The sequence below is a fragment of the Hibiscus syriacus genome, unplaced genomic scaffold (genome assembly GCF_006381635.1).
Source record: "Hibiscus syriacus cultivar Baekdansim isolate YM2019G1 unplaced genomic scaffold, ASM638163v2 tig00110747_pilon, whole genome shotgun sequence".
Classification (NCBI taxonomy): Eukaryota; Viridiplantae; Streptophyta; class Magnoliopsida; order Malvales; family Malvaceae; genus Hibiscus; species Hibiscus syriacus.
This window is the reverse complement of record NW_024062848.1, coordinates 1,374,913-1,447,001: the sequence shown is the minus strand read 5'-3', so window position 1 is coordinate 1,447,001 and position 72,089 is coordinate 1,374,913. Positions and strand designations below refer to the sequence as shown.

At 33.0% G+C, this 72,089-nt stretch overlaps 1 protein-coding gene across 1 annotated transcript; it reads right to left on the bottom strand.

The window, feature by feature from the left end:
* Positions 1-41,703: 41,703 nt before the first annotated feature.
* On the bottom strand, positions 41,704-42,190 carry LOC120139449 (21 kDa protein-like). The gene has a single exon (XM_039154654.1). The coding sequence runs from the start codon at positions 42,104-42,106 to the stop codon at positions 41,723-41,725; it is 384 nt and encodes a 127-aa protein (XP_039010585.1). The 5' UTR covers positions 42,107-42,190; the 3' UTR covers positions 41,704-41,722.
* Between the last annotated feature and the right edge of the window lie 29,899 nt (positions 42,191-72,089).

The window sequence follows — 72,089 nt, the reverse complement described above, 5'->3', positions numbered from 1 at the left end:
GGAGGTAAAATGGTGAAGGACCATTTTGAGTAAATTGGAAAAGCTGGTTTCAATACTAAAAAGAATTAATAAATGTTAAAGTATTTTGTGGTGAATAGTTTGAAGTAAGATTATGGAATTTATTTTGGAAATATATTTATGTTAGTACAATACTAACATATATAGGTATGAATCTATATTTTGTACATATTGTGATTTACTCGGTGTTCAAAACGATTTGTGTATAAAAGAAAAGGGTTATTGTGGACAATAGTGAGGCTTATATTTTGGAAAATTATAAAGTGTCAAGGTGAGTGCAATACATGCATGAAATTATACATGGATGTTTATATCAAAGACTTGCAATAAGTCAACCTTGTTTTATCAGCATGATATTATACCATATTTTTATAAATTGACATGACATTGACATGTCAGAGTATGAAATTATAATGCATTGATTTTGGAAAATGTGATATTTTACCATGAATATTATTCCGGGTATGAACTGCCGAGTGTTAAATATTGATAATATACTTTGCCATGGATGTATCAAATAAAGTAGACTGTATGCCCAAGTAAGTCATTGAGGGACAGGGTATAGCTGGCATGCCATAGAGTCCAGCAACAAGCTGGATATTCAGGAATACACTAAATGATATCTAGTATATATCGTGGGCACAACCTTATGTGTCATATTCAGGACTGTACTTAAGGATACCTAGTACAGATGGTGGACACGACCTTATGTGTCATACTCGGGATTGCATTACGGTGCATATATTTGACTCGTGTACCAGGGTCCACAGGGTTTTATATTGGGCTATTGTCTATGGTTTATGGTTTTATATATTACTGGTTAATAAATGGTAAGCATGAAAATTATGCTTACGAGTTTATGGAATGAATGGAAAGAATATTTTTATATTTTGTATAATATTTTGATCATGGTAAAATATTGGATATGCTATTAGCATGGTTTTATGGCATTTGATTTGAAATTGAAATTCATGCATGAGTTGTATTTCACTGTTATTGTTTTAATTGCCTCACTAAGTTTATACTTAGCGTGTGATGATTTTCACGCGTAGGTAAAAAGCCCGTAGAGGAATAGAGAGTTCAAGGGAACATCAACCATCAAGAAGTATATTTCTATATCAGGAAGACATCCTAAGATGTAATGTAGACTTAATTAGTGGCATGTAATTATTAATGTGTTATTTGCTTTGTTGAACAAATTTAGAAACAAAATGGTAATTTTATGAGTTTTGTATAATGCTGAAATTACTGTAGCAGTTACTGTAGCGTATCGATGCATAATATTAATTCCATGTGTTGATGCATCGATGCACTGTTCACGTTACTATAGCACATCGATTTTGACTGTTCATCACTGTTCACGGTACTGTTCATCACTATTCATAAAAAATCTTTTAAATTAAATTTGCTATAACAAAATATAAATTATATGATATGATATTTTTTTAATATCAATTACTATTTTAAGAAAGTAAATGTTGAATCGTTTTAGAAAAGAAAATGGTTTTAAAATTCAGGCGACATCTATAATCTGTATAGGTATAATTATACGGGTTATGGGTGTTACATTTATTGGCATCAGAGGTACAGTTTAGCCGATTCTAGGACTAAACCAAGTTTGTTTTAAAAAAAAAAATGTATACATGCCACTAGGATGTCAAAAGTTACTGATAGTTGTATATATTTGTGATGATGCTTATTATGAGTAAAGTTACTCTTTACTAAAGTACGATGATTTTGACTGTGTTCAGATGTCATATCATCAAGAATCGAGTAGGGCAAGCGAGCATGTTACTCTTGTACAGAGTTGGAGTAATGAGGTGAATCAGAATCCACCCAATGCTCAGCCGAATGTAGAGTCGTCTAATCTGAATCAACAGGATATGAATGTTCAAGATCGGGATTATTCTTACAAACACTAGACACCATTATTAACCATCGAACCCCAGTGTCAGTTCTGAAAGAACTAAGGAGATGAGAGTACCATAATTTTGAGGTGATTCAGATGTTAATCCGATGGCTACTGATTTTTGGTTAAATGATGTAAAGAATATGATAAACAGGATTCCTTGTGATGATCAAGAAAAATTAGAAGGGGTTGTGTCTCTACTGATGGAGCAAGCCAGTGTGTGGTGGAATACAGTCGTCGCACGAGTTTCTATTGAGTAAGTCACATGGGAATTCTTTATGAGGGAATTCAAGGAAAAGTATATTGGGGACATGTTTGTCAAGGACATGATGCAACAGTTCCTAAATTTAAAGCAATCCGACAAAATAGTTTATGAGTATGAATGTGAATTTCACAAGCTGAGTCGATTTGCTTCAGAGCTTATTCCAACTGAAAAATCTAGAATTGATAGATTTATTTCTGGATTGGATTCTCAGTATAAGAGAATTTCGGGTTTCTCATCATTTCATTGCTTTTCAAGAAGCATTAAACAAGGTTAAAGGTATGGAAAAAGTTGATCTTGAAGATATAGAGACGAAGAGGACTCAGACAAACAAAAGGTTGGGAAGCTTATACTCTGCACCTGCACCCTTTTCTAAATGCAACAAGGTCCAGCAACAAAAAAATTATGCCCTCAGTATCCATGGGAAGGAATAGATTTTCTGGAGGGAAGTTCAAGCAGACACAAGCATCTTCAATGGGTACTAGAGGTTCAGGAGTACGAATTTTCCAGAATGCGAGCATTGTGGAAAGAGGCATTCGGGTCAATGTTTTTTTACTGAGGGAAAATGTTTTCATTGCAAAAAAACCTGGTCATTTTAAAAGGGAGTGTCCAGAGATATACCTAGATCAGACCGTAGCATGACCTCAGAAGGTCAAAAGTGGAAAAGGTGGTAGGCCTGGTACATCTGAGGCTGCATTTAATCGTGAAAACAGAACTATTGCAAGAGTTTATCATATCAAGACTGAATATGACAGAGATGCTCCTAAGATTGTAGCAGGTACCTTTTATCTCTTTGATGAACCTGTTTTTGTATTGATTGATCCCGATTCTACTTACTCGTATATAAGTGCAAAACTGGTAAGAGATAGGGGAATCATTTTAGAACCCATTTCTAGGGATATTGTGGCAATTAATCCATTGGGACATAGTATGAAAATCTGTCAGATTAGTAACAAATGTCTGATAAAGATACAAGGAGTGGAATTTCCTGCAAACCTGTTAGAATTGCCTTTTGATGAATTCGGGATAATCTTAGGCATGGACTGGCTATCTTCCAACTTTGGTTGGGTAGATTGTCTTTGAAGAGATTGTTTTTAAAGGATACAACGGGTACAGAGATAATATTTGTTGGAGAAAGGTTAAATACCTTATCCAATGTGATCTCAGCTTATACTACTAAGAAATTGTTGTCACGGGGATGTTAAGCAATTTTAGCATATGTGTTGGATACGAGAACTGCTGAAGTTAAGTTGGAAGCTATTCCAACTGTACGAGAGTATCCAGAGGTGTTTCCGGATGAATTACCTAGATTACCTCCAGATATAGAGGTGGAGTTTGGGATTGATGTATTCCCATGTACAACACCTATTTCGATGGCTCCTTATCGAATGTTCCCAACAGAGTTAAGAGAATTAAAGGTTCAATTGCAAGAGGTACTGGATCGAGGATTTATAAGACCAAGTATTTCACCTTGGGGTGTACCAGTGTTGTTCGTGAAAAAGAAATATGGATCAATGCATTTGTGCATAGATTATCGACAGTTGAACAAGGTGACCATAAAGAACAAGTATCCTCTTCCGAGGATTGATGATTTGTTTGACCAACTTAAGGGAGCAAATGTTTTCTCTAAGATTGATCTTCGATAGGGATATCATCAGTTAAATATTAAAGAGGAAGATGTTCCAAAGATAGCTTTCAGAACACGGTATAGACACTACGAGTTCGTAGTAATGCCGTTTGGGTTGACAAATGCTCCAGCAACATTCATAGATTTGATGAATCGAGTATTTCAACCTTATTTAGATCAATTTGTGGTGGTCTTTATAGATGACATTTGGCATACTCAAAGACAAAGATAGAACATGATGTTCATCTTCGTACTATACTCGAAATACTTAACGATAAAAAGTTATATGCCAAACAATCAAAGTGTTAGTTTTGGTTATCTGAAGTTTCTTTTCTTGGTCATGTTGTCTCGGCAGAAGGCATAAGAGTTGATCCTAAGAAAGTTCAAGAATATTGGAGTGAAAACCTCCAAAGAATGTTACAGAGGTCCGAAGTTTTTGGGACTTGCCGGTTATTATCGAAGGTTTGTGAAAAACTTTTCGATGATTGCTTCTCCTTTGACCAATCTCTTGAGAAAGGATGTTTCATTTGTTTGGACTGAGAAATGTCAAGAGAATTTTGAAGCTCTAAAGAAGATTTTAACGGAAGCACCTGTGTTGGTACAACCTAAATCGGGCAAAGAGTATGTGGTGTATAGTGATGTGTCTCATAATGGTTTGGGTTGTGTACTTATGCAAGATGGTAAGGTGGTAGCATATGCTTCTCGAAAATTAAAGACGCACGAGAGGAATTATCCTACTCATGATCTTGAGTTAGCAGCGGTAGTTTTTGCTCTAAAGATTTGGCGTCATTATTTGTATGGGGAGAGATGCCACATCTACACAGATCATAAGAGCTTGAAATATGTTTGCTCAAAAAGAGCTCAATTTGAGACAGAGAAGATGGATAGAACTTTTAAAGGATTATGATTTGATCATTGATTATCATCCAGGCAAAGCAAATGTTGTAGCAGATGCACTTAGTCGGAAAACTTTTGCAGTTTTGCGAGCTATGGATGTGCGACTATTGTTGAAAGAAAATGGCACACTATTGGCTGAACTAAAAATAAAGTCGATGCTTTTAGATCGGATAATAGAGCTACAAAGGAAAGATGGCAGATGCTTGGAAAATATTTCACTAGTGGAAAAATGTGATAATAAGGACTTTGAAGTCAAGTTAGATGGATGTTTATATTATCGAGGAAGAATTTGTATTCCACATGATGATGAGTTAAAGAAAGATATTCTTTTCGAGGCACATTATAGTCCACTGACTATGCATCCAGGTGGAAGCAAAATGTATTATGATGTAAAGAGTCGATTTTGGTGGCCGGGTATGAAAAGAGCCATTTCTGAATTTGTTGTGACATGTCTGACGTGTCAGCCAGGGAAAGCTGAACACAGGTGCCTTCGGGATTGTTACAACCAATTTCTATTCTAGAATGGAAGTGGGAGAGAGTTACTATGGATTTTGTCGCAAGGCTACCATTGACATAAAATAAGAAGGATTCCATTTGGGTTATAGTTGACCGGTTAACTAAATCGGCACATTTCATTCCGGTGCGAATGGACTATGCCTTGGATAAATATGCAGAGTTGTATATCAAGGAGATAATTCGATTACATGGAGTACCAGTATCAATCATATCTGACATGGATCCAAGGTTCACTTCAAGATTTTGGAATTCTTTGCATAAAGTTTTGGGTACTCGTTTGAATTTCAGTACGGCATTTCATCGACAGACGGATGGTCAGTCTGAGCTAACTATCCAGATATTGGAGTATATGTTGAGGGCTTGTGTGATTGATTTCGAAGGATCTTGGGAAAAGTATTATCCTCTAACAGAATTTGCTTACAACAAAGCTATCAAACGAGCATTGAGATGGCTCCTTACGAAGCTTTATACGGAAGAAAGTGTTAACGGTACTGTTCATCACTATTCATAAAAAAATCTTTTAAATTAAATTTGCTATAACAAAATATAAATTATATGATATGATATTTTTATAATATCAATTAATATTTTAAGAAAGTAAATGTTGAATCGTTTTAGAAAAGAAAATGGTTTTAAAATTCAGGTGACATCTATAATCTGTATAGGTATAATTATACGGGTTATGGGTGTTACATCTAGTCCCTCCTTATTTGATCCATATTCAAAGACACCCATTTTAAGGCTTGTTGGGCTCAACTATGGCCCAAGTTATAACCATTTGGGTCCAAAGCTTAACATACTAAGGGAAATTCATCTTAAAGACCAATCGAGTAAACCCAAAATTCTTAACATGTATTTCGGGCCATTATAATTCCTCTAGAAGAGTTTGTGGGCCACATGAAGATAGAGAAGGCAGATAGTCTCAAGGATAAGTTAAATTCCTCTAATCTTCTATCTTTTAAGGCTAATTTAGTTTAGTTTGGGTCAACCTCATGTTCTAGGTCCAATAAATTCAAGAAATGGAGGAAGTAGAAAAGGAAATCTAAACCTCAAAAGATGATCAATTTAAATAAGCAAAAACAAATAGACCCAAACAAAGTCCTTCAACTGTTATGTATGTAGACAGGCCACTCAAAGCTTACTATTGTCAACAAAGATCAAACCGCCAAAATGAGAAAAAAATCACAATTGAACGTTCTAGAGAATGTTAACGAGGTCATTACAGTGATGGTTTCTAAAGTAAATTTGATGGAGAACAATGTTGTGTTGGTTGTAGACACTAGTGCTTTCAAACATTTCTATGCCAAACGGGAGTTGTTCACCTAGTTCGAGTGTATGGACAAAGGTGAACAATTATATTTGGGGAACTTTAGCATCTCATAATTGCTAGGAAATGAGAAGGTTTTACTCAAATTAACATCTGGTAAAACTTTATCTTTGAATAATGTCCTATATGTATCTATTATGCATAGAAATCAAATTAGTGGTGGGTTACTTAAAAGACATGCATTAAACTAGTTCTTAAAGCAAATAAACTTGTACTTTCCTAAAGAGATGATTATATGGAGAAATATTATTTAAAAAAGAGGTTTATTTGTAAATGAAATTCAATTTAATGAAACTAATGACACCACCACTTATGTTTATACTATTGAGAATCTTGATATGTGGCATGCTAGATTAGGACATGTGAACATTCAATGCATGTTCCCTACTGATTTAGAGCAAGATAAACTTCAATGACCAACGACGGCAACGAGCGACGATGATGACAATGGCGAACGGTAGCACATGACGATGATGGGTAAAAACCCTTCCTTTTCTTCACCACTTTGTTTACTGATTTAATGCATGTTCGATTTCTTGCCTCTAATTTGTTGATGATTTGTTTCTTATTTATAATCACTAAAAAGACCTGTATAGGTTTCTTTGCCCACTCATAATTGTTTATAACATATTTGGTTAGGCTAATCCTTGCTAGAAGCTTCGAATCGAAAACTAACCTTGATACTTTTGTGTTTTCTGACGATTTTCTATGCAAAATGGTGTCACCAGAGATCAGAGAAGAAAAAGAGACTTGCATGTGCACTACACGCGTCAGTGATACGCTGGTGATGGGAAAAAGAAGCGTTAAATTTGAAAAAAAAAAGTATTGGTCGTGATGTGGTAGTTGTTTGCCAGATATCGCTGATGTGGTGCACTCCAAAATGCAATCTAAAAAGTTGCACCCCAATTAATTACTTGTTCCCTTTCAAAATTTGGAAAAAAAAGAAATATCTACATTGGCCAAAGAGGAAGTACAGAGGCAGCAAGAAAAAAAAAAGCCTAGGGTTATTAGTTTTTAAATCATAGTGGGCTAGGGTGTAATGGGCTTTAGGGATTTTTTATATTTTTTAATATTGACTCTTATTTAATTAAATGAATATGTACTATGGACTAAAGTATAAGGATTTATCTAACATGATGCAAGCCTCATTATTCTAAAATCATATTTTATAATATGTATATAATGAAACTATATTATATTTAATATGATAACTAACATATGATTTTTTAAATCTATTATATAATATATATTTAATACGCACTATATACTAAACTATATATCATATATAATATAATATGACCATATAAAACTATACTCTATACATAGTACATGTTGTACGACAATAATATGTATTTGTATAATATAATATATTATAACCCTCACCCGAATAAAATGGATGATGACGATGAAAAACTAATTTTGATTGAGACACATACGATAGGTACACCTAGGGTCAAGTATTCACTTCTTGCTTATTTTAAAGTTGTCTTTGTCTATAATTAGGAGTTCTCTATCATCATACCCCTCTACTACGTTAGTTTCACCAGATTTTTTGAAGCTTTAGCTTGTAACTTTTTTATTATTTTATTCAATAACTTGTAACACTGATTTAATATGGCATTCCTTCTTGCAAAAATTATAAATTTTACCTTGGATTGAGTGTTTTGACCTGGTCGTATCTTTACCTCGAGAATCACATTTTTCTTTTCTTCCATGTTTATTATTAGTTTGTCCATGCAGTTCGAAACCTGCTGCTTGAGACTTTGGTCTTGTTACGAGATGCTTCATTTTGTCATAAAAGTTCATGTTATCATATACTTCTGCAAGAGTGAGTGTTTTATGACTATATATGATGGTGTCTCTAAATGACGAGTAAGAAGATGATAGTAAACATAGGAGAATCCATCATAAGTCTTCTTGGTCGTACTTCACACCAATAGTCTTCAGGTCAAAGAAAATATCCTTGAATGTAGTTAGGTGATCTTTAAATGATGAACCTTATCCCAACTTGTATGAGTAGAGATGTTGCTTCATGTGCAACATGTTGATCAACGTTTTCTTCATGCATAATTGCTTCAATTTTACACACAAATAAGCAAACATGTTTTATTTCAATACATCTTGTAAAATTTGATTCGATAACTATAAAAAAATCTTATATATGAATTTTTATCTTACACTTTTCTTCGTTTGTTCAACCTGACAATTTCTTCTTATCAAACCCTTCTAATGCATCATTAAGTATAATTATGCAAAAACATCTTGAATCTTCATATGTCATAATGTGAAACTAGTATTACGAGCCAACAACGAAATTTTATATTTCATTGATTTATTATCATGATCTAATCAAACCCAAAAAACAAGATTTACTTGGAAAATTATTTCGAAAAAAATACGGGTAGAATAGAATTTTTACTATTCTCAAAAGTAGAAGAATACAAGAGTATTTGGATAAATACTTTGATATCTAATCTTAACATTTATATTTATTTATAAGGATAGTTAATTGGTTACAAAAAAAAGCTTATTTAATAGAGATGCATTACAGCTATATTTTCTATGTTTAATCAACATTAAAAAGTATATATATTTACTACTATCAATCAAACTAGAGTTTCTTTTTTCCTCAATTTTTCATAATTTATATATTTATTAATGTAAATCAAATAAAATTTGAATTAACTCTAATAACTTTTACCCTGGAAGAATGATAAAGTATCTCTACAAGATAAACAATCAGTGATTGGGATAAGAAAGAACAATCATCTGTTTGTAATTAGATTTAATTATTTCTCTTATGAAATATTTAATCAAATTTAAAATTTTATTATTAAAGTTATTAGATATAAATAAGTGTATGATAATATTTTTAATTTTATAAAAGTTTAAAAAAAATATATTCTGATAATATTTCGTTGATACCTAAGATTTCTAGTTTTTTAATAGTTTAGGGTTATCATAAGATCATATATGTTTAAAATTTTACTTAGTTCTTGAAAACATATACACCTATAGACATAGGAACCTAAAACCTCTAAAGAGAACAACAATCTTTTTTTAATAATAAAGAAGGTTAAGGCCAATACATTAACGTTTTATGCGAAGATATGGAGGGCCATAATTATCTTGGTGGAGAAGAACACGAAGATGAGGGTGAAAAGAATCAAAAACCTGCACTAAGCCATCCAATGGAGCATCCATTTTTGCTATGTAATCCGCAGTTGTGTTTGTTTTGCGGTGGTCTTTCTGTGTAACACCCCTTTTCCATGAACATCTTACTATACGAGTCAGAAATGTCATATATATCTTATAAAACATTTTCTATTCAAAAATCGGTGAAATTTTGTTTCTCTCAAGATTTTAATAGCTTAACAATCATCATACAATTAGTTATTCGGATAAATCACATTGCACTATTTTGCTTCCAATTTAAAATCAATTGCTAAAATTCAAATTAACCAAAATAAATTTAAATAGTGTAATAGCGTCATTTAGTAATTTAAAGTCAAATCAAATCGGATTTAAGGTAGTAACTAGTCAGTTCAACAATGTTTCATATTACAAATAGAATTGCCTAAAAATGGCCTAATGTAAAAGTCAACCGATTAACTTTTAAAACATAATTTAACACTGCATTATTCATTTATACTACTAATACTTAATATTATATATTTTAATACAACACTAGATTTTATGTTACAAACCAATATATAAATAATATATCAGAGCAGCTAAAACTCTTTATTATACATGCCACTATCTAAGAAAAGTAACAAAGCATGATGTCCTTACTGATTCTAGAAGCAAATTTGATTCATCGGAAGTGATGCAAGCACACTCTCTACTCTACTAGTTTATTCGTACCTACATGTGAAACAGTCACACGCTAAGTTTTCACTTAGTGAGGCTTCAGAATAACTATAAAACATTTCTATGATAATATATAAAAACATGTATCTTAGTAAAAAAATCATATAAAAATTGTACAAAAATCATTTATAAAATAAACAATACTTATTCAAACCATTTTCATAAATGAATAGCTTGTAACTCAACTTTTCATCTATAAATTGTTATGTGTTAAATCAAACTTTGCAATTAAAACTTTACCATAAAATATAAAAAAATAAACTTGTATTATTTCTTTTTCTTGTATTGTTCCTTGTCTTGTACTATTCCGTTTTAGTTCATTTTATAGCTCAATGTATAATCATGAAATTATATGGTAAGTGATTCTATAACCGAGTGTTCTATATTGTATGCAGTATAACTGCCTGTAACTATATTGCACATTTAGTGTTCTGTAAATGTGCAGGTACTGTAGAACACAACAACACTGTACCTATGATATTGAATACAAAAAATACATTCGGTAACTATGTTGTACACGAATATACCTCGGTATGATCGATTAACACTCCACCTCATGGCATGTCAATTGTACCACAAGTCTCAAGTCACACACACTGGGCTTTTATTAAAATCACATATCATATGACATATAAAAACATCCATGTAACACCCTTAACCCATATACATGTACTATTATGAATTAAAGATATCACATTAATTATTCAAAACATTCCTTAACCCAAATTGGGTAAAATTTTGTTTCTTTTAAAAATTTCCAAATTTCACATTTATTATAAAATAATTAATCGCAGTAAATCAAAATATAATATTTTGACTTCTAGATCAAATCTGGTTTCAAGCAGTTCTGTTATATTTCGTACAATAAAAAAATCTATCAAAATTTAAAATCCAATTAGTTAATATATAAAACATAACTTAATATAATAATATTTATTCATACGATTAACTTTATTTTGTAGACATTTCTTACTCCTATACATGTCAGCTAGAAAATTTAGAACATAATATTATGTCATTACTGTTATTTGTAAATATTCCTTGGCGATTGATGACAAACTCACTCCTTACTCCTCTTGCTTTCTTTTACCTATGTGTGAAAATCATCACACCCTAAGTATACACATAGTGAAGCAATCTTACTAATATTCAATGCAATACAACACATATATATAAATAAATAATATTACTCAATGCATCATGATCACTTTACATATATGTCAACCATGTTATTATATATTAACATGATATAAACCACATATAAAATTTCTTACCAATAGACTAGTCATTCATTCAGAAAGCTCATAAGCTTATTCACTTGTTTATCATTTTTTAACCGATAAACCATAGCCCAAATATAAATCTATGAGGACCCTGGGTACACGAGTCAAATATGCACCGATGTGTTAATACACAAAAGGTCATGCCAACTATATGCACTAAGTGTCCTTTATATACACTATAGTGCTAAACTGAATATGACACATAAGATCGTGCCCACCACCTACACTAAGTGTCATTTATATACACTATAGTGCTAAACCAAATATGAAGCCTGATGTTGGACTCTATGGCATGCCAACTATACCTCTGTCCCTCAATGACTTACTAGGGCATATAGTTTATTTTTATTCCTTCCACAGCAAAGTATATTAATATAATTTAACATTGGGCAGTTCATACCCGAAATAACTTTCGTGATACACATCATATATAAATATTCATGATAACATCATATACAATAACCAGTGATAAATGCATTTTGTATTCAACCTTTGACATATTTAGAATATGTCAAATATACGATAAATGACATAAATATCATGTCAATATAAATAAGGTAAACTTATCGTAAGTCTTCCTAATAACGTATAAAATATCCATGTAAAATATTATGCATGCATTGCAACCACATTGGCACTTTATATACAAGTCAAAATATAAGCCTCACTAAGCTTTCAGCTTGATCATTTATTTTGATTCGCTTCTATAATGAAATTTATCAAAATTTTATATTCTGGTAGTTTGCACTACCTTGAAATAAATATTATCATGTATTCATATACATACTTAAAATTTATTTTGTTTATACCACTAGAAACTAGACTCAAATAAAAATATATCATATATTGCACTTCTTTTAGTTTGATTTGTACAATTTATAGTGAATTTTCAAATCTAACTTACAAAAGTTGTTTTGAGCAGAATTTCCTACCCTATTTTCTGACCTATCATCTACTAACAATTCATATCTTTTTATATACTCTTCAGTATCAGTTCGTTTTAAACAAAACTAGATTGATATAAAAATACAACAATATAAAAAATAATCCTCTAATAATTTTTATAGAATTTATTGTGATTTTCTAAACTTACCATTCAGACCAAAAATTCTAGACACATTTCCCTATCTTGCACCTTTAGTTTATTCACTAATTCGATTAGCTTACCACATGAACATATAAGCATGAATTACAAAGTCACACAACATTAGAAGTCACTTCTTAGCATAGTAACTCTATCACTGGCTCATCGGAAGCCAATGTTTTCTCGATAACATAAATTCAAATTAAATATGCACTCTCATCTGGTGTCCTTAGCTTGCAAACTTCCCTTAGAATTCACATTCATCCTTAAGCTTGTCCTTAGGATTAATATTGCTTGACCTTTATTTCAATCATAATCTAAAAAACACCATTTACAACACATATACAATTTAACCACAAGTTAGAATCTTACTATCATTAACACGCAATAGAAAATAAATTCCTAAAAATCTTTCGATGCTCATTCGATACTAATTCCATGCCACAACTTAAATGTTGACCTTAACACTTCAAGTTGACCTTAACACTTCAAGTTGACCATTCAATCCATTTTTATCCATATTCATCAAAACTCCACATAACATTTTTAACTTTGCATTTTAACTACAAATATGAGTTCTTTTAGAATTCATCTTAATTTTTCTATATCAATCAAAATCGTCTTTTACCATTTACTTAATTCAAATTAAATACTAAAAAATTCCAACGTTGGAATAATATCATCAATCTGGTACATTCACATTTATATAATTATCTTTAAATCCCCCAAAACTCTTCAAACTTTCCAAACTAGTCACCAAACTTACAAAGTTTCCAAAATGATCCCATTTCACATTCTAACATCAATTTCAACACTCTAACATTACTTTCCAGTATAGTACAACAAATATTAAACAATTACACATTAACCCCCTAATTTTTCATAATTATCGAATAGTCCTCTAACTTTCACAAAATTAAATGTGGTCCCTACAACTTTCTAAGGCTTGTAGAATTCCTCCCATATCATTTCCAATAGCTACATAATTTTTTCCATAATTTTTCTCACCCTTTAATACCATGGTTGAACACTTTAGGGTAGGATTTCAATGGTTTCCAATTTGATTCAAGCATGAATTTGTCCTCAAATCAACATTTCAAAGTTTCTACAATTAAACCTCTAACTTAATTTAACCAAATCACAAACTTCTCTAAACCCTACGTTTAGGTCAAACTCAAAAGATGAATTTATAGGTGGTTTTAATCAATAAACAAACTTGGAAATGATTATACAACATCCATAACCTCAAAATCCATCATCAATTCACAAAACACTAACATCCCCTTCATCCACCATATTCTTGAACTTGTGTATTCAAGTATGATTAGCATGCATAATTGGTACCAAATGAGAGAATAGTTCGAAAAGAACAATTTTCTATTTCATGTGTTAATCAAAAAACCTAAGAAAGTTACCTCATAATGAAAAACAAAATTTTTACTCCATACCTTGTGAAGCTCGTGTCCATGGTTGATTTTGAAAAAGAAATTTCATGAAATTTCTAGTTAATTTCATGTAAATTTTTCATTTATTAAGCTTAAATGAATTAAAAATTTATTTAATGGGAAATGACAATTTTATCCTTAATAAAAAAATATTTTTCCCTTTACAATTTTACCCATGCACTTTTCCAAAAATTTCAATCTTGTCATTTTCATCCAACGGTCCATAATGAACATGGAAATTAATTATAAAGTACAATGATCTATATTATTTTTTATCATTTTAAAATGTGAATAATATTTCTAAGCTTATTTTTATCATCCTTCAAGATTTCTCAAAATTTCAATCTGATCCGGTTATTCAAATTTTTATCAAACTTTAACACTAGCTTTTAAAACAAATTTCAGATCAAAAATATAATTCTCAAAAAACTTCATTTTTGGGGGTGAACTATTCATTTATGGGTCAAAAAACCTAAATTTTCAAAATTACACTTTGGTCCTTGAACTTTTTCAAACTTTATACTTTGTCCACCAAACTTTTAAATTTTATATTTTGATCACAAACCAAATTTTTAGGGTATTAAAATCCATACGAAAATTATAGACGTTAAAAACATTCAAATATCATGTAATAAAATTCATATAAAATGTATTGGGTAATTTATACCCAAAATTATTTAAAAATTATTTAGTAAATCAATATAAAATAATTCAAATCATTTTCATTCAAAAACATTCGAGGTTGGCTCATCACAAGCCATCCTCCTATCGTATATAAAATAGGTATAATGCACTCACTTGATGCGTCACTAGTGTGCTTTACTTATTCTATCCCTTTCACACCCAAACTTTGTCATTTCCTTTTAATTCACTTTGACCTCGATTTAGATCACGATCTTCACGAGATTAGTTTATTCATCATATGCAATTTTAAACTTATGTTTGTACTTTAACTAACATAATACGCACATATTTGAATAAAATTTCTAAAAATACAATAATACATAATTGATACTAAATTTTCTTTCACTTAATCAATTCTAACTTAACTTCTTCAAAATAACCTTTGATTTCCTTGGAAATAATATTTCTTAAGATAGATCACTCAACTTTTCACAATTTCACATTTAACCACCAAATAAACTTTTCATTACAATCTATCTCAATATCAAAATCTTCCAAAATAATCCCTTACTATTCACTTAATCTTATATGAATCATCATGTTTAAACATTCTAACAATATTTTCAAAGTAGTACATAACTTTTACTTAATTACCATTGTAATACCCTAAATATTAGGTCAGTGATTAATTTGAAAAGGATTAAAAATTTGGAGGACTAAATTGAGTAATTGGTAAAGTATAAGAAATGACTTAAGTAAGATCAATTTGTCAGAGATAGTTTATTAAAAGGGCATTTTGATCTTTTAGGTGAAATAAATTTAAAACCCATTTAAATTAGGGATTTAAGAAAAAGAGGAAAGTGAAAAACTTATTCTTTTTTTCTTCTTCTTTCAGTGGGAGAGGGGGTTCCTCTATGGCTTAAGGTAAACTTCATCTAGCTCATGTTTTAGGTTGATTTTGGTTGGTTCTTGTAACCTTAAGTAATAGGTAAGCTTAAGGAAAGGTTATATGAGATTAAAACTATGAAATAGAGGAAATACTGGATATTTAAGAAAATGGTTTTTAAAATGATATGTTGTTCTATGAGTGTTTATTTATGTTTATTGGTATGTGATTATTAGAATTGAATATTTTTGGAAGATTTTAGATGTTTTAAGAAACTAAATAGAAAGTTAGTATGGATAGATAAATAAGAGCTTAATGGTATTGTATGATGTAAACATGCCAAAATTTGACCCCATTTGGGTGATATTCGAATTAAAAACTGGAAATTCTGGGCACGGTATCGGTACTGATAGAACAGTATCGATACTATAGGCTTAAAATCAATAGAATCTGTAGAGTAGTATCGATACCGATTTAAGTGGTATCGATACCGATTTAAGTGTCGATACCAAGAGGTATCGATACCATGAGGATGGTATTGATACCATTTGATCACATAATGCAAAAATGGTATCGGTACCGTAATAGAGTATCGATACCCTAGTATAGTAGCATCGATACCATGGTGGGGGTATCGATATTAGTGAGCCAGAAATGTTAAAAATAGGTTGATATTGTATAGAAAGTTAATAATATGTACTCTTGTGCAACGTTTGAGTATAATTGTTAGGAAATATACTAACAATTGATATTGTATGTGTCTTTATGGGATGCTTGGGTAAATTGAAACCAATCCCTCGAGTCAAGTAAAACTAAAGACAAAGGCAAAGTACCGGAGTGATCAACGTTGCATTTTGGGTATAATAGTGAGACAATCCAGGTGAGTACATTTATTATGTACTTATATGTCACTGTAGTCATAGAAATATGATTGATTTATATATGTATGGTGATTACCAAAGGACACTAAGTGTGGCAAAAAGTTTAGAAATTCCTACTAAGTGTATGAATTTCTGTAAGGGTACTTTGTGTACAAAACTGAGATATTCATACTAAGTGTATGAATTTCTGTATAGACACTACGTGTATGAACTAATAAATTTATAATAAGTGTATGAATTCTATATGGGAAATATATGTGCAATTATTAGAAGTTCATAATAAGAAGGTGAATTGTTGTATTGGTAGTGGATAAGCAATCCACGTAAATTATAATAAGATAGTGGGATTATTGCATTAGCACTATAAGTATAAAACATAGAGTGTATACTGATTTGAAAGAGTTGATTGATATTATATATAATTATTATAGTAGAAACTGGTCTAAAATAAAAGATTAATAGGCCTAACTGTGCATTTTGACAGAAATGTGTCAACTATTCCAGTTAGATGAAAGGCTAAGTGCCATTGAGGCCTAACTGTGCATTTGACAGAAAGGTGTCAATTATGCCAGTTAGATGAAAGGCTACGTACCGTTGAGGCCTAAATGTGCATTTGATAGAAAGGTGTCAATTATACCAATTAGATAAAAGGCTAAGTGCCTTTGAGACCTAACTGTGCATTTGATAGAAAGGTGTCAATTATGCCAGTTAGATGAAAGCCTATGTGCCTTTGAGGCCTAGCTGTTCATTTGGCAGAAAGGTGTCAAGTATGCCATTTAGATGAAAGGTTAAATACCGTTGAGTAAAAGATGAATGTCCTAGTTGTGTATTTGGCATAAAGGTGTCAATTATGCTAGTTAGATGAACAGTTAAATACCATTTAGTACAAGATGAATGGCCTAGCTGTATATTTGGCAGAAAGATGTCAAGTATGCCAGTTAGATGAACGGTTAAATATCGTTGAGTACAAGATAAATTGCATAATTGTGCATTTGGCAGAAAGGTGTCAAGTATGCCAGTTAGATGAAGGGTTAAATATCGTTGAGTAAAAGATGAATGACCTAATTGTGCATTTGGAAGAAAGGTGTCAAGTATGCCAGTTAGATGAACGGTTAAATACCGTTGAGTAAAAGATGAATGGCCTAGCTCTGAATTTGGCAAAAAGGTGTCAAGTATGCCAGTTAGATGAACGTTTAAATACCGTTGAGTAAAAGATGAATGGCCTAGCTATGCATTTGGCAGAAAGGTGTCAAGTATGACAGTTAGATGAATGATTAAATACCCCTGAGTAAAAGAATAATGGACTAGCTGTGTATTTGACAGAAAAGTGTCAAATATGCAAGTTAGATGAAAGGATAAGTACCTTTGGGTAAAAGAATAAAGGAATCATAATGTATTGTTATATGAATGGTGCTTAAGTGTTATAAAGGGATGATATATATATATATATATATAATGTACAACAATGCATAACTAGTATGAATGGATGTTAAAAAGAAAAGCGTAAACAGAGCATAATGGCCATGAATGGATGCCCAAATGAAAACACAAAACGATGTATTATCAATATTTAAGGTGCAATCATAAGGATTATAAAAGATACATGTGCAATTGGCACCTTGGTGCAATACATGTATAGTACTTTCACATGTTAATATACACAGGGCAAACAAAGAATAATGGGAAAAATATATAAAAGGATACGTACGATGGTCATACTAAGAATAATCTCCATAATGGTATGAAAGAATAATGATTTAACTGAGTAGGGCTTAATTGGTTCTTATGAATGATGCAATTAAATTCTAAATTTAGTATTCATAAGATACTATCGTATAATTATAATATCTTACAATATTATATTTCACTAAGTAAATACTTAACGTGTGTTGATTTCACGCGTAGGTAAAGGCAAAGATTAGTTGCATAAGGAGTGCAACAGTAGTAGCAGCTTTCATCAAATAAAGGTTGACTCATCAGTAACATTATGACAATCTTATTCATTTTGAGAACTTAGTTGGCATGTAATTAAACTATAGTAAATATTTTGTAATGTAATTCAGTGATAGTTGTAGTATTCTACTTCTATGAATATCATATTTTGTAGCTGTTCAAATTGAAGCAAACTTTTACGGGTTTTCAAATGACAAAAGGCTTTATAAAGTGATGTGACCTCCGCATCTCGTGTATGGAAAGGTATACGAGATATGGTGTTACATTTATTGGTATCAAAACTACAGGTTTAGCCAATTCTCAGCCATAACTGAGTTTAATTGAAATGAGAAAAATGGAATTACATGCCATTAATATTCTCAAGGTTACTGATATGGTTTCATTAAAGTATAATTGATGACACTCCTTACTAACTGAAATGTTATTATTATATTTGTTTTAATAGATGTCAGAATCCTCTAACTCGCGTAGAACAGAGGAACAATAGATGAGAGAACTAACTGGTAGCCAAAGTTACAAAGCAAATAATGATCAGCTGGTTTATTCCATCTAAAAATGCTAGTGTGCATGTACATCAAGGGATACCGCTACCAGAGTATGGAGCTTTTATGCAAGATCTCAATGCTATGTTGACCCATTTTCAACCTCCTCCACCTCCTCCTACTTCTCCAGTACCGAGAATGTTGATCCCAAAAGAGTTAAAGGGCTTAAGAGCTCTAGAGTTCTGGGAAGAAAAGGGTGAAGGTCCTATAGAGGCTGACTTATGGCTAAATAATGTTATAATAATGCTAAAAAATCTTCACTGTTCGGATCCAAAAAAGTTATGGTGGAGTTGTATCTTTACTTAGAGGATCAGATCGAGTTTGGTGGTCAAATACTATGATGTATGCACCACCGAACAAGCGACCTAGCAATTCTTCATAGAAGAGTTTAAGAACAAGTATGTGGGTGAACAGTTCAAACGGGGAATGCTGTTAAAGTTCCCAATTTTGAAACAAGGTGATCGAGCAGTACATGAGTATAAGGATGAGTATAATAAGTTGAGCAGTTTTTGCTACGGAACTGGTTCCAAATGAAAAGGCCCGACGTGATTGGTTTATTGATGGGTTGATTCCAAAATTAAAAGAAATGATGTTGGCTTTGAGTTTGCCTAACTTGCAAGAAGTTATTAACCGAGCCTAAGCTATCGAGAGAGCTCCAGAGGAGACATTAGCAGTGGAACATAGTGTACAGATGGGGAAAAGGGTTGGAATGCCTTCAACTCTCCATTATGTTAAGAGAGAAAAAGGGCTCAAGTTCGAGAGATATGAACAAAGAGGATTCTGCTACAAATTCACATAAAATAAAATAGTTCTATTCAGTTGCTGCTAGCTCGGGTAGAGCAGTTAGAGAAATAATTGTATGACAACCTTTGGAAGTGTGCATCGGGGAGTATACAGACTTCTTAGTGGAGTTTGCTTCCAATGTGGAGAGACTGGTCCCTTTTCCTGAAATTATCCAAATAAATATGGGGGTAATTCAGTGCAATTTGAAAGATTTGTGGCAACCTCTAATAGAAACAGAGGAAGTGGAAGATCAAGGGGATGAGATGAATCCTTGCAGCGACAAAAGACTCGGGCAGTCGCCAGAATCTATAATAGTACGACCAATGAGGATCAGGATGACCTGGAAATTTTAACAGGTACTTTTCATCTTTTGATTAGCCTGTATTTGTATTAGTTGACCCTTTATATATGCACTCTTACATTAGTACAAGGTTGGCTAGAGCTAGAGGAATTCCTGTAGATCCAATCTTGAGTAAGATGATAGCCGTAAACCTTAATAGATTATGGTACAAGTGTGAGTGGAAAAGTACTAAGCAATTAATAAAGATTTCAAGGACTATGTTCTTGGTGAATCTGATGGAATTACCAATTGATGAGTTAAGATTATTGCATAAAGTGATATTGATAATGATTATAAAGAGAATGATGTCTGGTTAAGGTGATAGATACTCAAATAAGAAAAGTAGGATTGTCTGATAATTTCACAAAATAGGGAAATTAGAGATGTTTTTTATATCAATATCTTGGGTTACCTCCAGATCGAGAGGTGGAATTCAAGGTTGTTGGTTATTAAAGTATTGAACATGTTTCTATGATTTAGTATCAAATGAATCAATAGGAATTATCTGCATATGATTTAGAGTTGGCAGTATTCAAGTTGCCTTAAAAGATTTGACGTCATTATCGGTATAATGAGTGATTCTATAGTAGTGCTAATCACACGAGCCTTATACTTGTGAAAGTGAAAATAGTGAAAATGAGACAGAATGGATGTCTAGAACCTCTAAAGGTGTATAAAGTGATCATTGATTATATTACAAAAGAAAGACAAAAATTTCTGAATAAGAATGTTATAAGTAGAAAATAAAGAAATTAAGGATTTTTGTAGGTCAGGTTTGACAGATGTTTGTAGTAGTGTGGGAGACTTTATGTATGATGTACTATTAGAGGAATAGTTGAATATCAAGTATTTTCTAAATTGTTTCAATCAATCTTGATTCATGAATGGAAAATGGGTTATGGGGATATAGAGATTCGATTATAATTTATTTATGAAAAAAAATCAATACAGATCTAGATTAGAGAAAGCCAAAAATCGCGTAACAAAACGATTCCTCTGGTTTAAGTATTGTCGTAAACGTATAAAGTCTTTAAATTCGAGGACAAATTTTCTTAAGGGGGAGAATTGTAATACCCCAAATATTAAGTCAGTGATTAATTGAAAAGGATTAAAAATTTGGATGACTAAATTGAGTAATTTGTAAAGTATAAGAAATGACTTAAGTAAGACCAATTTGTAAAAGATAGTTTATTGAAAGGGCATTTTGGTCTTTTAGGTGAAATGAATTTAAAACCCATTTAAATTAGGGATTTAAGAAAAAAAACTGAAAAACTTATTTTCTATTCTTCTTCTTCTTCCCCATGCGTGGGACTGTTCCTCAATGCTTAAGGTAAGCTTCATCTAGCTCATGTTTTAGGTTGATTTTGGTTGGTTCTTGTAACCTTAAGTAATAGGTAAGCTTAAGGAAAGGTTATATGATATTAAAAACTATTAAATAGAGGAAATATTAGAGATTTAAGAAAATGAGTTTTAAAATGATATGTTGTTATTTGAGTGTTTATTTATGTTTACGGTAAAATTGACTTGTCAAAGAGGTAAATGAAAGATTAGAAGCATTGGATATGATTAACAATATACTAAAAGTGGTTTGATTCTTAGAATTGAATGTTCTTGGAAGATTTTAGATGTTTTAAGAAACTAAATGAAATAAAGTTAGTATGGATAAGTAAATAAGAGCTTAATAGTATTTATGATGTAAACATACTGAAATTTGACCCCATTTGGGTGATATTCAGGCTGAAAACTGGAAATTCTGGGCACGGGTATTGACACTGATAGAACAATACAGATACTATAGGCTTAAAATTAGTAGAATCTATAGATTAATAGCGATACTGATTCAAGTAGTATTGATACCAAGAGGGGGTATCGATCCATAAGGATGGTATCGATCCATAAGGATGGTATCGATACCATTTGATCACAGAATGTAAAAATGGTATCAGTACCGTAATAGAGTATCGATACCATGGTGGGGGTATCGATACTAGTGAGCCAGAAATGTTAAAAATAGGTTGATATTGCATAAAAACTTAATAATAAGTACTCTTGAGTAACGTTTGAGTATAATTGTTAGGAAACATACTAACAATTGATAATGTATGTGTCTTTATGGGATTCTTGAGTAGATCAAAATCAAGCCACCGAGTCAAGCAATACTAAACACAAAGGCAAAGTACCGGAGTGATCAACGTTGCATTTTGGGTATAATAGTGAGACAATCCAGGTAAGTGCATTTATTATGTACGTATATGTTACTATTGACATAGAAATATGATTGATTTATATATGTATGGTGATTACCAAAGGGCACTGAGTGTGCAAAAAGCTGAGAAATTCCTACTAAGTGTATGAATTTCCGTAAGGGCACTTTGTGTACAAAACTGAGATATTCATACTAAGTGTATGAACTTCTGTATAGACACTACGTGTACGAACTAATAAATTTATAATAAGTGTATGAATTTCGTATGGGAAATATATGTGTAATTATCATAAGTTCATAATAAGAAGGTGAATTGTTGTATTGGTAGTGGATAAGCAATCTACGTAAATTATAACAAGATAGTGGGATTATTGCATTGGTACTATATGTATAAACCATAGAATGTATACTGATTTGAAAGATTTAATTGATATTATAAATAATTATTATAGTAGAAACTGGTCTAAAATAAAAGATTAATAGGCCTAAATGTGTATTTGACAGAAATGTGTCAATTATGCCAGTTAGATGAAAAGCTAAGTGCTTTTGATTCCTAACTGTGCATTTGACAGAAATATGTCAATTATGCCAGTTAGATGAAAGGCTAAGTGCCTTTGAGGCCTAGCTGTGCATTTGGCAGAAAGGTGTCATGTATGCCAGTTAGATGAATAGTTAAATACCATTGAGTAAAAGATGAATGGCATAGTTGTGCATTTAGAAGAAAGGAGTCAAGTATGCCAATTAGATGAATGGTTAAATACCATTAAGTAAAAGATGAATGGCCTAGCTGTGCATTTGGCAGAAAGGTGTCAAGTATGCCTATTACATGAACGATTAAATATAGTTGAGTACAAGATGAATGACATAACTGTGCATTTGGTATAAAGGCATCAAGTATGACAGCTAGATGAACGATTAAATAACATTGAGTAAAAGATGAATCTAACTGTGCATTTGGTAGAAAGGTGTCAAGTATGCCAGTTAGATGAATGGTTAAATACCATTGAATAAAAGATAAATGGCCTAATTGTGCATTTGGAAGAAAGGTATCAAGTATTCTAGTTAGATGAACGGTTAAATACCATTGAGTAAAAGAATAATGGACTAGCTATTCTTTGACAGAAAAGTGTCAAATATGTAAGTTAGATGAAAGGCTAAACACCTTTGGATAAAAGAATAAAGGAATCATAATGTATTGTAATATGAGTGGTGCATAAGTGTTATAAAGGGATGTTATATATATATATAATGTACAACAATGCATAACTAGTATGAATGGATATTATAAAGGAAAGCTTAAACAGAGCATAATGGGCATGAAATGATGCCCATATGAAAACACAAAATGTATTACCCCAAATTTTGATAGTGACCAAAATGTAACTTTTGAAAGTTTGATGGTCAAAGTATAAACTTGGAAACTTTAGGGAATTAAGTGATAAAGTTCCTAAAAAGAATTTTATTCTATAAATCGATAGTTTACTCTTGAGAGTGAGGTTTTATGGAAATAATATTTTGGATTTGGAATTTAGTAAGGAAAATTTAGAAATGGTTAAAACCACTAAGGAATCGGTAATTTCAGATTAAATTGGAATTTTACAAAAATTTAAAGGATGTTATAAAATGGTTGGAAATATTATTATAATATTTTAGATCAGAGAAAGTTGGTTTGGAAATGTGCAAATTTTCAGATTTAATCGAAACAGTTGAATTTAGTGACTAAAATGCAATTTTTGAAATTTCATGGGAAATTTCAGAAATTAAAGTCAAAATATTTCATCTTTGACTTTGAATTATGATGATGAGTTGTCATGGTTTTATGGTGAATAAAAAGATTCATTAAGGATAATTTGGTCTTATCCCAATTAAGTGAATATTATATTCATTTAAGTGGATTATAATGTAAAATATTATGATATGCACCCAACATATCATTGCATTTGTTCATCTTCTTCTCCCAAATCAGCTGTGGGTTTCTCCAAAGGTAAGAGAAAATTCCAATTCCATTTTCAAGCAATTTGATTTAGATTTTGTGTAAGTTGTAAATAGAAAATGGTTGTATGCGAAAAACTCTATCTTTTGGTACCAATATGGCATGGTAATCTTGTTGGTGTTCAAAGATCCTAAATTTAAGGGTTTGTGTTCATAAAAAGGGATCATGAAATTGATGATGGATTTTGATGTTTGTGAGGTAGTAGATTCATATTCAAGCATGTGTGATGATTAGAACATGTTTGATCTTTTGAGAATTTGTTCTATGAGTTTTGATCATGGATTGTTTGAGTGAGAAAAATTATGGAAAAATTATATATGAGTTGGAAATGGTGAAGGAAGTGTTATACAAGCCTTAGAAAAATTGGGGATCATTTCGTAAGTTTTGAAAAGTTGGAGATCAATTCGTAAATTTTGGAAAATAGAGGGATTGTTGTCTAAGTGTTATATAATTGATGTGCTATACTGGAATTTTTGGTATTAAAGATTTAGGTGATAAAATGGTGAAGGACCATTTTAAGTAAATTGGAAAAGTTGGTTCCAATACTAAAGAGAATTAATAAATGTTAAAGTATTTTGTGGTGAATAGTTTGAAGCATGATTGTGGAATATATTTTGGATAGATATATTTATGTTAGTACAATACTAACATATATAAGTATGAATCTGTATGTTGTACAGATTGTGATTTACTCGGTGTTCAAAACGATTCGAGTATAAAAGAAAAGGGTTATTATGGACAATAGTGAGGCTTATTTTGGAAAATTATAAAGTGTCAAGGTGAGTGCAATACATGCATGAAATTATACATGGATGTTTTATACATCATCAGGAAGACTTGCGATAAGTCGACCTTGTTTTATCTGCATGATATTATATCATATTTTTAGAAACTGAAATGACATTGATATGTCAGAGTATGAAATTATACATGGATGTTTTATACAGCATAAGGAAGACTTGTGATAAGTCGACCTTGTTTTATCAGCATGATATTATATCATATTTTTAGAAACTGACATGACATTGATATGTCAGAGTATGAAATTATAATGCATTGGTTTTGGAAAATGTGATATTTTACCATGAATGTTATTTCGGGTATGAATTGCCCCATTGTTAAATATTGATAATATACTTTGCCATTGATGGATTAAATAAAATAGACTGTATGCCCAAGTAATCATTGAGGGACAGGGTATAGTTGGCATGCCATAGAGTCCAGCAGCAGGCTGCATATTCGGGAATACACTAAAGGATACCTAGTGTATATGGTGGGCACGACCTTATGTGTCATATTCGGGATTGTACTTAAGGATACCTAGTACAGATGGTGGACACGACCTTATCTGTCATACTCAGAACAGCACTACGGTGCTTATATTTGACTCGTGTACCCAGGGTCCTTAGGGTTGTTTATTGGGCTATTGTCTATGGTTTATGGTTTATTGGTTAATAAATGGTAAGTTTTGCAAATAAGCTTACTAGTTATTGGAATGAATGGCAAGTATTTTGGAAATAATATTTTTATATTCAGTTATGATATTTTGATCATGGTAAAATTATGAATATGCTAATAGCATGGTTTTATGGCATTGGATTTGAAATCTAAATCCATGCATGAATTGAATTGCACTATTTATTGTTTTAATTGCCTCACTAAGTATATACTTAGCGTGTGATGATTTTCACGCGTAGGTAAAAAGCCGTAGAAGAATAGAGAGTTCAAGGTAACATCAAGCATCAAGAAGTATATTTCTTTATCAGTAAGACATCCTAAAATGTAATGAAGACTTAATTAGTGGCATGTAATTATTATGTTTTATTTGCTTTGTTGAACAAAATTGAAGAAGAAAAAAAAATGGAATTTTATAAACTTATATGTATTTTCGCAGTTACTGTAGTAGTTACTATTCATTGATACAGACCACATTTTAGCAAATTTCCAGATTGTTAAAGGGGTACCGATTCCCATGCTACAGGGAATCGATTCCCCCACTGTTTACTGTTCGGGTACTATTCACTATTCATAAATAAAAAATTTTGAATTAAATTGTTATAACGAAACGTAATTTTATATGATATGTTATTTTTATAATATCATTTACTATTTTAATAAAATAAATTTTAAATCGCTTTTGAATCGTAAAATGGTTTTAGAAATTCGGATAATATCTATAATCTGTATAGGTATAATTATACGGGTTATAGGTGTTACACAAAATGATGTATTATAAGTATTTAAGGTGCATCCATAAAGATTATAAAAGATACATGAGCAATTGGCACCTTAGAGCAATACATGTATTGTACTTTCACATGTTAATGTATACAGGGCGAATAAAGAATAATTGGAAAATATACAGAATGATAGGTACGATGCTCATACTAAGAATAATCTCCATGATGGTATGAAAGAATTATGATTTAATTGAGTATGGCTTAATTGTTCCTTATGAATGATGCAATTAAATTCTAAATTCAGTATTCATGAGATATTTCATATAATTGTAATATCTTATTGTATTACGTCTCACTAAGTAAATACTTAACATGTGTTGATTTCATGTGTAGGTAAAGGCAAAGATTAGTTGCGTAAGGAGTGCAACAGTAGCAGCAACTTTCATCAAATAAAGGTTGACTCATCAGTAACATTATGATAATCTTATTCATTTTGAGAACTTAGTTGGCATGTAATTAAATTATAGTAAATATTTTATAATGTACTTCAGTGATAGTTGTAGTATTCTACTTCTATGAATATCATATTTTGTAGTTATTCAAATTGAAGCAAAATTTTATGGGTTTTCAAATGACAAAACGTTTTATAAAGTGATGTGACCTCTATATTTCGTGAACGGAAAGGTTTATTGGATGTGGGTGTTACAACCATTTAGTTCCCAATTTCTCTAAAATTTTCAATTTGATCCCTAAACTTATACAACCTTCCAAATTGATAAATTGAGCTTTCTAATATCAAAATTTTTATAGTACCCCAACTTTCAAATTTTGCATCTTAATCCTTTAATTTCCCAAGTTATGTAAAATGATCCATAGAACTAAACCAAGTTCCAAATTGATCCCAACAACTTTGCAAAGCATATAGAATCATTCTTATACCAATTATAAACCCTTAGAACATTTTTACACGTTTTCCCTATTTATTCACTTGGTCGAATACTATAGTGTATTTTTATAATGATCTCTAATTTGGTTCAAGCATGAATTAATCATCTATATATCATTTCCATATCCACAACAAATCAAATTCGATAATTTCTCATGAAATTCAACCATGGTGGCTAAATGCTTCATCTAGTTATTCTAATGATTCCATCAATTTCATGCTTGTATATGATTCTACTACACTCACAATATCATAATCCAACCTTATTTCAATGAATTCCAAACTCCCCTTCATCCACCATAATCACCAATTCAACACTTCAAGCAAGGAAACAATAAAATTTTTACACCAAATGAAAAAGAATTCAATGTAGAATATTTTTCTATTTCATACTTTAGTCCAGAAACCTAACAAAAATAAATTAAAATGAAAAAGAAAATTTCCTTACCTAGACGAAAAAGCTCATGGAAATGAAGTTGAATAAGGAAGAAAACTCTTGAAATGAACTGGAAATATCTACTACACTTGGCATTTAAACAGATTAAAATGAATTTGAAATTCATTTAATGATAAATTACCATTTCACCAATAATGAATCATGATAATTTTTACTTTTCCATTCCATGACATCATCATATCAATATAAAAATCATATTTATTGATCTCCATCTTTTGCCCTGCACTTTTCCAAAAATTTCAATTTAGTCATTTTAATTCAACTATCCCACTATCCACTTAAATTCAATGAGCCATGTAAAATTCTACTAATTAAAAATATCAAAATAATATTACTAACCTCATACTATCATCCTTCAAATTTTTGTAAACTTTCGACTTGAGCTGGTATCTAAATATTTTACCGAACTTTATCGCTTAATAGTTTTTACACAATCTCATTATCGAAATTTGAATTCTATATAAACTTATTCTTAAATATGAACTATTCATTTATGGAATAAATTTATTTTTGGGAAAATAACCATTTTAGTCCTTGAATTTTCCTAATTTTCTACTTTAACCACAAAAACTTTCAAAATTTACATTTTGGTCACTTGGCAAAATTTTGGGGTATTACATTTTGGAAATCGATGAAACATCCTTTGTTGTATAGGATGGAAATGGTTTAGACGAGAGCAAGAGGGTTGTTCATATATAAGGGAAAGCAAATGGAGAGCATCTAAATAGAACAACATTCTCTTTAACCACTGAAATCACTTGATGAATTATAAAATGACTTGATACACTTTTAGGTGCCTAAACTATACCTCAAATTTACTTTTGATGTCTAATAAATTTTTGTTAAAAATAGGTGCCTAATATTTTCTCCGTTGCCCTTTTAGGTGTCTAACATTAAAAAAACCGTTAAGTGAGATGTGTCACATTCACATTTTTTAAATAAATATTTTTAATGTAACACTTCTTTCTTGTATCTATCCCCGAATATGAGACAAATATTTCACATAACACTTGTAAAATATTTCCTATTCAAAAACAGTAAAAATTTGTTTCTTTAAAATTTATTCAATTTAATCTTTTTCACCAAAATTTATTAATCTCGTAAAATCAAAATATAGTAGTTTAACATACAAATCAAATTCAATTTCAGACAACAACTTGACATATCAATATTGTTCCATATAAAAAATAAAACTACCTAACAATTGCTTGAATCAAAATTCATCTTTACGCTAATAAAATATAACTTTATCAAAACATTAGATAAAATTACATATTTATAACCATACCTTACTTAATAAAATTCAACTATAAAAGTTATTACCATTTATATATAAATTACAAACATATCAAAGTTTCCTAATCCATTTTAAGGTATAACCATATTCAAATACTACGAACACTTATTATATGTATGCATGACAACTAGAAATCAAACCAATAGTATGATGTCATTATTGTTACCGTTAAACAGTCTTCAATGATTGATGTCAAGCTTAGCTCCTTAACATCCACTCGTTTTCTTTTACCTGCGCATGAAACCATCACAAGCTAAGTATACACTTAGTAGGGCATTATAAATAAAAATAAAACATATAGATATAAAATTATCAGATAGATCATTTTACAGAAAATGCATTGTAATAATATAAGAAAAAATAATCAGAATTAATAAAGTCTTTCTTTGATTAGAAAAATGTAAAATAATTATTGTCATATAATTCCATAATCTCATATCAGATTATTCAAAGAAAACTTTACTTTCAATGAATCAGTCAACATGTACTTCTCAGTCCATATAAAACATAACCCAATGTATACCAAATGAGAATGCATGGTACGTGACTCAGATGAGTGTGCGCAATATGCAATCATAACTGTAAGAGATTAATTACACTCTTAGTGTTAGATAGACGTATAGGTAATTTAAAACACAAAATCACTATACAAATCAAATATCAGATATGGTAATTCATGACTTTGGAACATTAAAAATTTCATAATACACATATAGTGCCAAAAAGATGTACACAAATGTACCAGATACAAAATCAATCCACCTTATGGCATTCTAATGTACCAATAACTCTCAATCCATACATACAGACTATAACACCCCGAATATCGATCTAGTAATTTCCTGTTGAGCTAAGAATTTATTTAATAGATTCATTATAGCATGAGGGTCTACTGGTTCAAATTTGAGTTTAATCGGGTAAGAAATTAGCCTTGTAGAAGATAAAAAGGGGATTTTTAAGCTTATAGAGAATATATGAGGACCTAGAGTGTAATTTTACCACTTAAGAAAAATGGATGATTTGGGAGGATTTCTAGCTGATTTCATGTGGGTTTGGGAAGTTTTGGGCAGACTACTGTTCTCTTTCTCTTCCCCAAAACTTCTTCTCATTCATCCCATCATTTCTCTACATTCTTTCTTTTTCTTTCAAGCTATAGAAATGGGAAATCTTACACCTTTATTCATCTACTTCTTCAATAAAAATCTAGAGGCAAGATTCTTAATATTGGGTTCTTAAGCTTCATAAAAAGCTCACCATATTCTGTAATGGTGGTTTTGAGCTTTATGAAAGTTCTAAGGATGATTTAAGCTCCAAGAGCTTCCTCTAATGTTTTCATTCGATTTTCTTATGTTATATTTGTAACTTAACGACTAGTGTCCTTCATTTTCATATTGAAATCAATTTATGGCTCTTTGTTGATGAAAAAATGGTGTAAAACCCCCTAAAGGCACAGAGTTGTCAAGATTAGTTTTTGGAGGATCTAAAAAGGTATTTAGGTAGCTAGGAATTGAGATAACACATTATAACTCTTCCTTACTAATTGCACGTCATTTAAATGAATATGCTTGCTTATATAGGGTAGAAATAACATGTGGGATTTGGGTTCTTAATTTGTTTTTAAGGATGTTTTAGATGTTATTCTAGTGTAAAAATGATATATAATGACCCCTTATAACTTTTATAAGCTTTAATAACAACTTATACCTTAATAACTGTTTGGGGTGAATTTGGGGGTGTTTTCTGAGCAAAACGGTGTGATTTGGAGTGATAGTATCTATATTGTTCATGTTCTAGGTGAAAATAGGTTATTTTTAGGCCTCGGTATCGATACTAGAGTGTTGGTGTCGATAACGGCCCCTTGGTATCGATACTGTGAGTTAAAGTATCAATATCAGATGTTTAATATCGAGACTGAATGCTCAATATAGAGAATGTTGGTCTCCATACCAAATGACTCGTCTCCATACCGAAAACTTGGTATCCATACTGAATATTGAGTATCCATACCAGAGGCTTGATAACAATACCTAAAGTGGTTGAGTGATTTTATGATGTCAAATAGGCTCAAGAGTGGGGATTTTAATATCAATTAAGATCGAACATATATCTCAAGTGTGGGATGTCACTAAAATATCCTTGTGTTGAAATTACCAATTTACACTTATGGGCCTTAATGAATGAAATAACCTATATGAGTTACATACACATGATTAGAGTATATCAACTATCACTCCAATTCAAGGGTGAATTAAGGGAAAGCATGATGAGATTGACTAGAGTGTCACCACTAATTAGCAAACCGGAGTCGAACATTAAGCTAACAGATAATCCAATAAGTGAATAATAATAACACGATTCTAACTTAACCATACCACATGTAGGTAATTTTATTTGCATATATGGTTTGTTTAGTTCATGAAATATGCTAGAGTAAATTTCATGGTAAAATCCGTATTTGTTGTTTGTAAGCATTAAAGATGACCCTTTTAACCTCTAAGACCTCAAATAATACTTTAATAAGCATTACTAGTCTTAGGGAAGTGTATGGGTGAGATTTAGATGTATTTTCATGCCCAAAATAGATTAGGACATCCGAGTTACTCTAGCATTATGATTATTGTCCTCTGTTTGTGAAATATCCAGATATTATTTAACTAGGTATGCATTCGATGCACGTAAAATTTTGGATTGTACCCTATGCTTGAAAAGTTTGTGATGTGAGCTTCCGATGTACATATAATTATGGTCCTCAGCCCGACCTCTCAAGTCTCTGAGATTTACTAGGGCTATAAGTTTCGATGCATATAAAATTTTGGTTCTTACCTTGAAGTTATCACGTCCTAATTAGAGTAGTATGTTGTCTGAGATGTACATAAAATTCCTTCGAACACATTGCTAGACCTATCTCATGTTTGTTGATATACTTCTACATATCCTAAGTAAGTTGTGGGTGTTAACCCGAGATGCACGTAAAATTCCTCTGACTACACCACTAGACTTACCTCAGTATGTTTTTAGTGTATTTGTATGCACATGATTTCATTTGTTAGCATCATCATTTAATGAATTCATATAGTGTGGTAGAGGTATTGTGTGGCACGGGCTTGCAGCTTAGCATTCAAAATGTGTTTTTGTTCGCATGTTTCAAGTTTCATAGAGTGCGATGGGACAATGACATTATCAGAAGAGTATCAGTAGAGTACTAGAGTACAGTAATGACGACCTAGTGGGCATGTAAAGGTCATGATTTAGAGTCAGTTTGTAATATTTTAATAATTTATTTTTTATTGAGTTTCTAAATTAGGGCCTCATTTTTTGTAAATGTTTATGATTGTATACCTTTTATAAATATTTTAAAGTGAGTATGGTTTCAAGGAAAATTCTTAGGTTAACCATTTCAGTGCTCCTGTGTGGCATTCAGATCCATGGGATTTAGGGGTTACATTTAGTAGTATCAGAGCTAGAGTTTAGTCAGTTCTAGGTTAACTTGGTCGAGTTCTACATACTCCCAAAGTTGTAAGTTGTACTCGTAGATTGAGACTTCAATATTTTTCATCCATCGCTTATTAATAAGTTAATGTGATAGTCTTGACTAATAAATGGGTAACAGAGATAAATCTATAGGATAAGAGATATTATGGTAACTAATTTGGGAATATGAAACCTAGTTAGTTTGTCATGTCAGGTGCTAAAATATGACAAGAAAGGTTCGAGTGAGGAACCTAGTCTCTCATGGTAAATATAGCTAAAAAAGTACCTTATGAATCTATGAATAAATGTACTCAGATAGAAGTGTAGAAAACATTTCAAAAAACAAAAAGAGTTTGTTCCTTAGTAATAGATATGTATAGAAGGATGATCATCAGGGTGATGAGTGATCCATTAAAATTAGAGTCGATTAGATTGTCATCTTTTCATCAGCTTTATATACGTAAGTGAGATTAAGTTTTATCCTTTAAACATGTTTGGAAAAATTAGAGTCCCCAACAAAAGCAATTATACCCCCGCCAATATTTCTATTAGAATTTAAGATTCTTTAGGACTTGGTTTTCATGAATTCTATTTAGCTAATCAAGCTATTGTGGGGGAAATGTACATGTTATTCCCCTAAGTCAATGACCCATGAGGAGAAAATTTCAAAAACAACTTGTATGTCTTCAAAAGAAATCTTTCTTTTATCCTTGTACACTGTAGGTCCTTAGTTATATCTTAGAGAATAATCTTTATGATAAATGTCTCCACAAGCTTTTCAAATTTTATTCCTTATTATGATCATGTCATTTCATTCGTTAATTCCATAAATGGTGTTCTTATGTGTTCGATCTAAATCTAGAGCCATCAAGTAAACCATTTTGTTATTGAAATAAGTGGAAATCTCCTCAATTTTTAAGATTCTCTACTTGTGATCTTTTAGCAGTATTCAATACAGATGAGCAAATCTTTTCTTGCTTTGATAAGTGAATGTATGCTCAGCTTTACCAAATGAATACTCTGATGGCCCTAATAATATTCCTCAGTTGGATGTCCTATGAAGGTAAGTGGTCGTATTAATTCAAAAAACCATATTCATCTCTAAGAAGAATCGTTAGTGTTATAATCTATCCATTTGTTGATGAGAATTTTGTTATTGTGGTAAATCATATGTCAATTGGTAAGGGCCTTGACCTGGACGAATCTCTTCTCATATTCTCAAAACAACCCAGAATGTGAGTACTTATACTTGTGAACTCCTCGGATACTTCGTGCGCTTCATTGACCTTCTTTGTTAAGTCTTAGAAGCTTATTGCACTTTGATGATTCAAACAACTCTAATTTTCAACAAGTTATTGTAAATGACACCTTGAGTTCTATCAAATAAAAAAAATACTTGTAATCATTGTCTCTACTTCATGATACACTTTGTACAATCTGGTATGGTAAAACTCCCCCAATCTTATTAATATCTACCTTGTTGTTAGAATTTCATTCAGCCTATGTTTGGAATTACAATCAATCGTATCATCCTTATTTCCTCTATGATGAGTTCTTTTGAGCCTTAGTATCGTGAAACACATTGGAGGAATGTTCATAAATCAAAGATTTCGTTTGCCTCAATTTGATAAAATTTGACTAGTATGTTGAATCTCTCATGCATTCATAAATTCGTAGTGTAAGAGAAAAAATCATTAAAGTTTATTAATTTTGTCACTGTATTTTTTGGTTTATATGTTAAATATTATAAATATTTCGCTTAAGCGCATTTTCCTAGAAATATCACTCATTTTTGTTCGAGGATCTTGTTATGGAAAGCTTATCTAGTAGGAATTTATGGACTTGTTTGGTCAAATCTCTTTTAATCCTTTATAGTTGTAGTGATTTGTAGTTATGCATTTACGATAAAATGCATTTAGTGAAGGTCTTTTGAAAGACCTAAGGAATCACAAAGGTTGTGTAGCTTGAATGCTTAAACTAGTAGTTTCGTTTAGAAAATTTTAAGGACAACATTTTCTTTCAGGAGGGAGAGTTGTATTGCCCCGAATATCGGTCTATTAGTTTTGTGTCGACCCAAGAATTTATTTAATAGATTCAATATAACATGAGGGTCTATTGGCTCAAATTTAAGTTTAATCGGGTATGAAATTAGCCTTGTAGAAGATAAAAAAGGGATTTTTAATCTTAGAGATAATATATGAAGACCTATAGTGTATTTTTACCATTGAATAAAAACATGGCTGATTTGGGAGGACTTCTAGTTTATTTAACGTGGGTTTGGGAAGCTTTGGGCGGACCATTCTTCTCTTTCTCTTTCCCAAAACTTCTCCTTCTTCATCTTATCCTTTCTCTCCATTCTTTCTTTTTCTTTCAAGCGATAAAAATGGGAAAGGTTGTATCTTTCTTTATCTCCTTCTTCAATCCAAAATCTAGAGGTAAGATTCTTCATAAAGGGTTTTTAAGCTTCATGAAAAGCTCACCATCTTCTCTAGTGGTGGTTTTGAGCTTCATGAAGGTTCTAAGGAGGATTTAAGCTCTAAGAGCTTCCTCAAATGTTTCTATTTGATTTTCTTATGTTATAGTTGCTATTTAATAACTAGTGTCATTCCTTTTCATGTTGTAATCAATTTTTGGCTCTTGATTGATGGAAGAATAGTGTAAAAACTCCCTAAAGGCAAGGAGTTGTCAAGGTCAATTTTTGGAGGATCTAGAAAGGTATTTGGGTAGTTAGGAGTCGAGGTAACACACTATAACTCTTCCTTACTACTTGTATGTGATTTAAATAAGTGTCCTTGCTTGTATGGGGTACAAAGGGCATGTGGGGTTTGGGTTCATGATTTTTTATTAAGGATGTTTTGGATGTTATTCTAGTGTAAAAAAGATGTATAATGACCCATTATAACTTTCATAAGCTTTAATAACAACTTAGACCTTAGAATAAGTGTTTGGGTGAGTTTAGGGGTGTTTTTTGAGCAAAACAATGTGGTTCAGAGTGATAGTATTGATATTTTATGAATATTATCGTTACTATTCATGTTCTAGGTGAAAACATGTTATTTTTAAGCCTCGGTATCGATACTAGAGTGTTGGTATCGATACCGACCTCTTGGGATCGATACTAAGAGTTGCATTATCGATACTAGATGTTCAATTTTGAGATTGGATGCTCGGTCTCGAGACCGCTAGTCTCTATACTAAATGACTGGTCTCCAAATTAGAGGACTGGTCTCCATACCGAAAGACTGTCCTCCATACCAAAAGACCGGTAACTATACTAAATATTAAGTATCCATACCGGAGGCTTAATATCAATACCTAAAGTGGTTGAGTGACTTTAGGATATCAAATAGACTCAAGAGTGAGGGTTTTAATATATATTAAGATCGGGCATCTAGCTCGAGTGCGGGATGTCACTAAAATGCCCTTAGGACCAAAATTACCAATTTACCCTTATAGGCCTCATTGAATGAAATAACTTATATGATTTACTTACAGATGAAGAAAGTATATCAATCATCCCTCCAATTCAAGAGTGAATCGAGGGAAAGCATGATGAGATTGACTAGATTGTATCCACTAATTAGCAAACATGATTTGAACGTCATGCTAACAGATAACCCAACAAGTGAATAATAGAAACATGAATCTAACTTAAACATACCACATGTAGGTAATTGTATGTGCATATATGGTTTATTAAGTTCATTAAGCATACTAGTGTAAATTTCATGGCAATATATGTATTTGTTGTTTATAAGCATGAAAGATGATACATTTTGACTTCTAAGACCTCAAATAAAACTTTCATAAGTTTTGTTAGTCTTAGGGAGTGTATGGGTTAGATTTAGATGGATTTTCGTGCCCAAAACAGGGCACTCCAAACTGTCGATATCGATAATGTTCTTTGTATAGGACAAAAACAAGGAAAAAATTGAGGGAAAGTATCGATACTCCTTCAAGGAGTATCAAAACTCGGGGCCTGATTTTGATACTCGGGGTCCAGTATCGATACTCAAAGGGTGGTATCTATACAGGTTGAAAGTTTTGGATTCCAGTGTACAAAATTGGTATCGATACTCATGGGAGTATTTATACCCATGGTAGAGTATCGATATTCCCCATATGAGTATCGATACCAAGGCATTTTTGAAAACATTGAAGCTATTTTTGGTATTGATACTCAGGGTAAGTATCGATATCTAAGGTTCAGTATCAATACTGCTGGCACAGTATTGATACCATCATTGATTTTTGGGCGATTTTGGTTCGTTTGATTTAGAGGTTTGAGGCCTTGGGTGTTTAAGTTCGTATAAGCTTCAAGTATACGATATTAGTGAAAACGATCAAAATTACTAAATTCTCACCTATAAATCAAGCAACTTAGGATGACACAAGATTGGCCTTTGCTTAACTCTCGGGAAATGGTTAGGACACTCGAGTTACTCTAGAATTTGATGATCATCCTCTATTTGTAAAATATATAGATATTTTCTGACTAGGTAAGAATCTAATGAACGTAAAATTATTGATCATGCCTGCATGAATCTAATGCTTGTAAAATTTTGAATCATAACCTATGCTCGAAAAGGTTTGGAATGTGAGCTTCTGATGCACGTAAAATTTCAGTCCTCACCCCGAACTCTCGGGTATACCAGATAGACTAGGGCTATAAGTTATAACATACATAAAATTCTAGTTCTTACCCCAAAGCTACCACATCCTAGATAGGGTAGTATGTTGTCTGAGATATATGTAAAATTCCTCCGATCACATTGCTAAACCTATCTCATGTTCGTTGATATACTTCTACATATCCTAGGTAAGCTAAGGGTGTTAACCCGAGATGCACATAAAATTCCTCCGACCACACCACTAGACTTACCTCAATATGTTTTTGAGTGTATTTGTATGTACATGATTTCATTTGTTAGCATGATCATTTAATAAGTGCATGTAGTATAGTAGAGGTATTATGTGACGCGGGGCTTGCGAGCTCGGTGTTCATAATGTGTTTTTGTTCGCAAGTTTTAGGTTTCATGGAATGTGATAGGACAATGACATCATCAGAAGAGTCCTAGCGGAGTACCAGAGTTTAGTGATGAAGACCTAGTGGGCTTGTAGAGGTCATGATTTGAAATGAATCAGTTTGTAATATTTTATTTATTTATTCTATTTATAGAGTTTCTAAATTAGGGCCCCGTTTTTATAAATTGTTCTAATTTTATACCTTGTATAAATTTAAAGTGAGTATGGTTTCAATGAAATTTTTTAGGTTAACTACTTTAGTGGTCCTGTGTGGCATTCAAATCCATGGGATTTGGGTGTTATATAGACATAATTGTTTTCTTTCAAATGTAAATGAATCACCTCGAGATTTAAACTTTTTATAAAGTACATGAACAATTTCCTTTTTATTTCACATTGATCATGACACTAAGGTCTAAGGCTCAACACTCATCGGATACAAAGCTTATAAAATTGAAAAAGGAAGATTCTAGAAATTCTTCAATTCAGTTCATTAATGCAGAACCTTAAGGGGGAATCACCTTGTCAAAGTTTTAACCAAATATCTTGCTCATCGATCTACTTGGGTAGCAAATCTTAATCTCAAAACTTCACTTATAAGGTTGGTTACAAAATTATCATCATAGAACGTTTTGGTAACATAATCCAAATTCAAATTAGGAGCCAAGTCAGCGTTCTCAAATAAGTAACTCTCACATTACTCATGAGGCGTTTTATAGAATTTGGATGAATATTGATGACATTCTTTTATACACATATCGAGCCTTAACAGATAGGATACTTAGGTATACTTATTATAGATAGATGACTCGATATTAGAGTTTCGGCTCAAAAGAGTCCGGTTATAATCTAGGGGTATATAATAATCAAACATCCCACGACAGTCGATCGACTAATCTACTTAAAAGGACTCGAATCAACCTAGGCTTTGATACCACTAAATGTAATCCCCTCATACCGATACGAATGACCCGATCCGATCCGAGGTGTCATATTATACCACCAGAGTGACCCACGATAAAAATCTAGAAAACGTGAAATTTTATCAAACCATTTAAACCGTAAACTTTTCTTACCTTGTTAATGGAGATCACGGCAACAAGCTTGAAGATGAATAATAATTCTTGTTTTTTCTAATAAAATATATAATACACTTGGCTTTAAACCATTTAAAAATCATTTTATGTTAAAAGACCTTTTTACCCTTAAAATCTCTTGATAATTACTGTAATACATCATCATAACATCATCTTTACGTTATCAAATCAAATATGAACAAATTTATTCATCTTTTTCAACTTTGCCCTTATATTGTTCAAAAATTTCAATATTTTCATTTAATCCAACGGTCCCGATTTAACATGGAAAAATCAACTTATATCCAAACTTCTATGTTAAATTCTAATAATTTAAAATACTAAATGACTTATCAACATTTTACTATTATCCGTCAAAATTTCCTGAATTTTTTATTCAATTTGATTATATGAATATTCCATCAAATTTTATCGCTTTATAATTTTTAATACAGACTTCGGATCAAAAATCCGAATCCCATGAAAAATATAATTCATGGGGTAAACTATTCATTTACTTGATAAAATATTCTTTTGGGAAAATTACCACTTTGATCCCTAAACTTCTCCCAAATTTATATTTTACCACTAAACTTTCAAAAATTATATTTCGATCACTAGCCAAAATTTTGAGATATTACATTTAAATAATATTTTGTTTTAAAAAAATAAAAAAATATAAACATGATACATGTCACTTAACGATTTTTTAACGGTAGGCACCTGAAGATGTAACAGAGAAAACATTAGACACCTATTTTTAATAAAAAAAATTCTTTAGGTGCCAAAAATCAATTTGAGGAACAATTTAGACATCTTAAAGTATAATAAGCATCCTAAAACTTATAATTTTCAAAATCTCATAATATTGCTAATCCAATAATAAAACAAAGCTGAACATCTAAGCATTGTCTACTAAAGCAACGTGAATAATGTTTTCGCTAAGAGAAAAAACTTGGGGCTCGTTTGGTTCTAGAAAATATAGTATATTTTCATTTTCTTAGAAAATATAAAATGTTGAAGAAAATGTGTTTGGTTGTAAAATTAAAAAATTATTTTTGGAAAATGAAAACAAAAATAAATGAAAATATGAGAACATAAAAAAATGTTTTCAGTATTTTCATTAAAATTGTTTTGAAATTTTGAAAATAGAAAAATAAAATATCTAGATTTATAACTTACCTTCAAATTATTCTAACAATATTTTTTGACTTAATGGTACTAAAAACCCTCAAACTTTTACAAAAATATCAATCGTGGTCCCTAAAGTTTTTTATACTCAATATGGTCCTTAAATTGTTTTTTAATAATTTAATTTATAATATTTTTATATTTATTAAATGGATATCTTAATAATTGTTAATATTTTATGTTTTAAATTTTAATAATTTATTAATTTTAAAAATAAATAAATCCTAAACCTTTTTTTAAAAATCAATTAGACCATTGTACTCAATCAAAAAATCAATTAAGAAAATTTATCACATCATTTCTATCGTGTAGTATCACAAAAACACCGTGAAATGTCACAATAATATTGCAGACCATATAAGCTTTGTTAACTATCACGTAAGTGTCGTAAAATCAATGTTTGATTCTGTTAATCAAAAGGTTATATAATTTTTCCTCAAATTAAGGATCACATTTAGTGCAAAAAAAATCACGGACTATATTATTTTTTTAAGTTTTAGGGCCTTAAATACCACTAATTTTTTTATTTTAATGTTACTTTTGTGTGTCTTGCCGAAAATAATATTTTTTGTGTTTTTTTTTATTTAATTGATTTCTAATATACATTAGCATTATATTGTTATTGTAAACTAAAATAATTTTTGGTTATAAAAATTTCTTGTCAAATTCATTACTTTATATTTCTATAACTCATATATTCAATTTATGTAATGAAACATTTTAATAATTGTATTATACTTTAATTATTTAATAATTATCCGTTCATTTCTATTTTTAAAAATATATATTTTCACTATTTTTATTTTTGAATTCAATTTTTCATTTATATTAACCAAACATGTCTTCTAATTGTTTTAAAATTTTGAAAATGAAACTATTTTCTAAAATTAAAAAATAGAAAATGAAAATATAAAATATTTTCTAAAACTAAACTCGTGATGTTTCATATTTATATTCATATCGTTACATTTGAAAACAGGATTCAATACCAAACCACATGACAAAACTGACCTAAAGCTAGTCCTCTAAAGTAGGGGTGAAAATGAGCCGAGTCGAGTTCGAATATTGCTAAGCTCGAATCGACTTGAAAACTCTGAAATGAGGCTCGACTCGACTCGAATACTCGCGAGCTTAAAATTTTTAAGCTCGAATTAAACTCGAAATCCTGAACTGAAGATCGTGAGCAACTCGAAAAGAAGAAAAAAAATTTTAAACTTAACAAAATTTAATCATCAAACTCGAACTTGAACCTTAAATATATGAAAACCTTATTATATTTAAAAAAATCAACACATAAATGTTAATATTATTAATAATTAATTTTTTTTTTAAATCTTAATATATTATATTTTCGAGCTGCTCACGAGCTTTTTTAGTCGAATATCTAGTAGCTCGTTTCGGCTCGTTAAGAATTCGAATCAAACTTGAGTTTGAGTCGAGTCTATTCGATCCGAGTATTTATCGAACCTTAACCGAGTCAATCTCAAGTAGCTCACGATCTGTTTCGTCTCATTTAGATCCCTACTCTAAAGCAAACCATAAGCAAACCATGGCCACTACTAATACTACACCAACTTTTTCTCCTTTTTTTTTCCAACTTTACTGAAAGAGTAACATGCAGGAAGACCCATCACCACTTGGATGCAAACTGGTTAACCAAAGATAAAGCATTGCTGGTGACCTGAGCAACGTTGAGTACACGAGCTCTAATGGAGGCCTTAACCTTACCATCCAAAACCCTCCCCGCAAACCCATCAAAACAAGTGTTCTCATCGGTCAGTGCAGCACTAACCCACGTCTCCACATTGCTAATATGCCACAAGAAATCTTGACCCTTTGCCTGCCCCATGTGCTTCAACTCTTGCACCGATTTGCTCAGCCTGTCCACGCCTTCACTCATCTCCTCTATGCAGTCTTTGATTGCTTCGTATTCCCTCTTTCTAAGCCCCCTGAATTTCTTCATTTTGGAGATGAATGCCTGGGCTGACCTAGCCCTCTTCAGGCTCACCGACATGGCCGTCTGGGCCAGTTGGCGTGGGCTCTACTGGATGGAAGGGGAAAAAGCCGCCAGGGACTGGACACAGAGGGCTGGGTAAAAGCAAACAGGCAACTGTGTACCGACACGGGGAATTTGACGCGTATAATGTTGGATTTTCTACTGCCAAAGTGTCGATAGCCAATGGCTCTGCAGGGGTAGGGGAACTCTATGATTTAAGAATGTGATAAAAATGTAGTATTATTTTTGTCAATAAAAATCTAATTACTGAGTCCTTAACCCTCCCTTCACATTGCATTAAAATAAAATAAAAAACAAGCAGATCTGGGTGAATTCACGAGATAATGTTCTCGATTTTTTTTTTCACGATATGGTGCACATCCCAAATTAATTGCTGGAATGCGGTGAATTCTACAGTGATCGCCATAGGATGCCATGCAATCCAGGCGACCTTGGAGGACGCATGCAATCCAGGCGACATACGGGGTGGGTGACATACGAGCCATATACGAGCCATACGAGCCAATGGGGAGCATGCAACGAGCCATATACGAGCCATACGAGCCAATGGGGAGCATGCAGGAATAGAGAGCCAATGGGGAGCATGCAACGAGCCATATACGAGCCATACGAGCCAATGGGGAGCATGCAGGAATAGAGAGGTCGCCATGCAGCCTAGGCGACCTTGTAGGTCGCCATGTAGTCCTGGCGACCTTGTAGGTCACCATGTAGTCCCGGCGACCTTGTAGGTCGCCATGTGGTCCCGGCGCCATTCCCATCATCCATGCACATGCACAGCCACATAGATTCCTTCACGTGCTCCCCGCTGCATGCCTACAGCTCCCAATGCATGCATGTGAACCATTTGAGCCAATGCATGCATGTGAACCATTTGATTATTGGTACAATAATTGAACCATTGCTGCGTGAAATCAGCTGATGATATCATAGCTGCAATTGTACAATTATTGGTGAAATAATTGAGGCATCCGGTTATAAAAGAAAGAAAGAAAGGGAGAAGAGATTGCAAAAGAAAGGGAGAAGAGATTGCAGCCGAGAAAGAAAGAAAGGGAGAAAGGAAGGAAAGAAAGGAGAAAGGAAAGTAAGAAGAAGAAGGGAGATAAGGTAAATTTTTTATATTTAAATTAGTTTATTATTATAAATGTTTAATTTGTTAGTTTAGGGTTTAGGGTAAAACAAAAAGCAGTTAATTAGTTTGTTAGTTTAGGGTTATATGATTGTTAGTTTAAGTTATAGTATACATAAATTAAAAATTATTTAATTAGTATATGTTTGATAGTTTATAGTTAAAAAATAATTAATTAGTTTGTTTTGTTAATAGTTAGTTATATAAAAAAATTATTTAATTAGTTTGTGTTAGTTAAATAGTTAAGTTATATTTGTTTGTTGAATTTATATATAAAAAATTAGTTAGTAAGTTTATTAGTATATTATAATGAAAAATAGTTTATTAGTTAGTTTTAGTTATATAAAAGAATATTTTATTAGTTGTTTAAGGGTTTAGCGTTTACGTTTAACTTATATTTTAAAAAGTTTAGTTTGTTAGTTTATTAGTTTATTATATTATAAGTTATTATATTAAGTTTAGTGTTGTAAATTAGTTAGTTAGTTTATATTAGATTATATTAAATGATTTTTTAAATATTGTTGTTTAATTTTTTTACAGATTCATTCTAATGGCTGACCAAATTCCACTGTTGAGGCTTGACAATGAACATATTTCAAGTCATTTGGGAATAATGGTGAATAAAATATTTGTTTAATGAATTATAATTAATAAATATTTGAATATTATTTTATGATTGTGATAATTTTTTTGAAATATTTAATTGTAGGAGGACGAGCAGCGAGTCCTTCGTCTTCGACTACATAAAGTGCCCAAGCCACACCCACTAATAGAAGAAATTTGCAAGAGGCTGGATTTTGGTATATAACATTTGTGAGAGATTACAAGTTGGTCCCAGGTTTGATCAGTGCGTTGATTGAACGTTGGAGACCAGAAACGCACACGTTTCATTTGCCGTGTGGCGAATGCACGATAACTTTGGAGGATGTGGCAATGCAACTCGGGGTCCAAACTAATGGGATGCCGGTGGTAATGTCACATGAGTTTAATAAGGTGGAACAACTTTGCAACTTGTTTCTTGGGAAAGCGCCCGTACCACCAGAGTGTAAAGGGTGGCGGGTGAGGTTGTCATGGTTGAAGAATGAATTTCAACTTCAATCAAATAGTACGGAGCACGAAATATATGCAACACGAGCATATATATTACAATTGATTGGGGGAATTTTGATGCCTGATAAATCCGGTAGTTATGTTCACACTCAGTATCTTCTTTTTTTAACAAATTTTGAGAATTGTAGGCAATATAGCTGGGGTTCGGCGATATTGGCGTTCTTGTATCGTGAGATGTGCAAGGCGTCATTAGTCGTGAATGATAATAATACAGTAGAAATCGGTGGATGTCTGTTGCTGTTACAATCATGGGCTTGGCATAGACTTCCGTTTTTGACACCGATTAGTCGGACTGCGGTTGACTTTCCACTTGCCGGAAGGTAATATGAATCCTCTATTTTAATATAAAATATTAATTAAAAAATATTTATTTTGATTAAAATTATTGAACAAAATGTCTCTATTTTTGTTTTGATTGATATACAGATGGAGGCATAAAATTGAAGGCACAGGGTTGGTGCACAACAACATTAAAGAGTTCAGGTTGAAGATCGACATTAAGGCCAAAAAAGGAGGTATGCATAATTTGTATTTTTTTAATTATTATTTAAATTAACTATATTATTTTATTTAAATAAATTTTATTGTTTTTGTAATTTTACAGTTTAATTGGAGACCATACATGAATGAAGAATTATTTGCGTTGATACCGCACGATATTTTAGATGGGTTTCAATTTTGGTGTGCTGTTACACCATTGATCAATTTTGCTTTTGTTAAGATCCAATTTAGGGATAGAGTGCTGAGGCAATTCCACTTCCACCAACCTATTCCGCGGAGTCCATGGGATCATGACCTCCTCCAAAACTTAGATGGTCGTCGTCCAGTGAATTGGGTTGAGACGCATGACGACCTGCACAGATTTGATGGTCGTCGTAAAGAAAGCGTTAATTGGGTTGAGAAGCATGCAACCTACATTAATGCTTGGAACAATAGGGCTTCATTCATGCCAACTCTTGACGCCATTCAACACGACGACTTTAATTTTGAGACTTCGGCTTACCTTGCTTATTTTTTGGATAATGGAAAGCCGTTCCTCACAACAATAGTAGAGAGGCGACAATTTTTGAGGTTTAAGAAAAGATTTGGTAAAGCTGAATACTCTCTATTGAGTGGGAGTGGGAGTTCATCTCTACAAACTGAAGCGGAAATGACCGATGTGGATAATAGCGCACCACAATCGTTGCATCACGCAGTTGATGATTCTACTGGCCCGGCATACATACCAGAGTTTGTGCAGCCTGAGGCACCCATCTATTCTCCTACGTTTTCGTCGACGTATGACTTTGAACACATGACAGTTCAAATACACCCAATGAATGAGGGGGATGGGTACAATACTCCTGAGCCACAACGGCCACAACGTATCAGACGTCCGCCCCGACATTATCATTCAACAACACCCCGACATCGACAACAATTGTAAACTCGTTTGCTATTTATTACAATTATTTATTGAAATTAGACTACTTTTTTAACCTTAACAATGATTTTTAGTATCAAATCATTACTAGTATCAAATAATTAAATATTTAGTAAATCAACTATTTTAAATCATTAATAAATTCGACTATGTATAAATTTAAACTCAGTAATCCACACTTGTACACTCATTTGTTAGTATTCTATAATTATTAGTAATAATTATTAAATCATTAGTATTAAATCATTATTATAAATAATTACTAAATAATAACTAAATAATTATTATAAAATCGTTATTATAATGATTATTATCAAATCATTACTAAATCATCAATCATTAAATATTTAAATCATTATTAAATCATTTTTATAATGATTATTACTAAATCATTATTATAATGATTATTATCAATCATTACTATAATGATTATTATCAATCATTACTAAATCATCAAATCATTAAATATTTAAATCATTATTAAATCATTTTTATAATGATTAATAAATACATAGAAATACATATATGATTACTAATGATGAGGCCTATATCTTGGTAAATTAGGACAATTGTTTTTTGAATGGCCTTCACCCCTACATAATCCGCATCTCTTTGCTTGACCTCTCTTTATAGCATGAAAATCCATACTGGTATGAATTCGAGTGGACTCAGGTCGACCCTTTGGACTTCTGCGAAGCATTGGATTTGGTAGCCATTCATCATGATCCTTTTTGGGCCAATATGATTCATTCGGGATCTGTCTGAACACATAGCTGTAGACATTTAATATCCTACGTAGGTGGAAGCATTCATCAACATAAGTGTATGCGCTTACACCAGCATACATACATGCAGCGACTGCATGAGCACATGGATATTTCCATGCCTGAAAATGACCACAATCACACCATTTGTGTCGTAAATCAACTCTAAATGTTTGGTCTTCTCCTCCGACGTTACGACGTATGCATGACACGACAAAAGTATGACCAACTCGGTCGAAATTATTAACAACCATTGATGTTCCCAATCGCTCATTTGCTTCCATTGATTCCACCATTGTAGGAGCCCAAGTTTTACCTCTATTTATGAGACTCTCAATTTCCTTGCCTTTGTCCGACCAAACTTTACCCAGTCTAAAGTACGTCTCTTTCACCACACTCGCTATTGGGAGATGGCGTGTACCTTTTAGTACCGAATTAATGGCCTCAACAAGGTTTGTGGTCATATGTCCGTATCTCCGACCTTCATCGTATGCTTGCGACCATTTTTCCCGTGGTATTTTTGAAGCCCACTTCCAAACACGCTGATCATCGTAAAATACCTTCAAATTCTCCAATCTCTTGTCAAAATTTGGTCGACGTAGTTCGTATCCTGTTCCATAATATATTGTGTTAAACCGCAATTAAAAAAACCACGTAAAAAATACACAAATATTGAAAATAAAACTTACCCATGCTGACTATCTCGCTACAAATATGTGCGTTATGAAACTGGTCGATACTATTCTTGCCAATATGACGGATACAAAATGTCGGATATGCATATGGAGGTATCCAACGACTTCCTGGTCGTTCAATTGCCGCCAAAATACCCGTTCCTCTATCGGATATCAAGCAAACTCCATCTTCACGAACGACATATTGACGTAGATTGGTCAGAAAGAAATCCCAAGCCTCTGTTGTCTCTCCCTCAACAATGGCGAATGCAATTGGGAAGATATTTCGCTCACCATCTTGAGCAACTGCCATCAAAAGTACATGCCTATATTGACCATACAACCACATACCATCTACTTGGATCATACGTTTGCAAAATGGAAATCCTTCAATACATGCCTTGAATGCCCAAAATAGTCTATGAAATATTTTCTTCCCTGGCAGAAGTTGACCTTCTTCGTCATATGCGGGCATGGTTTGAGACTTCACTATAGTTCCTGGGATAAATCGCTTCATTGCTTGTAGCAAATGTGGTAGCTCATTGTACGATGTATCCCAATCTCCATACGTCAACTTCATTGCCTTCATTTTCGCATTCCACACCTTGCCATATTTTACTTGATATCCAAATTGGCTTCGAATAGATGCAGCTAACACTGAACAAGATATCCTTGGATCCTTTTCAACCATCGCCTTCACGTATTCACATATTACATCGGAGTCCAATAGTCGGTGGTCTTGTTCGATGGAGTTTCGCAAACATGTTTGCGAACCATTGTACCTCGTGATGACCCAAACATCGTGCCTTTGATTTTTCGACACTCTGATCTTCCACTTGCACTCTGGGCCATATTTTACACACTTTGCGTATAGGGTTTTCTGGTTGGACTCTGCAACATGGACATCAACATGGCATTTGATTCAGTACTCTTTAATCGCCAGCGTAGCTTTATTTTTTCCTCTGAATTGCACCCCAACTGAAAATTCACCAGAATTATCGAATGATTCAGTCATTTAGTACGGAGGTAAATGTGGCATGTCTGGGAATTCAGGTGCCCTCATTGCATCATAATCTATCTCGTACATGTGAGGAGTAGCTTCATACGGTGTTGGAACTTCATCAATTGCACCTCCACCAAAAATATTTCCGTCGCCGCCCAAAACGGGTTCTTCAGTTTCTTCATCTTCGCTTGAATCATCATGAATTTCTCCCCATCGATTTTCAGCGTCAATATCAACAACCAATTCCGGTATGTTTCTCGTCTCATACTCTGCTGCTGTAGATGTCCCCCCGACTTCATTTACACTTTCCAATAGTGCCATAAAACTGTTCGGGAACCTGTATGTCGGCTCCTCAAACTGACTATATAAAGCCATTTCAGATGGATTTTGAGCCACACCTCTTGATGACCCAGGAACATCACATATGTTACGCACATCAACAAATAATTCAATAACTGCTATATTGGTTGACTCATGTAATCCAACCATGGTTTCAATATCATCATCTTCTTCAAGTGGAACTGCAGCATATCTGACTGGGTTAGAGCATATCATAAACCTATACCTCAAACCATCAACTGCAGCTCGAATTTTTCTTTCTATCTTATGCTTCATTTCTATAAATGTGATGTCTTTTTTGAACATCATATTTATTGGTTTTTCAGACTGAAAAACTACTCCGACCTCATTTTCCATAATCTGTCCATTATAATGGACAATCGTGAAAAAGTTGCTGCTCATTTTCTCTACAAATAAAAAATAAATTAATTTAGATTAAAAAATTAGATAAGATACTTTCATAAATTATTAATATAATATAATATTATATTAATGATCAAATAAAATTTATTATTTAACTTGATTGATTGCTTACTAATAAACCTAATAATGATTTGATAATTACTATTAATCTAATGATTTGATATTTAATGATTTAATATAATATGATTTAGTCATAATCACTAATAATTATTTATTATAAATATTTAATGATTTAGATTTGATACTAATCATTTAGTAATTATTACTAATAATAATGATTAGTTTGATAATATTTTTATTTTTTAAAAATATCAAACAAATTTGTTAGGCAAAACTGTCGAGATAATGTTCTCGAAATAATTATTTCGCGAGATAATGCGTTGTCCGGATTATTTCATTCAATTAATTTTTACTTCTTACTAATATACACATACAATTTAAATTAAACAAAATATTTTTAAAACAACACTAAATATTTTTAAACACAATATTTTTTAAACGGAAATTATCTCGCACAAATTAGTTTATATAATCTAATATAACTTACTAACTAACTAATTTACACATACACAACAACAAAAATGGACAACAAAAAATAATAAATTACTCACGTCTTTATGCCTTCTTCCTTTACTTTCTTTTCCTGCCTTGTTTCTTTCTTCGAATCAATTTGTACGTGGGCAAATATTGTGAAATAATGTCCTGTATGTGTAAACAAATATTTATTTAAACAACAATAGCTCCCACAAATTAATTTTATATAATCTAATATATTATAATATACCTTAAACTAATAAACTATTTCTTTATTATATAACTTAGTTAAAATAACAAACTAATTAAGCACTAATTAATTTTTTTATAATATAACTTCATCTTCAACGAACAACCTAATATACGTTTAAAGACACTAACAAATTAATTAATATTTTTTATATTTAATAACTTAAACTAAGAAACTAATTAACTATTTTTTATATATAATATATAACTTAAACTAATAACTAATATAATATAACTTAAACTAACAAACTAATAATTTATACTAACAAACTAATTAACTAGATTTTAATTTTACCCTAAACCCGAAACTAACAAACTAATAATTTCATATAATAAACTAAATTAAACAATAAAAAAATTACCTCACGAACTATGTTTGAGCCTTTATCTTCTTTTCTTCTTCTTCCTTTTCTTTCTCTCGGCAAAGTTTATATGTGCTGGTTCTGCTTGTACTTCTACCCTAAACCCCATATCCTTTATATAAAGCAACTGAGCGTTGGACAGAGTCATTAAATTTGATTGTTGAAGCAAATAATATTAGCATTGTCGTCTAACTATTGAGCATTGAAAGGCTGACAGCTAAATTAACGCTGCAATAACGCAACTATAGATGCAACACATACAGCTACGGGTGCAGGAATCTCTCAGCTATGATGCAACGCATGCATGCAGCTACAGCACAGGACCAGACCTTGGTCGCCGAGACTCCATGGCGACCTACCTACCACGCCGCCGTGACCTACACCGTTCGACGTGCATGGCCATGCACAGTTCCCACGTCCCATGCACAACATGCATCTGCATGGCCATGCACAGTTCCCACGTCCCATGCACAACATGCATCCCCTCCCCCATGCATTCCCACGTCCCATGTTGATTGCATGGCGACCTTTGCAAAATACACACAGGGCGCCCGGATGCCATGGCGACCTTGGAGGTCGCCCGGATTGCATGGCGACCTCCAAGGTCGCCTGGATTGCATGGCGTCCTATGGCGATCACTGTAGAATTCACCCCATTCCAGCAATTAATCTGGGATGTGCACCATATCGTGAAAAAAAAAATCGAGAACATTATCTCGTGAATTCACCCGGCAGATCTATCTACCGACTTTAAGAAAAGAAAGTGGGAAACCGTGAATGGGTGGGGCCGTCTACTACTACTGAATCATAACCTTAAATAATAATAGCCTCGGCTACTCCTCTTCAGCTCTTCTAGAGGGTCTCAAAATATGGAAGACAAATTCAAAGAATCAAAGAAATTTTTAGGCAATTATTTTTCTGATAATGTAATGGAAAATAATTTTTTTAGTATAGGATAATTGATAAATTATTTTTTAAATATGTTGAATGCTACAATTTCAATCAAAAGTCGTCGAAATTATTTAATTTATTCTAGAAAACGTTAAAAAAATACGACGTCTTCCTGTGTTAGGTCAGGCGTTTATCTTTTTTGTCTTCTCAAACTTTGTTAATGGCGTTTGTCTTTTTTATCTTCTCAAACTTTATTAATGGCGTTTGTTCCGCCCTATCCGACCAGCTCTTCCGCCAGGTCAAGGATACCAATAACTGAAGCCTTATTAATGGCGTCTGTTCATATGTCATCTCTGACTAACTCATCTATCAGCTCAAGAGCACTAACAAACGACATCACCATTTTCGCATCTAAAATCATACATGGAGATTGAGAAGACGTGGAATCTTCCATGTGTCTTTATGAAAACGTCAGGTTATATATACGTCTTCCGTCATTTAGTATACATAATATCCCATTGGAAAAAATAAATTCTAATGGTCTTTATCAGAGGAAATTTTTTTCACCTCGTTATTTGGCTGCTTTTGTCCCATTAATAATTTAGAATTTATACTTCAAATTTATTAACGTTAAATGTCAACGCGTTTGGTGCAATGGTCACTGTAGTAGTCTGATAATTTCGTTTGGGTTGTGGAAGTGGCAACCCATAGCAAGCATTAGGAGTATAGTGTAGTGTTCGGGAAACCAAAACTGGGAATGGAAACATAGGCCGAATAAAAAAAGCAGTCAATAAAGAGGTGTGAAAATAAAGTAAAATAATATAATTGGCAAAAAGCCTAAAATCAGTATGAAACCAAATGAAAGGCTAGCTAAACTATACGTGAGAGTTTTTATCTCGTCTTTCCCTGTTTTGGGGAGCCTGATTTCATGGCATTCATTAAGGAGACGTGTTACCTTGTGACACAGCCTACTCGACCCTTTCACCATGGCGTCACGCACCTATACAACCTGAAAGCTTTTAGCGTAGTAATTAGGAACGTTTATTGTTCGATTTTAATTGAATTAATCATGTATATTAAAAATTATTTTAATTGATCGGTTAATTGAATATTAGAATGATTAATGCTTAATTTTTTTAAAGTTTAGTTATCAATTACTTTGGATTGAAATATGTTAATTCATTGAATTAATCGAACATATTAAACATTTAATATATATTACATATATATTTTAAGCTCAAACTCATTAAAAATTAAAATTCAATTATTTTTAATTAAATTAACTTTTTATACTTAAAGAGTCAATAAATTTTTTACTCAAATAAAAAAAAATTCTATTAAACACAAATTAATATAATTAAAAATTATAAAACTTTCAACTAAATTACTTACTAATTTAATAATTTTAAAAATATCCATTCAATTAACGATTAAAAATTAATTAAATAATTCAATTTGAACTAGTTTTAACTGATGTAAAGGAGGAAAGTGGAAGAAAAGTGCTCAATGTTACAGATGGGACTAAACATACAAATCCAGTGCTCTAAATATAAATGTTTGATCATTGAGTACCCACTTTTTGTTTCTTTTTGGCTTCCTAAGCCTAATCAGATTTTTGTCTTTTTTTTTTTAATACGGCAAGCGGGCTAAATAATTAGACCAAATACCGAACCAAAAATATTATTTTGGGATCTATGACATTTATTATAGTATTCATGGAACTCGTTATGATAATATGACGAGTTCCACTAAAAAGTATATTTTATTGGACCTAGGCGTCGGGTCTAATATTTATTTATTTTTTTTAAAACTTATCATGTTGACGTGATGAGTTCTATTAAAATAATATTTTTTTTTAATTTAGATAGATTTTTTTTTTTTGAAAATAAAATTTTTGAAAAAAACATAAAACTCGTCATGCCGACATGACGAGTTCTAATTGTAACATTAATAATTTTTTTACTAAATACAAAGTATTAACTCATACATCACTGTAGACACTCATTTTCGTCCATTTATTTATTTATCTTCATATATATATCTATATTATATAGTTTGCAAATGGATTTTATAAAATATATTTGAAAACATTTATATTATATAGTTTTTTAAAACGTTTGTGAAAATAAATATAATATATAGTTTTTAAAACATTTTTGAAAACATGTATATTATATAGTTTAAAACATTTTGAAATATATATATATAGTTTTTAAAACATTTTGAAAACATTTATATATATATATTTTTTAAAACGTTTTTAAAAATAAATATAATATATAGTTTTTAAAATATTTTTGAAATATATATTATATAGTTTTTAAAACATTTTAGAAAACTATAATTTTGAAAATATTTTTTAAAAATATATAATATATAATATTAAAATGTTTGTAAAAATATATTATATAGATTTTTAGAAAATGTTCTTCTTTTGTTTTAATTTATTTACCTTTTTCTTTTTATTTATTATTATTACTTATTTTTATTTTACTTCTTTTGTTTCAGATCCGTTTGGGGTCCAATCTGTCCAAGACCAGAGTTCAATATTGGTTAAGTGGGCCTGAACCAGCCCAACAGCAGATTAGGGTTATCACGTATGTCCAGCGCCGCATATGATCTTGGACCGTTGGATCTGACCCAATCCAACGGTCGAGATCAAGGGTTCCAGGAGATCTAAAGTCACCGGTCAGCCGAGAATTCCGGCCACGTGCAGCACCAAATCGGAGCTACTCGGACTGAACCATCCGAGATCACCGAAAACCACCCCGGAATATCCGAGATCAACTCCAACCACGACCGGAAATAGCCCCCACGGGAGCCTATAAAATCAAGGCATCAACACTGCCACAAGGTGGGGAACCTCAACAAGATCGGAGGAAACCAAGACCCACGAAAATCATCAAGTCACAAAAAAACCCAAGAGCCGGTCACCACAAGACCAACAGTACCAACACACACCATCATCGAGAAACCATCATAAGCCGAAACGTCAGATACAAAAACCCATCAAACCCAGTCGAAACCAAAAGAAAAACAACAGCTCACAGTAAACCAAGCACACAGAAAAAACAAACAGAGAGCCATCACAAACAAACCGGACGAGAATCCACGAGAACAGTAAACGAGAACACAAGAACAAGGCAAAAACAGAAGCATCAACCGTGAAACCAAACCACAATAGCCAACACCAAAACGCCAAAAATACAACAAATAAAAGGAAAACAAGCAAGGACATCCAGAACCAGAGGAGCGCATCAGAAAGGTGAGGAAGCCGATTGGTTTCGGCTTAGATCTACGCCGTTTAAGGGTGTTTTTGCGTGACTGGTGCTCGGGGTTAGGACGAGGGGCTTTAGAGGAGCATTTGGTAAGGTTTTGGCATTTGTTTCGGCCGTCACGGGCGGCGGCCGAAGACGGCGATGATCAGTGGTCGAGGTTCGGTCGGGAGGGCCGGCTGAGAGCATCTCTCTCACGAGATGGTTTTCTGAGAAATGTCGAGAATGAAACGAAAACAAGCTGAGTTAGATATATATATAGCAGGGACCATTATGCAAATAGGAGATTCTTAAATTCTCTCCGTGGTCCCTGGTATTTTGAGTCGCATTTCATTTCAGTCACCACATTCAATTTGGCCGCTGGATTTTTAATTGTTTCGATTTGATCCTCATTTATATTTTATATTTGTTGCAATATGATCCCTGAATTCTTATTTTATTCATTATTATTATCATGCTTTTTTTAATTATTATTAGTATTTTTTCTTTTCTCATATTGCTTTCATTTTTACTTTTAAATAATTTTTTTTAATACTCCTTTATTATTTACTTATTTAATTAATTTTAATTTTACTTCTTTGGTATATTATTATTTTCTTTTCCTTTGATTTATTTTTTAGCACTATTTTTTTTTTATCTTTTCATTTTTATTTATTTATTCTTGCTATCTAACATTTATTGTCCTTTTCAGTAAAATCTCAATTAATCAGAGGTAAGCAATTCGAGTCGGATTTCTAAATTTCAATTTAAATTTGTAATTTTCGCAATTAAAAACAACTGATAAATTAATTGGTACCGAAAGGGCGGTTCAAGGGTGCTAATCCTTCCTTGACCGTAACCGACTCCCGAACCCGACACATTTCTGGTATAACGCAGATCAGGTAAGATGGTGTCCGACCCACCTAAATTCGATTTAAAGTGGTCGGTGGCGACTCCCAACCCAATTCATTTCAAGTCGAAGCCCAATTCCGGGGCCCAACCGAAAGACGGTTGCGACAGTTTGGCGACTCCGCTGGGGACAGGTAAGTGAGTCAGGCCAGAATTAATTTTCCGTTGTCTTTTTATGCGAAAATTGTAAATTTAAATTTTAATTTATCTATTCGATTCCAATTATTTACCTTTGATTATTTTTGTTTCAAATAAATAGTTGTACTGATGTTTTTTAATGATTTCAGATTTTTTTCAAAATTGTCATCTCTAAGCTCTAAACCCGAGCTCCGAACCCTTTTAAGTGGGGGTGAAAGCGACGCATTCGTGTGAATTTATTCACCGCATATGCCTAGCAAGTAGCCTTCGGGATTCATATACCTTATGTCTTCGTGTGAATTTATTCACCGTATGGGCATAAGGGAATGTGTCCTCTCGAGTTTAACTTAGTCCACACAAGCTTGTAATGAGCTTAGGACTAAGGGTCTGGCAAGCCCAAGGGGGCACCGGCAAGGAGAACTCGAGTACCTTTTTAGAACCTAAACCGGGAGACTATGGAGAATTAGAGCCCACCTCAAAACCTCACTTCAAACCTTAGGCTGTTTTATTTCATGCTTTACTTTCTGTTCAAAGCATGCGAACTAGACAAATATGCGGTTAGGATTTGTTTGAAATTAGCATACGGGATAGAGATCATGTCCGGGTAGGAATTAAAGCATGTGGGGTAGATATCATGTGGGGTAGGATTTTTTCATTTTGTTTTGATTTACTTCACTAACTCTTTTATTTTTGTTTTATTTTATTTTATTTTCATCATTCGCATCATTTAAAACGGGGTGTTGATCCACCAAAAATGTGTTTGTTAAACATGAATAATCAATATTAATGGACAAAGGGGTTACAATACAAAGAGATAAAAAGCTCAGAAGTCCAGCCGTGGTCAGAGAATACTCAAAGGCAAAGTTGCAGGGGCAATACGAGGAAAAGGTCACTGACCCGGTCGCTCCTTTTAAAAAAAACTACAAGAACAAGATGGTGAAACCCTAACTGAGCGGGATGCCATTGCTGATGAATTCAAGAAGCAAGCTTTGGATAGTTTCTCTCGCTCCAATGGCATTTTTAGAAACAAGCTCGGCAGATAGTGAGAGCCGGAGATGCAGTCCTTCGAGACCTTTTGGGGGCAAGCATCTCATTATTTGCACATTTTAGCCAAAGGAGCCGGGATGGTTCGGCAGGATATTCAACTAGTGAAAAAGACGAATCAACCTGTCAGAAGCTGTACATGACTCGTACCATCAAAAGAGTTTTTTGTCTCTTCAGACGTAACACTTTTGTCACCAATAGGGGTTATTCAGAATAACAGGCACATTTTTTGGATCAATGCCTCAGACATTTCATGCATCACATATTTAGACATTTTGCATTTCTTATTTTTTGTGCATTTTGTTTGCATTCACATTAACTAATATATACATGTCTCATCAAAAGGAGTAAATACTGGATACACCGCCTCAAGTACTGGACACACCCCATCCACATAACACTCGTTTGAAGAAGAAGAGGATGGAAGCCAGAATTACACAAATCGAGGAGAATATGTTAAAACTACAAAAGGAACTAGAAGACAAAATAAACCAGAACAGTCGAAATACTCTGGAAACAATCACAAAGAACCAAGAGTCCTTGGTTGATCAGATCGTTGCCAAGTAGTTGGCTTACAACAGACCAGTGCGCCTGGGGCAGATTCATCGGAAGGGGTAACTATACAACCTACCCCACAGGTGGTTATCTCACCTGAAATCTTACCAGAACTTCGAGGGGACTCATCTGCTGCAAAAGCAAAGCCCTCGTCCTCTGTATTCAACCCTAAGAACAATCCGGGTTATTACCATGTACCGGATTTGGACGAAGAGGTAAAAGCGAGGAAGATGGAGGAAAAAATCAAACAATTGGAGGACCAAATGAATATAGTCAAAGGAGACCGTGACTACCATGAAATCGATGCAGCGGAACTTAGTCTAGTCCCGGACTTGGTTCTTCCCCCGAAATTTAAGTCCCCGGAGTTCGAGAAGTTTGACGGGAATAGTTGCCCATCCACTCACATCACCATGTTCTGCCGAAAGATGACAGGATATGGAGGAAACGACCAACTTCTGATCCACTGCTTTCAGGATAGTCTGTCGGGCTCAGCCATTCGGTGGTACAACCAGCTAAGCCGATCAAACATCAAGACCTGGAAGGACCTGGCCAAGTCATTTCTGGAACAATACAAGCATAACAATGACATAAGGCCAGATCGAGTTATGCTACAAAACATGGAAAAGAAGCATAACGAGAGTTTCAGGCAGTACGCACAAAAATGGAGGGACTTGGCTGTGCAAGTTCATCCACCGTTAGATGAAAAGGAAACTCGGAAACTTTTCGTGCAGACTCTGAAGGCTCCATACTTCGGGCATCTGGTGGCGATCACATCAGGAAGCTTTTCAGACTTGGTTATGGCCGGAGAAATGATTGAGTCGGCCATAAAGCAAGGCAAGATTAAGGATGGGGAAGCCAGTAAGAAGCTTCCTATGAGGGAGAGGGATGGAGAGGTTAATAACATCAAACACTCCAGCAAAGGTGTTACAATCTCCAGCCCAAATCAACTGCAGCTGTACCGTTAGGTACTTCTAAAAGATTCCAGGAGGGAAAGGGAACATTTCGACCCAATTCCCATGACCTACAAAGAGCTTTACCAGCAACTTCTTGACACCCATGTGGTGTCACCATATCCAGTAGAACCCATGAAGCCCCCATACCCCAAGTGGTATGATGAGAATGCGTATTGTGAATATCACGGCGGAGTCCAGGGCACACAATTGAGAACTGTTACGCATTCAAGAGGGTTGTACAAAGATGCGCAACCAGAACTGGATCGACTTCAACAACTTGGGGGCATCCAAGTGAGGGATATCATTTCATCATTTGAGGCATTCTGTTTGACTTTGTTTTTCTTCCATTTTTTTTCTCAAGTTTTTGTAAAGACATTTTAATCAAATTTATGTTACTTTAAAGGTTGTAAGCAATGAATCACATTTGCAAACTCACAATTCTTTGAATATCATCTGAATTAAGAAACTCTGTAAACGGTTCAAAGTTACGAATCTTTGACGAAGTAACATGATTTAAAACAAGGACTTTGACCTTATCCAGTTCTTAGAATTAACCAATTTCCCTTTCATAAGGTACGGACAACATGGGGCATCATTTGCATATGACAATTACTATGTTTTTTAAGATGTTCAATGACGATGATGATCTTTACAAATGAAAGAGTCGAGTATGTGAATCTAGTTTAGGTCAGCTGCTTTAAAATTAAACTCTAAAGATGAAATTGTTGACTTTCAACAAATACCTAGGCTATAACAGGTTCTTCTTAACAATCTTAAGAAATTAAATCCGTAAAAACTGAGCTATTCCGCTAAGGCAATTGGTTATAGAGGAAACTTGAAAGCCCTGGCCTTATGAGTAGATTACGTCCAAACCATGACATTGCTCGGACACTTGGCAATTCGGTGTTTGCTCCACTGCTCTTGTCAGGTTGAAAACTCTGTGATGCGATGAACCCTTCAGTTGACTTGATAAGAGTGATTATAATGTTAAGTTGTCCCTCTAAGGCAATTGGTTAAATGCCCCGGCTTTATGGATTCAGCTAGCCAGATAATGACAAATTAAATCAAATTTATCTAAGAAATTTTCGGTAAAATGGACTAAGGGAGTTAAGGAACACCTGTTATAGTCAACTACACACGAGCACTCAAGAATTTCATTTTTAGACCGATATTTTTTGCACTGCCTTTGTTGGAAGAGCCTACAAAGCTTGAACAAATGAAAGATTTCAGAGGACTGAGATAAAAGGTCTAGTAATTGATCATGCTAGTTGCGTCATTTTGTCCGCACCCAATTAAAGTGCCAAAGCATGTTGCGATATTTTAAAAAAAATGACGTTTTTACCAAAAAACCTTAGAAAGGAGGTCAACCTAAAGCCGACTCGTCCCTTTGAACATTTGTCAAAGATTTGTAACTCTGAAAGCATTAAAAGAGCTCTTGATTCCTTTGATATTTTTTTTTTTTTTTTGAACTCACATTTACAATTTGATTCAATTGCGAATAATACTTTACAACATTTTTATCATTTCTCCCTCCTGAAACAAGAAAAAGGAGAAAAACGTTTTCAAACAGAACAATCTCAGATATGAAATGTCTGTAAAGCCCAAGCTCGAGAAGCAAATGGGGCACGATCGATTACATGGAGGAGATTGGCAGGCAAAGCACGAGACTCCATCCAAGAAATAACACATAATTTATTCATGTTGCATGCATCTTAGACATACTTAGGTGCATTACATTCATCATTTTAGCATGCATAATTTTGCAGCTTTCAGAGTCAAGCTTCGACTTCAGGATGAAGGCTACTCGACTTGCAGGCACCTTTAAAGAACAATGGTGTAACTCAGCAGCAAGAAGCTACACCTCAATCGACTTTACATATATACAGATCTCAGAACCAATTTCAGATGGGTTCGAGAACCAATTCAGATCAAATTCAGTTCAGTTCAACTCAACAATGAGCAACATCTTTTCAGTTAACACTTTCAAGCCAGATTTCAATTCCACGACGGAAGATATCCGGCTGTCAGAATTTATCAGTAGGTTTTCCCAGACCAGCTTAGGGGAACCACCTGAAGAATCATAATCGTTTTCGACCCGTAAAGGGAAGCCATTTTTAAACAAACTATTTGCAGCTTAGCTCAAGGCCAGAAGGGCTATCTGCCCACCAAGACCTTCGAGTTCGACTACGCTCAGCTCCAAGGCACATCATTTGCAGAATAGCTTAAGTCAAGAAGGGCTATCTGCCAAAGACCCTCGAGTTCGACTACGTTCAGCTTTGAAGGCACATCATTTGCAGTATAACTTAAGTCAAGAAGGGTTATCTGCTAACAAAAGACCTTTGAGTTCGACTACGCTCAGCTCCAAGGCACATCATTTGCAGCATAACTTAAGTCGAGAAGGGTTATCTGCCAACTAAAGACCCTTAAGTTCGATTACACTCAGCTTCAAGGGCATATCATTTACAGCATAACTCAAGGCTAGAAGGGTTATCTGTCACCAAAGACCTTTGAGTTCGACTACGCTCAGCTCCAAGGCACATCATTTGCAGAATAGCTTAAGTCGAGAAGGGCTATCTGCCAAAGACCCTCGAGTTCGACTACGTTCAGCTTCGAAGGCACATCATTTGCAGTATAACTTAAGTCAAGAAGGGTTATCTGCCAACTAAAGACCCTTAAGTTCGATTACACTCAGCTTCAAGGGCATATCATTTACAGCATAACTCAAGGCTAGAAGGGTTATCTGTCACCAAAGACCTTTGAGTTCGACTACGCTCAGCTCCAAGGCACATCATTTGCAGAATAGCTTAAGTCGAGAAGGGCTATCTGCCAAAGACCCTCGAGTTCGACTACGTTCAGCTCCAAGGCACATCATTTGCAGCATAACTTAAGTCAAGAAGGGTTATCTACTAAAGACTTTTGAGTTCGATTATATTCAACTTAGAGGCAAATCAAGCTTACAGAATAGCTCAAGGCAAGAAGGGTTATCTGTCAATAAAATTGTCGAGTTCGATTCCAATCAGCTCGATGACACCTCAATCACACTATTGTCCGGCTGCAATCAAGGTTTCCAAGTCGAGAAGAACACCTGGGTTAATCGTGCCTTAGTGACAAAAAAAACCGCTTTCCGACATCATAACTTAAGTCGAGAAAAGTCATCTGTCGATGAGGACCTTTCGAGGTCGGTTTTATTCAGCTCAAGGGCCTATCAATCACATGGTGGAGTCAAAGAACTACTTTTCAGTCGGATTTCTAAACCAAGGTCTTTAAACCGAGAAGAAGACTAAGATTGACTACAATTGGACAACGAAAAGTCACGTTCCAATTCAAATTCCAGACCACAGCTTCAATTCCATATCATTTCAAGATGGACTCGACTTCGCGACGGAGGAGCCATCCGCAACCCAATTCGACAGGGAGTTATTCTTCAACTCCACTGAACGAAAATTGGTGTCTTTTTATCTTTGTCCTATTTTTCGTTCCACGAAAAAGGACAAAGAGGGGCAGCTGTAGACACTCATTTTCGTCCATTTATTTATTTATCTTCATATATATCTATATTATATAGTTTGCAAATGGATTTTATAAATATATTTGAAAACATTTATATATTATATAGTTTTTTTAAAACGTTTGTGAAAATAAATATAATATATAGTTTTTAAAACATTTTTGAAAACATGTATATTATATAGTTTAAAAACATTTTGAAAATATATAATATAGTTTTTAAAACATTTTGAAAACATTTATATTATATAATTTTTTAAAACGTTTTTAAAAATAAAAATATATAGTTTTTAAATATTTTTGAAATATATATTATATAGTTTTTAAAACATTTTAGAAAACTATATAATTTTGAAAATATTTTTTAAAATATATATATAATATTAAAATGTTTGTAAAAAATATATTATATAGATTTTTAGAAATGTTCTTCTTTTGTTTTAATTTATTTACCTTTTTCTTTTATTTATTATTATTACTTATTTTTATTTTACTTCTTTGTTTCAGATCCGTTTGGGGTCCAATCTGTCCAAGACCAGAGTTCAATATTGGTTAAGTGGGCCTGAACCAGCCCAACAGCAGATTAGGGTTATCACGTATGTCCAGCGCCGCATATGATCTTGGACCGTTGGATCTGACCCAATCCAACGGTCGAGATCAAGGGTTCCAGGAGATCTAAAGTCACCGGTCAGCCGAGAATTCCGGCCACGTGCAGCACCAAAATCGGAGCTACTCGGACTGAACCATCCGAGATCACCGAAAACCACCCCGGAATATCCGAGATCAACTCCAACCACGACCGGAAATAGCCCCCACGGGAGCCTATAAAATCAAGGCATCAACACTGCCACAAGGTGGGGAACCTCAACAAGATCGGAGGAAACCAAGACCCACGAAAATCATCAAGTCACAAAAAAACCCAAGAGCCGGTCACCACAAGACCAACAGTACCAACACACACCATCATCGAGAAACCATCATAAGCCGAAACGTCAGATACAAAAACCCATCAAACCCAGTCGAAACCAAAAGAAAAACAACAGCTCACAGTAAACCAAGCACACAGAAAAAACAAACAGAGAGCCATCACAAACAAACCGGACGAGAATCCACGAGAACAGTAAACGAGAACACAAGAACAAGGCAAAAACAGAAGCATCAACCGTGAAACCAAACCACAATAGCCAACACCAAAACGCCAAAAATACAACAAATAAAAGGAAACAAGCAAGGACATCCAGAACCAGAGGAGCGCATCAGAAAGGTGAGGAAGCCGATTGGTTAAGGCTTAGATCTACGCCGTTTAAGGGTGTTTTTGCGTGACTGGTGCTCGGGGTTAGGACGAGGGGCTTTAGAGGAGCATTTGGTAAGGTTTTGGCATTTGTTTCGGCCGTCACGGGCGGCGGCCGAAGACGGCGATGATCAGTGGTCGAGGTTCGGTCGGGAGGGCCGGCTGAGAGCATCTCTCTCACGAGATGGTTTTCTGAGAAATGTCGAGAATGAAACGAAAACAAGCTGAGTTAGATATATATAGCAGGGACCATTATGCAAATAGGAGATTCTTAAATTCTCTCCGTGGTCCCTGTTATTTTGAGTCGCATTTCATTTCAGTCACCACATTCAATTTGGCCGCTGGATTTTAATTGTTTCGATTTGATCCTCATTTATATTTTATATTTGTTGCAATATGATCCCTGAATTCTTATTTTATTCATTATTATTATCATGCTTTTTAATTATTATTAGTATTTTTTCTTTTCTCATATTGCTTTCATTTTTACTTTTAAATAATTTTTTTTAATACTCCTTTATTATTTACTTATTTAATTAATTTTAATTTTACTTCTTTGGTATATTATTATTTTCTTTTCCTTTGATTTATTTTTTAGCACTATTTTTTTTTTTATCTTTTCATTTTTATTTATTTATTCTTGCTATCTAACATTTATTGTCCTTTTCAGTAAAATCTCAATTAATCAGAGGTAAGCAATTCGAGTCGGATTTCTAAATTTCAATTTAAATTTGTAATTTTCGCAATTAAAAACAACTGATAAATTAATTGGTACCGAAAGGGCGGTTCAAGGGTGCTAATCCTTCCTTGACCGTAACCGACTCCCGAACCCGACACATTTCTGGTATAACGCAGATCAGGTAAGATGGTGTCCGACCCACCTAAATTCGATTTAAAGTGGTCGGTGGCGACTCCCAACCCAATTCATTTCAAGTCGAAGCCCAATTCCGGGGCCCAACCGAAAGACGGTTGCGACAATCACGTTATATTAAAAATATGAACTCCTACATTACATCACAAATGCATGATTTACTTCTCAAAAAAAAATTCTTTCTCACTTCGCATGTTAAACTCTATAAACTCACTCCTCTCCTATTTATACTGAAAAATTATCAATATAACCTTTGGAACTCGTCACGCCCTCATAATGAGTTCTATCAATTCAAAATGCCATTACTGACTGTTATAAAACGGTTACTTATTTAAACCAAACATGATGAGTTCAATGTTTTTTAATTTATAACTAAAAAGACAGTCTAAATGTTTTTTAATAATAATATTCTAATAAAACTAGTCACGCCTACTGACGAGTTTCAAAAAATAATAAAATATTAAACCGAACGAATAAGTTTATTAAAATATATTTTTATTAGAACTCGTCATATCAACTTGACGAGTTCCACTAATTCTATAGCAAATGTCGCATTAAATAAAGTTTTTAGTGTTGCATCGGGCTAAATATTTTGCCCACCTGACCTAATGGGCCAACAAAACCTTTTCGTTTACACCTCGTAGCCCAAGTTTTATTAATTGTGTCATCACATACATTGATTTTGTTAGTTTCTCATTGGATGCTTTGCCCATGTACAAAATATGGCCCATAGCCATAGCAGGCTCAATCTAAACAATCTTTTCATGGCTTTTTTAAAGGACAATCTCGACAATTTTATTATTTATAGTATATGTGATGAGCACTAAAAAAATCAGGCTATCTCTTAAGCAATTGCATTTTAAGTGGATTAAACCAGCTTTTTCCCTAAAACCTCTGCAAGGACTTCATATGATATCATGTTGTAATCAAATCTAGCAAGGACTTCTTATGATATCATGTTGTAATCACCAATTTTTCATATATATTTATATGTGTGTATTACCAAAGATTAATAAAAAGAAATTAAAAAGCATATAAAAAGAAATTACCAAAGATCGGATCACATAATTCACAAAAAAAATTCATGTCGGATCTTAGCGATTACGGATTGTGTTCAGGTCAGGTCATTTTTTGGTTAATTATTTTTCATCATTCATGAACGACGAATTGTAATTTGTAATTGTATATGATTTGGAGTAAATTACAAAAAATATAAATAATTAAAGGCAATTTTAATAAAAATATAATTTTAAGGACTAGATTGAACAAATATGAAATTACAAGTTAAGATTTGAATAAATTAAACAACACATAAGGATCAAGTCGAAATATTGTAAAATGTGAACTTGAAATTAATAGAAAATTAACTGAATTGCATTCATTTCAAAAGGTGAGGAACAAAAGTTTATAAGGTTTTGGATTTTATAATATAATTTTAAGGACTAGATGGATTAAACATGAAATTACAAACAATAATTTAAATAAATTAAACAACAATCAAAGATCAAATTGAAAGAACTATAATATATATATATATATATATGTGATTGTCTGTGATGAATTTTATGATACATATATTTAATGTACATTACACCTATGTATCCATTATAATATAAATAAAGTTCACTAATAAATAATATTACAAGTCCATTTACAAAAACGTATGACACAATTATCGAAACTGTCTTTTGGGTGGGCCCGAATTTGGGCTTCGACTTAAATAAGTGGATTATGGTCGCCACCTATCATTTATTTTAAGAACAAAAATTGGTTTATCGAATACCTTGATTTGTTTCCTTACCTGATCTGCATCTTATCAAAAATATGTCGGACTCTGGAGCTGGTTACAGTCATGGAAGGATTAGCACCCTTGTACTGCCCTTTCGGTACTAATTTAATTTTCAGATGTCTTAATTAAGAAAACTGAAAGTCAGATAGAAAGATAAAAGTTCGATTATAAAGTACCCCTAAGAGGCCAAAAGGATGTTAGATTTGTAAAATAAAAATACTGAATTGATCAAAAGAAAAGATGAAGGTTAAATTATGATACTTCAAATAGAAAAAATACATATATACACACTGGGAAATAAGTAAAAATAAATTTAACAGACTGAGAAATTGCAATAAATAAAAACAACTACAAAACCCACATATTGAAAACACAAAGTGGGGGGAAAATGTAAGGAAAAAGTCCATGGCATAAAGAAAGAAAAACAAAAGAAATACCGATTGTGAAATTAAAGACAAACGATTACAAAAATAAAAATAAAAGGAATGAAATAAAATAAAAATATAAAAACCCTAAAAAATAGCTAAATTAAAAAAGGTAATAAATAAAATAAAAAAGCCCCCCAAAAATGGCTAATATTAAAAAGGAAAATAAAAAAAAGTAAAAACCCAAAAAAAGTTAGCTAAATTTAAAAAAGAAAATAAATAAAATAAAAAAATAAAAGAAATGAAAAAACATAATAAAAAAGAATGTCGGATTAAACGAAAAAAGGACCAAGTATAAAAAATAAAATGAATGGTGAATTTGAAAGAAAAAACGTAATTAAAATTAAATTTAAAACGTAAAGTGAATTTCAAAACATAATTGGGGGACAAACGCTGCAAATAGACCCTATCCACGACAAAATGCGCGGATCCCCTAGTGTATCTGGTAGGGTCATCGGGTCAATTATAAAACCCAATAATTCACAAACACCATTCATTTCTCATTTCTTCTCCAAAACGAATCAAAATGCCCAAGCCCGTTTTCTCTGAAATGTTCTTGAGGTTCTTCATACTGGGAAGACCATTAATCATTCAACCCAGATTCCGGTCGGCCACTGCCTCTCTGGACGCTGTTCATCGGCGGTGAGATCCCAAAAAAAACATTTTTTGAAAGCCTTTTCATTCTCTCTTCAAAAATCCAACTTGTTTCCGCAAAAGAGCCTCATGTAAGGCTAGATCTGAGAAAGACCTTTTGAAAACCCCTCTCTTTTCATCGGCTTCCTTTTCTCAAACGTTTTTTCGAATCAAAACAAAATAAAACCCCATCAAAGTCACATGCAAGTAAGCCGAACAAGGTAAATGAAAATACCTTTTTTATTTGCTTTTCTCTTTCGAAGGCTGCAAGTCTTTTTTTCTTCGATTTCTCACTTGTGTTTACAAGTATTGTTCTCTCTCGATTTCTTGTGTTTTTTCTAACTTATTTTTGCCTTGTTTTTGCAGGAATTTATAGCCTAGTAATCCCTTGTTTTTAGTTCGGTTTTAGTTTTTTTATTGGGATTGAAATGCTACATGATTTTTCTGTTTGGTTTTGATCTTCACAAAACCCACGATACGTCGGATGATTCGGAGTGTGGGTTAGTTGATGTTGGTTTGAGGACTCTCCAAGAGTCCTCAGTTTGGTTGGCAGTTCATCCCTTGCATGTTGGTTGTGCGGTGCTGAAGTGAAGAGAGGTGAAACCCTAGCTCTACTGGTGGGTTTCTCACGTGCTAGACTTGGACTGCTAGACTGGGTAAGGCTTGTTAGGTTGGGTTGGATCTGAAAGAAAAATAAAAAATGATAAATGTGTATATGTATAATAAAATAATATGTAATAATATATAATGCGTATATATTATGATAATATTTATACATATTATTATATATTAAAAAAGAACTCCAGACAAAAAAGAGTGTCTACAACTACCATTCTTTGTCTTTTTCCGTGTAACGAAAAATATGACAAAGTTAAAAGGACACAAATTTTCGTTTGGTATGAAGTGGTTCTTGAGTCTAATATCCTCCCTTGTGGAAGTGAAAATTGACTCTGATATTGCAATTAGGAATATCTCCTGTTAAATTGAGTTGCAGATGAGTATTCTGTCACGGAGTTGAGTTAGTCTTGAAATGATATCCTTCTTCATGAAATTGAAATCATTGTTCGGAATTTGAATTGGAATGTGGCTTCTTATTTCCAAATTGTAGTTAACCTTGGTCTTCTTCTCAGTTTAAAGACCTCATTTTGAAAATTTGACGGGAAACTGTTCCTCACTGCTACCAGGTGGTTGATATTCCCTCGAGCGGAATGGAATCAAACTCGAAGGTTTTTGTTGACAGATAGTCCTTCTACCTTGAGCTATGCTGTAAATTTAACTGTGATATAGTTCCTTGTTGCTAAATCGCATCCAACCCAGGTTTTCTTCCTGGCTTAAAGACCTTGCTTTAAAATTCAACCGGAAAGTAGTTCCTCGCTGCGACCATGTGGTTGATACACCCTCGAACTGAATGGAATCGAACTCAAAATTTTTTGTTGACGGATATCCCTTCTCACCTTAAGCTATGCTATAAATAAGAATGAGTTATAGTTCCTTATTGCTAAATCACATCCAACCCAGGTCTTCTTCTTGACTTAAAGACCTCGGTTTAAACTTCAACCGAAAAGTAGTTCCTCGCTGCTACCATGCGGTTGATATGTCATCAAGTTGAAATGGAATCGAACTTGAAGGTTTTTGTTGACAGATAGCCCTTCTCTCCTTGAGCTATGTTGTAAATGGCTGGGATACCCCTATTATTACAGATGACTCATTTTCTATGAAACTAAGTCAATCCATTTGGGCACGATATCCTTCTTCGTGAAGTTGAAATCGTGGATGGCTCCTTTGCTGTGAAGTTGAGATTTGAATTGGATGTCCTTCGTTGTGAAGCTGAAATTTGACCTGAATGAAACTGGTTTTTCATTGTTATCACAGATGACTCCTTCGTAGTGAAGTTGGGTCAATATTTTGGGTATGATATCCTTCGTCGTGAAGTTGAAATCGTGGATGGCTCCTTCGCTGTGAAGTTGAGCTTTGAATTGGATATCCTCCATTGTGAAGTTGAAATCCAATCTCAAGTTGTAGTGCTTCACCAAATTGGCTTTAGGTTGGATATCATTCGTTAAAGTTGAAATCAAATCTCGTATAAGTTGCGTCATTTCGAGTTCAATATATTTCGCTGTGAAGTTGAAATCTAGCTCGAAATCTGAATTGGAAAGTTGTTTGTTGACAAACAACTTTTCTCGACTTAAGCTATACTGTAAATTTCCTCTAAATGAAAGATGGACCCCCTTTACGGGTCTAAGCCGATTAAAATTCTTTAAATGTCTCCCCTTCACGGGGAAGCCAAGTGGTATATTCTGGCTTGAAAACGTTAACTGGAAACTAGCCACCCGTCGTTGAGTTAAGCTGAACTGAATCCATTCTGAATTGGCTCTCAAACCCATCTGAAGTTGATTCTAAGATTTTTCGATCTTTCAATAGGTCAAGTTGGTTTAGGTGTAGCTCCTTACCACTGAGTTAAGAAACCACCATCGATCTTTTTTAAAATTTCTTTTAATCGAGTATCTTTCGTCTTGAAGTTGAAACTTGACTCTAAAGCTGCAAAAATTATGTATAAAAAAATGTTAAATGTGATTTTCTTAAGTATGTGTCGACACATGTTTTGTTCGAGTGACGTATCTATAATAATAATAATAATATATTATTATTATTATTATTATTATCGTAATTACAAGACCTGAAGGCCCAAATTACAACCAGATTCAGTTTACAACCGGTCCAGGCCCAATCTCAGTAGACCCGAGAAGGCCCAAAAATACTGCTAGGGTTTCTAACATTTCCTCTAGCCACCAACAACTCCCAGTCGTCCGATCCAGATGCAGATCAAGGATTCACAGCCATCCAATAGAAACCTTAGGGTTTCATTACACCCTAGGGCCTATTCCGGTCACCGCCTGCAGCTTCTGCAACCGAAAGAAGCCACGCTGCCACTGCCTCTCCAGATCTCTCCCGAAAGATCCAGAAGGTGTAATAGAGCCGCACAACTCACTAGTCTATGGTGAGTCACCACCGTACGTTCGGTGACTCACCGAAAAAGTCATCATCAGAGATGGCTCACCAAGGCCTATAAAAGGCAAACCTGCAATGAAGAAAAAACAAACAGAGCAAGCAAGAGACTGCGAAAGAAACGAGAGACAGAGAGAATATACACAGCAAACAACGAAAGAAAAGAGAGAAGAGAAGGCTTACCCAAGGTCATCGGAGCATCTACGCGCCTCCACGCGCCACCGGAAAAGACAAAAACACCAAAGGTAAATAGCCATATCTACATCGTTGGGTGGTTATTTAGGAAAAACTAGGGTCAGATCTAGGTTTAGGGGAAAACAAGGAAAAGTTTTGTATAATTTGGCATTTTTCGGCACCGTGGGTGGTGGCCGACGACGGTGATCGACGCCAGAACATGGCTGTCGGTCGGTGACCGATGTCCCTCCGGTAAAGGATTTTTAAATAGAGTTGAGAGCTTCTCTCTCTAGGAGAGAGAAGTTGAAAGAGAGAAATGAGAGAGTTGGGTCCTTTTTGACCGATTTTGGGCCATTTATACCTTCTCCCATATAACTTCGTTTTGGGGGAGGGTGTCTGTGTAGTTTGCGTATGGTCTAATCCCATCTGTGGTGCCTCCAGCTTTGTAAACCTTTCATTTTTATCTCGAAATCAGGTTTTTGTATATTTCAATTCGGTTTTCACATTTTCTTTTGTTATATTTTAGTCCATATCTATATGTTTATATATATTTAGGGTAAAATTGCATGTTTAGTCACTATAATTTTTAGTAATTTATATTTTTATCTCGTATTAATAATTTGGTTAAATTACGTTGCTAGTACCTATTTTTTATAATATTTTAAATTATTAATATTACTTTTGTTACTTTACAATTTAATCACCTTATTTTGGTATTTTTATATTTTAATTATTATTTATGTGTATTTAAGTTGTATTATTTCATACAATAGATCCTTAAATATGTTCTTAATTAATTAGGAAGGTATTTTAAAATAGTTATTGGTGTGAAATGATATTCCTATTGTTTTGGGATTATAAATTCAAATTAAATACAAATTTATAAGTTTTGTTGCAAAGACAATTAGCTAATAAACAACGGTACCAATTTTGTGTGTTGTGGGGATGCTAATCATTCCCCATATGTAACCAACTCTCGAACTCATTTTTTTGGTAAGCATAGCCTTTGTTTTTTTTTTAATATTATTCTCAGAAATTTTATTAGAATAATATAACATTTTGGTGACCAATCTCACCACATTAAAAGATTGGTGGCGACTACAATTTAGTGTTTTATCTTATTCAAGGAATATAAACACTTACTTTTCCGAGACTAGTTACACTTAGGTGTACTATTTGCACTTTTCTTCGTCGGGCAGAGAGACGTCTCGACAGCTTGGTAACTCTGCAAGGGAATTTAAAAAAAGAGAGTCAAGCCACTAGTTTATTAATTAATTGTCTTTTCAATAAAATAACATTTTTTTAATTTTGTTTTAATTCCTTAATTATTTTAATAGTCGTACTAACTTGTTTTTTTATATGTGTACAAATTTAATTTTAGGTCTTTAGAATAAATTTATATGTTGTACATTGTTTTTCTTTTTATGCTTTTCCACACACTATGCACTGCATTTCATGACATGAGCTAAAACCCAATCTTATCCTATTTAGTTCAAATGAAAAACTACTCCCTCGTGTGGTTTTCACCTCCGTATGGAATAGGGGACCATTCATTGAGCTCACACCTTATGTTTCTCGTGTGGTTTCACCTCTGTTTTGGACATAAGAAAGTGTTTTCCTTCAAATTGAACTCAACCTGAAAGTTTGTAATGGAACATGATTGAGGGTTTGGCAGTCCAATGGGACACCAAAAAAGGACAATTCATTGACCCTTTTTACCTTAGAGCCAAAACCAGCATATAGTAAACCTAGGACTCGAATCTAGTCAAAGTCTAGCCCAATTCAGTCTCGTAGGATTAGCACACAAAGAAAAGTATGTTTAGTCTTTTAATTTACGCATTATTTTTTATTGTCCTAATAAATACATGCGAACTAGAAATCATGCGATTATATTTATTTTTCCAAATAAAGCATGGAACTAGAAATCATGAGGTTAGGATACATATGACCTTTTCTTTCCATTAAGTGATACTAACCATTTTTTCTTCTTTTATGTAAAAACATTTTGCTCTAACTTGTTTATATTAATATCTTTTGATTGCATTGCATAATTATGGCATGATTAAAGGTATTGATTCGAGAGTGATCATCAAAATCAAAGGTTTTCATTATGGACAAAGGGTTTTATGATCAAGTGAACTATAACGAAGTCAAGGACTGGTATCTTGAAGAAGTTCTCAAAAATGTTTAAAACTATGTACCCAAAGATCCTGTTAGATTGGTACCAAAAGTATTTTATGGTAAGAGCATCAATAAAAATAGTCAAAAAGGAGAGAGTTTTTATGAAGCTCAAGCACGTTTTTGGAAAAATGAAAATAAGAAAATGAGTATAGAGGTTGAAGATATGCTTAATTATTTTTGAAGAATCATTCAAGCCTTTGAAAATGCTGGCCTAGGAAATACCCCAGAAGAATGGATAACAGGGATCATCAAACTAAAAGATGATGTTGAGCACTAGAAAAAGAATAAAGAGATACATGAAGAACGAGCAAATAAATTCTCCTATGACTTACAGATTGTAGAAGAAAAATGCA

Excerpts from the sequence above, each read along its gene's own strand:
- LOC120139449 (XM_039154654.1), bottom strand. The coding sequence starts at position 42,106 with ATGTCGGTGAGCCTGAAGAGGGCTAGGTCAGCCCAGGCATTCATCTCC.